We start from the raw sequence: 55,793 nt of genomic DNA, 5'->3' as shown, positions 1-55,793 counted from the left end.
CAAGTAATGTAACGACTGTTCTATTGGAGTGCTGATCTGCTATATATATATATATTGGTATGTGGTGAAAGTGCCTCCTACTCTAATAATTCTGCTCATCCTTCAGATATGTCTTAGCCTACATGTGTGAGTATTCCTTTTTGTAGTTGGTACATTTATTTAGCGGAGGGGGAGTTTCCTCCTAATGGCCCTATACTGTATGTATTTTGTGGATTTTAGTACCTAGTGAAGTAACAAATTGTCTGTCTTACAAAAGTACAGGAAGTATTAATGCTATTTACACATGTGTAAAAATAGCATGTAAATTATATAGTTGTGGTAATTAGTAAGTTAGTCAGTGGTGTAACTATGTTGAAGGTCAAGATGGAGTTGACGTCCATCAGCAAGTGGAGCTCCTAACATTTGATTTGCTCCATTAGAAGTGGTTACTTCAGAGGTAGCCAGCAGTGTTTCATCAGGTTTCTGTAGAGTCTTTAATATCACACTAGAAAGCGGACGCTGTTTAGGATCAGGATGCCTATAGCAAAAGGCACACATAAATATCTAAGGATAGTAAAAAATCATCTAGCTACTGTATATTTTCATAATTTTGATTACAAAAATCATTACGATATTATCTGATCATATAGTTTGTTTTGCAAGTAATACGCTTAGAAAATTGCCTTTTTCAGCACTGCCGCAGCTGGTTGTGATCTTTCTCACAAGAATACCATTTGCCAACTTTCAGTATACAATAGTCTACAGAGATTTACCATTATATTGAGATATCGATAATAATAAAGTTTCATATGATATTATATTATCATCATTATTACATGGTCCTATCTAAAGTATAGATTGCCAGTTTGAAAATATCTTTTTGTGCTAGCAAATATTTTAATACTGTCACAGATATGTCTCAACTATAGGCAGAACAAGAAATTTTACTCAGAATAATGCAATGTTTATTCTGCTAGGATGGGAAAGAAAATATATTTTAAATTTTTTATTAAGGCTTTACAACACAAGTGCTGAGGGTCTATAGGACACCTGGTCCTACAGCCTGTTTAAAGTTGTTGCAGAAAGAATGAAACTCTATGGTATGCAAGCTATTTGTTTCTCATGATTAGGAATGGCATAGCTTGATGCATGAAACACATTAATTTTACATTTTAAGGGTCTAATATATGCATGTGTACTTCAGTGCTAACCTATAGTATACTAGTTTTCTGAGATAGTGGCGTGTTCTGTATGAAGTTTAAGAGTGAAGTGTCATCATAATTCACAAAAGAAACTTATAATTGAAGGTGGTGACTGTTCTATTAGAGTAGCTCTATCTTACACAATAACTCAATTTCTTTTTGATAGATTGCTTTAGATTGTACAGTTTCTATATGTACAGTGCATAAGTATAGCCCTTTTCCTTCTAATTATCCTCTGTATTTCATGATCAATAGAATGTTTTTGGTTTTGAATATTGTCCTAGGAACCTTGCCCCCTGCTCATCAGATCCACTTATGGTCTCAGCTACCATGCAATATATGGTAACCTTATGAGTTACTGATACTATAAAACTGCTTTAGAACTAATATTGTATTCCAATATTAACCTCACCAACACTGTATCATCACTTCATATACAACTCTGGGACAACCTGGCGGTGGTGGCAGTCTGTGTCCAGCTGTAATCTTTTCCACATACTAAACAAGAATGTAAGATTTGTTGGACAAAATAATCAATTTAGTTACCTGTCTACCAGTGAGCTCTTCAAATGGCTTGTGACCCAGGCTCCACACTTCGTACATCACACAACCAAAACTCCAAACATCACTTCGTGTTGAATATTTCTTGTAGAGAATTGCCTAATTATTAAGAGATTTAGTTAATACTATTATGTCATTGTCAGAACCTCAGGAGCAGTCCATTTAGCCGGTATCTTCCCACCAGTAGTGACATAGTAGATGTCATCAGCCACATCTCGTGCCATACCAAAATCAGCTATCTAGTAGAGATGCATGTGTGCATACATCTCATAAATGTATTATCGCTGTATAAAAATGAACAGAAATAACTCTCCAGTACAACACACCTTACAGATGCTATCACTTGATACTAGTACATTCCTAGCAGCAAGATCTCTGTGTACAAAGTGTTTGCTGGAAAGATATGTCAACCCAGCTGATATGTATCTACAAAAGCTTAGTAAGTCATGTTTCAGTTCACTACAACCTTCTGGTGGAGTTCTGGTTTGAAATATCAATGTAATACAGGTAGTAGCTATAGTAATAGTATACTCACTTCTGTTTCATATCTAACAGAAACTCTCGGAGGTCTCCCTTAGGCATATACTCCAATACAATCATCATGTTCTCCTCTTCAGTCACTACTCCATGTAACTGTACTACATTGTTGTGTTGAAACTGACCCATAATGGCTGCCTCCCTCAGAAACTTTACCCTGTCTGGTTCTAAACAGTTTGAGTTGAGTGTCTTCACCGCAACTTGTATAGGATCAGCAGAACTATCCATCCACAATCCCAAATTGACCACACCAAATTCACCAGATCCAAGTTTATGTGATATTCTAAGTATGTATTTAACAATGTAGTTTAGTATATTGTATGATGTATACAAACCTGATTTCATCCTTCTCTAACTTCCGAAATTTTTTTTCTTCTAACCATGCATAGATATGTTCTTCTATGTGTCCTGGATCCTCATAGATCTGTTCTCCTTCTGGCAGAGGTTCAATGTACATATCTCCCTCACAATCATCATAGGTGACAGTTGTAGAAGTTTCATACCCGTATGGCACACCTGGTGCCTCATATATCGGGTTCTCATACATTTCAGGTATTGGAAGATCCTCATAATCATCATCATTGATCACCTTGGAATGGTCTTTGATATAAAATTCCACAGTTGGCTCCATATAAGGTAATGCTTCATTATTCTTATTGCCAGGAGTATAATCGACACTTGAATAGTGATTCTCAGCAGTTTCGTAGTCAGCTGGCTACAAATTTCATTACAGAAACTTACAATATTGTAATTAGACACAGTGCACCCAAATATATAGTTACTATATATCAAAATATATAGTTACTATATATATATGTGCGATCTCAATATCAGACACATGCAATAATTACAGATAAGGATAACTGTAGCTATACCTTTATAGTTCCAGGTGCACTAGAATACCGATGATCACTGAATTCTTTAATATCCACTGGCTTGTCAAGTGAGGGTGAAGAATGATAGTGAACTGTGTATAGCAAATTACAAACTGAATAATATCACTACATCATTCATTACAATATACTGTAGCTATTTCTGGATTTATATATTAATATGAAAATGAAATATATAATTACTTAATGTCTGGAGAATATAGAGTGGACTGATTAATGTGTATAATATATAAATCAGTTTTACTATTATATTTCATACGTGAACTATGGTAATCTGCTATATTTTGAACCATTAAATGAGTGAAGTCTTACAGCAACTGGCAGACCCATGCAACAGTAAACTCACAGTTTCTGTACTGCTATTAGAAATCCCTTGCCCATATTAATGTACTACTTCGTTGATAGCTAGCAAAATGTGAAGAAATAAAAACAATTTTATGAAATTTAAGTGCAACAGTTTAACGTATTTTAATATATAGCAAGCATTTCACTTCGCTATATGTGTCATTTGTAACAGGGACACATCACCCCATTAGATTCAATTAAAGATCATTACAATTTACTGTCATGTCATAAATTCAACTATCTCTTATATTACATACACATGTAGTGGGGACATTGTTACATCACACAGTAGTAATTACCTTGAGTAGCATAGTTCTTTCTTCTCTTCCGATACCACAGTACGAATATGACCACCGATACAATAGCAGCACAGACCAGAGTACTCACAACACAGCCAGCAATCACTCCACCCACACTAGATGAGGATGAACTACCATCACCAGTTCCAGCACCACTGGGAACTCTTGGAGTAGTTGTAATAACTGCAGCAATTCCTTCAGTGACACTAGGGGATAGTGATCTGACAGGTATAGCAGAGATATGTGCTGTAACGACAAGTGATGATGCAGCTGTAATAGTGGGACTTTCTGACTGAGTACTATTAGTGGCAGAGGATTCCATAGTAGTGGATGGAGTATTCATTACACTTGATGGAGACATACTACTAAAAGTAGTTACAGGGACGGCGGATGATGCTGAACTGCTGCTTGCCACATCTGTTAAAATGGTAGTAGGAGGAAGAACAATAAGGCCATACCTATTTGAAAAATTGTTGCTCGGATTTTTTAAGGAAAAGTTAGGGTCGGTAGGTCGGAAAAAAACAAAAAAAAATGATCATGTTTAAAAAAAACCATTCCAAATGTGTCATTCCATTGTTGACAATGTATTGTACGAGGGTACACAACAACAGCTCCTTTCTTCGCTATAACAGATAACCACGCATTAGCTGCCATTTCGGCTATAAGTCCACCAACATCACGTGATTGTTAATCATGTGAATTTTTTTTTTTTTTTTTTTTTTGTCTTTTATAAAAAGAGGGTCGGTCGGGTCCGAGCAACAACTTTTCAAATAGGTATGGCCTAATGGTGGTTGACATCATTAAGTCACTGGTTGTTTCGGCAGTAATAGTAGGCATCACCATAGTAGAGGGTGGAAATTTTGCAATAGCAGTTCCTATATAGCAGCAAGAAACTTTAATCATTCTGTGTATCCAATCATTACTATTAATTTGTTGAATTTAAAAGCTTTGACATCATTAATATGGTGGTTGCATGACCTCGTAGAACAACCAGCCCGTTCTGGATAATATAATTCCTGAGGATCTCATAACCAAAATACATCAATAAGAAAAGAAGTTTCAAATTTAATGTTATGTATGTGACCTCAAGTACTCAAAAAGAACAGTCATTTGGCATTTGGCTAACAGAACCTTAAATAACTGTTGATTGGATACCTATAAGCACTGAAGCTCCCTATAAAACAGAGAGAGTATGGTTAATCATGACTAAAACGTGTCTAGTAAGTATCAAACTCTGTATTGTGGGTACACTTTCCATTTCTGGTATTTCAAGAAAGGGACACATGCACAACAAGAATATTTAATGACTGGTGCACACTATGCCATGCACAAACATTTCCCAGCAGATTCTTGCTGAGAGATTGATGCTGGTCTGACAATATTTAAGGTGCTTGTGTGAATCAGTGCAGACAAATAAATACTCACTGTTCAATTATGTACGATCATAAATTTTCCTCATATACAAATGTATTTTAAAGGAGCAAATTAAGATTAGTGAAGCTATCGTAATATGTGCTATTTGTAATATAAATAGTCTGAAAATAGATGAGTTCGAATTAAACAGACAACAGTCTATACTTACCGATATACACTTTGATAGCAATGTTGTAGTTGACATCATTATTAAAGTTACCAGTAACACTTGTTTGGTTACCACTGACTTGATAAGTGATGTCATTATCATTATTAGTAAATAACAGAAGTGGTCGTGGTGATCCTTTATTGGAATATAACCCCACAACAGAACCTTCTGGTGCTGTGAATTGTTCTGTTTCTGACAAGTTGAACATCTGGCATGAAAGTATATTTCCAGTAGGACTAAATGTGATATTGTTTGACTGAATTAGTGAATACCGCCTTGTGATCAATATAAAACCACTGCTGCTAGTGAGTCTCCAAAGACCAGGATAAAATGTCACTGGTGATTCACCTTCTACTTGATAACAGAACTCCCAAGCATTAACAACTCCTTCACATGGTATAGTGTATCCATCAAGTATGTATGTTCTGTCTTCATCAATAATACTATAATCCAGTGATCCAGCAGCTGTCTTGCTACACACCCTATCAGTACTAACTGCTGTGTAATACACAGTGTAGTAACCATTGTCGGAATCATGCACCCATACACAATAGCAATGAGGTTGTTTCACGTACTTTCGATTATATTTTTAAGTACAATTATATATATTCTGCCCATTACACAACCCTGAGCCTATCCAACCAATTTGCTTACTTAAACTGTTGAAGACAAGGTGCAGAAAATACAGTGATTTCTTATGTAATAAGCAACATAAAGCCATGGGTGTACGTGTGCTACCACTAATAATTGATACTTTGAGCAAAAAGAACTGGAAACAAACATAAATCCATGATGCATGCATTGCATGTACTGTGTGTGTGCCATGCCAAGAGTGACTTGATGGGATGAATCAATGTCTAACAGTGAAAAAATTATGTCTGAAACCTTAGTTGTCATTGAGTTCTTGTTTGAAGGCATCAGGGAGTTAGTTAGTACATCATTCAGTCAGTTAGTCAATTTAATGATTATGATGTGATTATGATTATGATGTGATTTGGGTTGAGGCTTAGAAGCCTGTACACCCATTCAATTACATACATATACATACATAAATTAGATGCAATGAACAAAAATTAACTATGAATATAATTATTACATTTACATAAATCTATAGTCATAAAAGTAATTATCTAAAAGAAATTTCCTCTAAATTAAAAAAAAAAGAACGTAGCTATGTTTTGGAACTATTTTCACCCTGAAGGCACTTTTTGGGCTTGATTGTTCCTAACCAATACCGTAAAAGCACCATGAAACTCAAAGGATTGCCGGTGAGGCTACATGGTGTTTGGTCAATAGGAGCTTGCAAAGTTTTGTGATGCCTACCAACATGCATGTACAGTATACTACCAAAGTTCATAATAATAATAATCAAGACACACGGTAGTGTGTCGTGCGGCCCAAGAAGCCGGTGCGCAACACTCGTGAGTATATTGACAGGAAGAAAGAAAACGCAATTTTTGCACCTTTGTAGTTCTGTGATGCCTTGATGAAACAAGACGATTTTTGCTGTGGACATTCCCTCCACCTTCAGCACTCCACAGTCCAACTTTGAGCGAAATCGCTTCAAGCGTTCCCGAGATATGCGACTTCAAAAATTGGCTTAGTTTCTTGGTTTTTTTTTTCTTCTTATTTTTCTTCCTCTTTTCGCACACTTACAAAAACTACTATAAAACGCGAACGCAATATCCGATTACCTTGAAATTTGGCACACTGAAGGGGGCTATAAAGGCGCATCACTGTACCAACTTTGGCTGAAATACGATAAACAGCAAAAGAGTTATGAGCGATTATTCACGAAAAATAACACCAATATGTTGTCACGCCTACAGGGTAAACCGCGTATGGGAAGAAGCTGAAAATCGGTGGGTGAATAGGTTAACTATTGAACCTCAAACCTTTTGTGGTTTGAAAGAAATCGAGCTAAAAACCAGGAAGATACCACGAAAAAACCAACAGTGTGTAACAATTACGCAATTGAGATTAGCTAATAAAAAACTACTACTTGCCACGCCTACCAGATAAACCGCTAGGGGTAATGCTTTGAAAATCGCTGTATAGATGGAGCAATCATCTTAGAAAGGCTCTTCAATGGCGTAGAAGAATCAGACTTAAAGCCACGGAGTTATAACACGAAATCCAACTTGGTGCAGCAAGTGCGAGATCGAGATACTCTAATAGAGCAGTCACCCTAAGAGAGCAGTCACCCTGAAGAGAATTCAAGAGATCAGCAAGAAACAAGTAACCTGTATAGAGATCAGCTACAAACAAGTTACCCTGTAGAGAGATCAGCTACAAACAATTCACCCTGTAGAGAGATCAGCTAAAAGAAGTTACCTTGTAGGGAGTTCATGCAACTATGGAAAGAGATAGTTCAGCTAGAAGAAATCACCTTGTAGAGTTCAGCTACAAAGAAACTACCATGTAGAGAGTTAAGTTACAAAAAAATCGCCCTGTAGAGAGATCAATAGAAGAAATTACCTTGTAGATAGTTCAGCTACAAAGAAACCATCATGTAGAGAGTTCAGCTACAAACAAATCTCCCTGTAGAGAGATCAGCTAGAAGAAGTTTCCTTGTAGAGAGTTCAGCTACAAAGAAACCACCATGTAGAGAGTTCAGCTGCAAAGAAATCACCTGTAGAGAGTTTGGCTACAAACAAATCTCTTTGTAGAGAGATCAGCTAGAAGAAGTTTCCTTGTAGAGAGTTCAGCTACAAACAAATCACCCAGTAGAAAGATCAGCTAGAAGAAGTTACCTTGTAGAGAGTTCAGCTCCAAAGAAACCATCATGTAGAGAGTTCAGCTGCAAACAAATCACCTGTAGAGAGTTCAGCTACAAACAAATCTCCCTGTAGAGAGATCAGCTAGAAGAAATTACCTTGTAGAGAGTTCAGCTACAAGGAAACCATCATGTAGAGAGTTCAGCTGCAAACAAATTACCTGTAGAGAGTTCAGCTACAAACAAAACTCCCTGTAGAGAGATCAGCTAGAAGAAATTACCTTGTAGAGAGTTCAGCTACAAAGAAACCACCATGTAGAGAGTTCAGCTGCAAAGAAATCACCTATAGAGAGTTTGGCTACAAACAAATCTCCCTGTAGAGAGATCAGCTAGAATATCAGCTAAAAGAAGTTACCTTGTGGAGAGTTCAGCTATAAAGAAACCATCATGTAGAGAGTTCAGCTGCAAACATATCACTTGTAGAGAGTTCAGCTACAAACAAATTTCCCTGTAGAGAGATCAGCTAGAAGAAGTTTCCTTGTAGAGAGTTCAGCTACAAACAAATCACCTAGTAGAAAGATCAGCTAGAAGAAGTTACCTTGTAGAGAGTTCAGCTACAAAGAAACCATCATGTAGAGAGTTCAGCTGCAAACAAATCACCTGTAGAGAGTTCAGCTACAAACAAATCTCCCTGTAGAGAGATCAGCTAGAAGAAATTACCTTGTGGAGAGTTCAGCTACAAAGAAACCATCATGTAGAGAGTTCAGCTGCAAACAAATCACCCTGTAGAGAGTTTTGCTACAAACAAATCTCTCTGTAGAGAGATTAGCTAGAAGAAGTTTCCTTGTAGAGAGTTCAGCTACAAACAAATCACCCTGTAGAAAGATCAGCTAGAAGGAGTCACCTTGTAGAGAGTTCAGCTACAAAGAACCATCATGTAGAGAGTTCAGCTACAAAGAAACCATCATGTAGAGAGTTCAGCTGCAAACAATCACCTGTAGAGAGTTCAGCTACAAACAAATCTCCCTGTAGAGAGATCAGCTAGAAGAAATTACCTTGTAGAGAGTTCAGTTACAAAGAAACCACCATGTAGAGAGTTCAGCTTCAAAGAAATCACCCTGTAGAAAATTCAGCCACAAACAAATTGCCCTGTAGAAAGACCAGTTAGAATAAGTTACCTTGTAGAGAGTTCAGCTACAAAGAGACCATTCTGTAAAGAGCTCAGCTGCAAACAAATCACCTGCACAGAATTCAGCTACAAACAAATCACCCTGTAGAGAGATCATCTAGAAGAAGTTACCTTGTAGATAGTTCAGCTACAAACAAATCACCCTATAGAGAGATCAGCTAGAAAAAGTTACCTTGTAGATTATTCAGCTACAAACAATTCACCCTGTAGAGAGAGCAGCAAGAAGAAGTCACCTTGTAGAGTGTTCAGTTACAAAGAAACCACCATGGAGAGTTCTGTAATAAATATATGTATTATATATATATAATTTGTACATTTACTGATAAAATCAGAAATATTTAAAGTACATCTGCTTCATCTTTTCTTCTTCCTGTGGTAAAGAAAAAAAGACAGGTTAAAAAAGTCCTAAAGCCGCTATGGCCGGCTTTGGGGTATAGAAATACAAAAAGAAATGAAATCTAATCCAAAACAGCCAAGCTGTAAAAAAACAGTGCGGCCCTCAAAAAGGCTATGGTGAAAAAAGATGTGAAATCCAAGGTGGCGGCCAAGAAATGGCTGTGATGGTAGATTAATGGTAAAAGTTTTAATAACGGCAATTTAGGTGAATTTTTTGCCAAGACCAGGCGGCACAAAATGATCTTTATGACATACTCTTCTTCGTAAAATCAATCCAGCATCCATCTAATCATTTCAATATCAGTAACTATGTCAACTTTTGCCGCAATCCTACCAGATCCTCCACCAGTAACAAGCTTCAACACAATTTTACATCAACCAACAAACAAAGTAACTTCTACTTTAACAGATTACCAAGAACCTACAACAGTCTACCAGTACTTGACTTAAATCAACCTTTTCCCACCATTAAATCACAGTTACTCAAGATCTTCTGGCAGCATTTTACAAACAATTTTAACTCTGACAATCCCCACAGTATGCACTTTGTTTGCCCTTGTAGTACCTGCTCCAAGTCTCCTCGCCCACCAAACTTCAGCAGTAATTAATCTTTTTTTTTTTCTTCTTGCTCTCTCTTAAAATAAGTACTTAGCTATATAAGTAAGTTTATTATTATTAAATACACATGTAAGTTCTAAAATTATAGGATAGTTCAACTATATACCAAATGTAAATGTATGTAATAACCTTAGCCAGCTAACTTAATTTGATTGTAATTTTATACATTCAATTGTAAATGTAAGTTGTACGTATACTTTTTCTGGCTGTGGGCACCAGTTGCCCACAGACCATTAATGCAGGCCTTGCCTGCATTAAAAAGCAGTTAAAAAAAATAAAAAAAATAAACTAAATAAAAATTCACCTGAATTGTCGTTATTAAAATTTTTACCATTAATCTACCATCACAGCCATTTCTTGGCCGCCACCTTGGATTTCACATCTTTTTTCACCATAGCCTTTTTGAGGGCCGCACTGTTTTTTTACAGCTTGGCTGTTTTGGATTAGAAATTATAACCTTTATTGTAATATGTACTTTTGGTACTACCATACTGTATTATGATGATGGGAAAAAATCATAAATTATTTATTTAGTAACCACATTGGTGGACTGTTAATTAAATCATGACAATTATATTAGCTATATGTGCAGCAGAATTTTTGTAGTTTCACATCAAGACACACGGTAGTGTGTCGTGCGGCCCAAGTAGCCGGCGCGTAACACCCGTGAGTATATTGACAGGAAGAAAGAAAACGCAATTTTCGCACCTCCGTAGCTCTGTGCTTCCTTGATGAAACAAGACGATTTTTGCTGTGGATATGCCCTCCAACTGCAGTACTCCACATTCCAAATTTGAGCGAAATCGCTTCACGCGTTCCCGAGACATGCGACTTCAAAAATTGGCTCAGTTCCTTCGTTTTTTTTTCTTCTTATTTTTCTTTTTCTTGTCGCACACTTACAAAAACTGCTATAAAACGCGAACGCCACATCCGATTGCCTTGAAATTTGGCACACAGAAGGGGGATATAAAGGCGCATCTCTGTACTAACTTTGGCTGGAATATACGATAAATAGGCAAAGAGTTATGAGCCATTATTCACGAAAAATAACACCAATATGTTGTCACGCCTACAGGGTAAACCGCGTATGGGAAGAAGCTGAAAATCGGTGGGTGAATAGGTTAACTATTGAACCTCAAACCTTTTGTGGTTTGAAAGAAATCGAGCTAAAAAACAGGAAGATACAACGAAAAACCCAACAGTGTGTAACAATTACGCAATCGAGATTAGCTAATAAAAAAACGACTGCTTGCCACGCCTACCAGATAAACCGCTTGGGGTAATGCTTTGAAAATCGTTGTACAGATGGAGTAATCATCTTAGAAAGGCTCATAAATGGTGTAGAAGAATCAGACTTAAAGCCACGGAGTTATAACACGAAATCCAACTTGGTGCAGCAAGTGCGAGATCGAGATACTCTAATAGAGCAGTCATCCTAATAGAGCAGCCACCCTGAAGAGAATTCAAGAGATCAGCTAGAAACAAGAAACCTGTATAGAGATCAGCTACACACAAGTCACCCTGTAGAGAGATCAGCTAGAAGAAGTTACCTTGTAGGGAGTTCAGTTACAAAGAAATCATCATGTAGAGAGTTCAGCTGCAAACAAATCACCTGTAGAGAATTCAGCTACAAACAAGTCTCCCTGTAGAGAGATCAGCTAGAAGAAGTTTCCTAGTAGAGAGTTCAGCTACAAACAAATCACCCTGTAGAAAGATCAGCTAGAAGAAGTTACCTTGTGGAGAGTTCAGTTACAAAGAAACCATCATGTAGAGAGTCCAGCTACAAACAAATCTCCCTGTAGAGAGATCAGCTAGTAGAAGTTACCTTGTAGAGAGTTCAGCTTCAAACAAATCACACTGTAGAAAGATCAGCTAGAAGAGGTCACCTTATAGAGAGTTCAGTTACAAAGAAACCACCATGTAGAGAGCTCAGCTACAAACTAGTGACCTTGTAGAGACATCAGCTAGAAGAAGTTACCTTGTAGAGAGTTCAGCTACAAAGAAACCATTCTTTAAAGAGCTCAGCTGCAAACAAATCACCTATACAGAATTCAGCTACAAACAAATCACCATGTAGAGAGATCAGCTAGAAGAAGTTTTCTTGTAGATAGTTCAGCTACAAACAAATCACCCTGTAGAGAGATCAGCTAGAAGAAGTTAACTTGTAGAGAGTTCAGCTACAAAGAAACCATCATTTATAGAGAGTTCAGCTTCAAACAAATCACCTGTAGAGAGTTCAGCTACAAACAAATCTCTCTGTAGAGAGATCAGCTAGAAGAAGTTACCTTGTAAATCGTTCAGCTACAAACAATTCACCCTGTAGAGAGAGCATCTAGAAGAAGTCACCTTGTAGAATGTTCAGTTACAAAGAAACCACCATGGAGATTTCTGTAATCAATATATGTATTATATATATAATTTCACATTTACTGATAAAATATTTAAAATACATCTACTTCATCTTTTCTTCTTCCTGTGGTAAAAAAAGATAGGTTAAAAAAGTCCCAAAGCCGGCCATAGTTTGGGGTATACAAATACAAAAAGAAATGAAATCTAATCCAAAACAGCCAAGCCGTAAAAAAAGTGTGTGGCCCTCAAAAAGGCCATGGTGAAAAAAGATGTGAAATCCAAGGTGGCGGCCAAGAAATGGCTGTGATGGTAGGTTAATGGTAAAAATTTTAATATCGACAATTCATGTGAATTTTTGTGCCAAGACCGAGGGCCGCACACTTTTTTTACAGCTTGGCTGTTTTGGATTAGATAATTATGTCTTATACAAGACTACATTGTAATAGTTGAAGTGCAAAGTAACATTAAAAGCACAATTAATATAGGCTATACTGCTTACTTTTACTTATTTCATTTCAGGTATATAGGCATTGTATTAGCAAGACAAAATTAATGATGAATTGTGAATTAAATATCTTCCCAGCTATATGTACTCTGCAACATTCGTTCTTCACTTCTCCACTAGTGCTGCTCATATTCCCCATTGCAATGCTCCATAAAACCAGCCTATTGTGCTCATGTTGTTCAAGGATAGGCTAAATACAACTGAAAGGTATGTGAGTCCTTAGGCATTTTGCCTAAAGTACATTGCAAATTACCTGATCAAGTCACTACCTGGTCACATGTACTTAGCAGTAGGGACATATTTAGGGGATTTCCTGGGGTTCTGGAAACCCCCTTTGAAATTTGAACATGTGGGTTTGCAGCAAGAACACCAAATCATTATAGTTTGGCTGCACAAATATACAGAAAGATGGGAACTACAGTACATGTAATAGGAACTTGGTTTTAGGGAGAGAAAAAGAGTATGAATTTAACTGTACAAGGAAACAAAGATTGAGATACTCTAACAGAGCAGTCAATAGTGCTCTAACACAACGTTCATAATGTTTTGCAGGTATCATTTTATTAAGAGACTGGCTTGAAACATTAAATTTTGAGCTTTTTAGCTATTTGGATTACTGCAATACTCCTGTAAGCCATAATAATGATTAATTGATAGAACTTAAACTAAGCATATAAGATAGCATATACTGTATACATTATCCATAGAGCATGCACTAGTAAATTTTCTTACTCCATACCACTGCTATATAAACTATAAGCATCAACAGAATGAGATTGCAGTCAGTCATAGGGGAAATATCTATTGGCTAACTACCTTATAGCAAGTTGTTTTGGAAAGAAAAATTTGCTCATCAACCAAAGTTTTCAGGGGAAACTTTTGCTTCTGTTTATGAAACTCTAAAAATTCCATTTTGATCAAACTGCAAATTTCAAGTAGAGAGATTTTCATTCATAGCTGCCAATCTACAAAAAAAATTCCCCTTGAAAACCCCACACTATATGGTATACGAATACGGTATTGATGCTTTTAATGGCATTTTCTCGTGTCCATTGAAGTTATTTAACAGTTTATAGCAGTACAATTCAATTACTACTTACAATATACTTACCGATATGCACTTTGATAGCAATGTTGTAGTTGACATCATTATTAAAGTTACCAGTAACACTTGTTTGGTTACCACTGACTTGATAAGTGATGTCATTATCATTATTAGTAAATAACAGAAGTGGTCGTGATGATCCTTTATTGGAATATAACCCCACAACAGAACCTTCTGGTGCTGTGAATTGTTCTGTTTCTGACAAGTTGAACATCTGACATGAAAGTATATTTCCAGTAGGACTAAATGTGATATTGTTTGACTGAATTAGTGAATACCGCCTTGTGATCAATATAAAACCACTGCTGCTAGTGAGTCTCCAAAGACCAGGATAAAATGTCACTGGTGATTCACCTTCTACTTGATAACAGAACTCCCAAGCATTAACAACTCCTTCACATGGTATAGTGTATCCATCAAGTATGTATGTTCTGTCTTCATCAAGATAATTATATTTTGACTTGGAAGTGACCGGATGTTCACATTCTTCTCCAAAGCCAACTGCAGTAAGTAAAAATACACTTTTATGCGCATAATTTTGCATTTTGTAGTATTATGGTTCTTTCCCACTCAATAGCTATTCTTTACATAGCTATAAATCACCATTTAGTATTGCTATATATGAATATAGGGAGCTATTTGTGACCAGATTTGTGAAAAGGGTCTTCCACACACATCCAATTTACCAACTTTGACAACTCATAACTTCAGATTGGAAATGGCTACTGATTTGAAATTTGGTTAGTATCCAGAACCACCATAGCTTAGGTGATAGAGAAAGTTTCAGGTTAATATGTTTCTTGAATAATGAATCATGGTATTCTGAATACATAGAATTGGATGTGTGTGGAAGATCCCTTTTCGCAAATCAGGTCACATTTATGAAACCACAATTTTGATATAAGCGCATCTCAGTGTGGAATTTAAAATCATCATTTTTAAGGAAATGAGTATATGAATGGCATATAAAAATCAGCAAATTGGTCAGATGAACTATGAGCATTTCAATGAGAATTATATACCTCATTACTTCAAATTTGATAAACATATAATGATCAATCAATTGCCTTTTGTCAAGCTGTACATGTAATTTTGTGGGCGTGCACATGGCAATTGATGATAAATGCAAACTTCAAGGATCAAAACGGAAGCTATGTCTATGGGTACAATAGATTTAGTACCGTCAGCCTTGCTTGTGTGGTAAGCTTGTTTTTGTACTTGACACTAAACAATGATACAAAGTAAACCATCTCAGAAATTGTGTTCTAAAATGAGTGTCTCAACTGATTACAACTATAAAATCAAATTTTCAAAGGATTTGGTAACTGTATGTACTAACTATGCTGATGAGTGACCATGGAAAACAAACTGATGTAGTTATATATAGCACAGTATACTTTTTTAATCTCAGGGTGATTCAAATGTTGTAGAAGAAATTGTAATTGTATAAACGATTGCAATATGCACCTGCATGAAAGTGTTTTATGCATGAACCATACATACTACATGTGTTGTCCATGAGCATCTAAAGTGGAAAGTGGTATTAGTTACGTGCAAGAGAATACTTTCAAAACACTCCTTTCAGGGGCGGATCCAGGGTTTTACAAGGGGGGTGCACCAAGCTAGTAGGCATATAGAGCTGGGGGTCTAGGGGGCACAGTCCCACAGAAGCTAAAGCTATTCCATATGTTTCAGGGTTAAAAGTTTTGATGTAGAGTGGTTTTATTCACAAATGTATAGCTTTCTAAGTGGACTACATTGATCAAGAGTTATATAGGGATAAGTGACAGACATGAGTAGTTGAGTTAGGTATAGCTAATATATAGTTATGGACCTAAACAAAACCAAGTGCATTTCATTTGCAAATTGTCCTTAGCTGGCTAAGTGCGTTCATAGATGGGATAGTGCTGTAGATATTAGTTTTTTCACCATTATACTCAGCAACTATGAAGGTAGCATTATGTGTGGTGACCGTTCTATTAGAGTATTTGACTGACTGCTTTATTAGAGTATCTCAATCTTGTATAATGGTTTCCTTTTGGAGGGGAAGGAAGGGGTGGGTGGGGGGGACGTACCCCCTAAGCCTCCCCCCCCCCCTTGGATCCACCACTGCCTTTGTAGCTATCATGTTATGTTAGTAATCAATGCTATCATGTTATGTTGGTAATCAATCGCATTAACAACTTATGAGGTTAACATTCCAACATAAACATCAAACACATAGCTACCTGATGCCATGTTTAGTAGCTCAGCCATGACAAATATTATAATGATGAAATACATTTCTACAATCAGCAAATAATAGCAATGAACAACTAGTCAGACACCATGGTAAGGTATGATCTGTCGTAATGGTAACACTTGTCAAGCTGTAACAATGATTAAAGCACCAATCAAATTTTAGGATCTCAAAACTGATTAAAGGTTTCATAATTTGTGATCCATTTATTATGATATTGCTTTACATATGTATAGTTTTAAGTGCTAATCATAATGTCGTTATCTACATTCTAACCGACCAAATCTTCACACTTTGAGCTGCATCCTAACAATGAGAAGGATATTAATTTTATTTACAGTACCGTGTAGCTTTTGCTGCTTAATTCTGCATATCTATTTGGTTTCATAGAACTCATCTTTAACATTTGTTTTGATTTTGTCTGGTTAGCTAGATAAATGATGTTCATATAGGAGTATATTGATATATTTATGATCTATGTTTAGCTACTTGGTTTTTATGCAGGCAAAGAGATTGTCTACATATTTAATGGCCTGTGGTATAATATGTACTGTCTAATCCTTCCCATGGCTATAGGTGTATCTGTATTTCTATGGCAGATATGTGCACACATGTACACAATATGTGATGTCACACCATTTGGGAAAATAGATTGAAATTTCAATCAGGAGAAATATTACACCATCATTGTAGCTATTAATCACCCTAGCATGTACATAATGTGACTAGTTCCAATACCATAGGGCATGGTAACCAGCAATTTTAACTGTTGGATCTTAGTCTCAGCTCAATCTAAGTAACATGTAATTCATGAGCTGCATCTGCATTCATGCTGATGGACTTTGATTGACCACCACACATCAAAGTGCTGTATACTAGCTTCATTTATGCAATTATTTAGCTTATTTGTTATATGTTTCTGTGCATCTTCTGTTTCTAAAAAATACTGGCTAACAGCCTAACTTAATGTTTGGACCAGGCTTAGTGCTTGGAACACTTGTAGCTAGATGACTGTACTCACTAGGATATGGCAACTCAGCCTGAATGGTGTAGCTAATTCAGCATCCATGCATCATATATGTACAGTGGCAGGGATTTATCCCGGGATCAAAATACAATCAAGCAAAAATATTGAAAGTGTATGTACTAAGTTACAATTACAACTGGCTATGAAACCATATAGTAGTGACATAATAATAATTGATATGTGTATTAGGTAATTCAAATGAAACTATGAAATGATCTAAAACTACTAGATACTTCAAAACACTCCTTTATATCTATCATGTTACAATCAAATTAACACCCTACAAGTTCAACATTCCAACAGAAACATCCAACACATACTTCAGCTTACCTGACACCATGTTCAGTAGCCCAGCCATGATGGAGATTACAATGATGATGAAATTCATTTCTATAACAATATATGCACATTGTAAAGCAAACTAGTAATTCACAACTATGCAATAGGAACACTGCACTCTTATAGGCACAACAATGATCACAGCACTAATAAAATTAGCTGCAGTATCTCAAAACTGACATATAGGTTTCTTTGCATGTAGTCCGCACTGTCATATATGGCTTCATACATATGCATATAATATAGTTATGAATGCTGGTGTATGTCTGTGTTGTTCTAAACTATAGTGCACAGCTCTCTCTCTCTATATATATATATATGTACTTGATCATATGGCTATGTATAGATAGCTATGGTTGATAGGTATAGCTATCTGTATTTCTAAGGCAATTATGTCAGTTACGCATGTAACACAATATGTGACATCACACCATTCAGAGAAAAATAGATCATGTTTCAATCAATTTGCCCTCTCAAAGGAAATACAATACCATCATTTTGGCTAGCTACTGACCATAGCATGTACAGTATTATTATGTGTGTGACTATAGTTGTGAAATACTAGGCATCATGGTAACTAACAATTTTAATTTTGTGTCACGGACTAGAACTATAACTCACGACTAGCATGCGTCTGCATGTAGTGCCAGACTTTTACTAACCACCACACACCATAAAAATTTCTGTAGGTGTATCTTGAAGCTGAGTTTAATGCTCAGCAGGGCTTAACAAGTAGAAAGAAAAAGCTCATGGCTTAAAAGGGAAGCATTATGGTACAATTATAGCTATTCAACTATGAGTCGAAACGGAATGTGGTGCTACAGTAGATACATTAATTTATAGAATAGCTATCAATTTTGTCAAAAAGACTTGGGTTCTACAGCTACTGAGCCTTCATTATGCACCTATCAATGTATACTGTCCCACTATCCCCCTCAGGGATACATGGGGCTATAGTGGGGATTTTACACAGCCAAATGTCAAATTCCCCATAATAGGGCAAACCTATAGTGTCAAATCCCCACCACTGTAACATGGGGATTTGACATAGCATAGAAAGTTACAACAACAATTTTATACTTAATTGGGTGTTAATGAATGATTGTTAAATGCCCCATAGTGGGGCAACAGTTTCATATACATTCCCCTGTATAGCCCCACCTATGCCCGAGGGGGGAGGGGGTGGGGCAATACATTGCATTACTACAAACATGGAAAATGTGAACTTCATACCCTGAGCTATATAATATACTGAGTATAGCTAAACTTTAATTTTCTGATCTCTATACTGAGCTGAGCTATTCTGAGCTGTATAGTGAGTATAGCTACAAAGTTTTTCTTTCTGTCTTGCTAGGGCTCCAGCTATTATTACCTTTTTAGCAACTTGGTAACCCTCAGACTAGACTCCAGACCCCTTGTAATTATCTTGTATATGTAAGTTCAGTAGCGTATCTGACGCAACAACAATGAGTGGCTGTACATACCTGATAGCTACGTATACCGGGTCACCTCGACTGAGCAGCTGTATAGAGAATCGGTAGCTTGATAGTTATTTGATATCCAACTGTATGTAACTATCGCGGCTGTAACGAACACGGTGTCGAGAGCAGTTTCGTCCTCACGCGCTCAATCGCGAGTAGTTAGCTCACGTGAACCATCACGTGAAATGTTTCGCGTAATGGATAAGGAAGTGCAGAAAACAATCAACTTGTCACGGATATACTTTTTCAAATGGGGCATGAGGGAATGCCCCACAGGAAATTAATTTAGCTTCATGAGCAAATTTGGCAACAATGTTTGACTGATCATGAACTAGCATAATTATAGCTATGCGAGTCAATTTATATTTTTAGTGATCACAGCAGGGGGGTCTGTGGGCATGCCCCCACAGAAAAATTTGCAAATTTAGCCCATTCAGTATTAAATTTGGTAATATTTTGAATGCCACTTTGTGTAAATGACTCACAATGCTGGCAAACTAATTCGGATTTCCTATACGTGCACGATGCTGGCGGGGTTATTTCATTATTCATTTTTAAAGAAAATGCTCCAAATCAAGCTATCTGCATGTTACTATAAAGGTTAGCTAAAACCTTTTAAGAACTAGTACTTATATACACGTTTTACCACCGTTTGTGAGGTACAAGTGACATTTGCTGTGCTGTAGAATGATATCAAAATACGTGTGCACGTGGTTGATAGCTAGCAGTAATAATGAAATTAGAGGCGGTGGGGTAAGAAAGGAATTCGTAAGAAAGGATGCGAACGGGGATGAGAAACGATTAATCAAGTTTACCTGGCCTACTGAAGTGTAATAATGATGAAATTTATTTATTTATTTATTTATTTATTTATTTATTTATTTATTTAGGCTTTAAGGTGTGGAAACACCAAAGGTCTGTTGGCAGCAACCAACATATACAATTATTACTAACTACTTAAATTACATAATTAATTATATGAAGTTGGTAATTGGAGGTTTTGTTTGATGACATATGGAACATGGACATAAGTAGTGTAGAGTGCAGTTATTCTCATCAAAGTTTCTCAGAAAATGATCCCACAGATACGATTTCAGTTTAGATTTTGTAGTAGATTGATTTTCACGCATGCGCACATTTGTAACACGCGCGCACTCAGGCATTGTTCAGTTGAGTTGACGGTGTGCATTAAATTGTAGTTGTTCAAAATGATATCCATGTGAATCATTAAACTGTTGCGTTATCACATTTGGCGACGAGGACTATCGTATCCTACGCTACGTAATGGCTGTGTCCTTTGGAAAGTTGGAAGAATTTAACACTGCAAATGGCGACGATTGGGTGCAATACATTGAGCGCATGGAGCATTATTTCGTTGCAAATGATATTACAGACTCTACCAAGCAACGTTCAGTACTCATCAGCTCTATGGGAGCCAAGGCATATAAGGTCCTTCGTAATCTTGTCGCACCCAACAAGCCGACTGACGTTTCGTTCAAGAATTTGGTGAAGACAATGACAACTCATTTTTGCCCACCTCCGTCTGAGATTGCTCAACGATTCCGCTTTAATACCAGAGTAAGAGAATCGGATGAAACTGTCGCGGCCTATGTTGCTGAATTGCGATCCTTATCGGAGCACTGCAATTTCGGTGAAACGTTGGATCTTATGTTGCGCGACCGACTGGTGTGTGGCATCAATGAACCACAAGTTCAGAAGCGACTACTGGCTGAGGACAAGTTAACCTTCAAGAAGGCCTTCGAGGTTGCTTTAGCTTTCGAAGCAGCGACTAAAGATGCAAAGCAGCTTCAGGCTGCAACGGCACCCACCAGTGATACTACAGTTCCAGTGTATAAAAACGAGAAACTGCCACGATCATCTGTCAAGTGTTACCGATGTGGAAAGCCTAATCACAAAGCGCCAGATTGCTGGTTCAAGGAATCTGTTTGTAGTAACTGTCACAAGAAAGGGCATATAGCAGCAGTTTGTCGCAGCCGCAGCTTCTCACAACCAGTCGCTCCTACTACAGTAGGAAAACCAACAAATACCATAGTGGCTCAGACTCCTCTGTCAGAAGAATACCATTTGTTTGCTATCAACCAGAATTGTTCCAGTGCTCATCCTGCTCCTTTGACTACACCAATTACAGTAAATGGGAAAACAATATCAATGGAAATTGATACAGGCTCTGCAGTTTCCATCATATCGGAATCTAGTTACAAGGAAATTTTCCAAGCTAACTCGGAAAGCTGGCACACTACAGATGTCAAGTTGTGTACATACTCAGGGGAGCAGTTACCAGTTAAAGGGAAGGTCTCTTGCGAAGTGAGTTACAATAACTGCACACACAAATTGTCATTGATTGTGGTTGCTACTGACGGCCCAACCCTCTTGGGTCGAGACTGGTTGCAGTATATCCGGTTAGACTGGCCTTCAATTATCCCAGTCAACTCGGTACAAGACAGTTCGTTACAACACCTATTACAGCCATTTTCTGAGCTTTTTACTGATGAGCTAGGTACCTTTAAGGGTGACAAGGTATCCATTCATGTGGATCCAACAGTTCCTCCTAAGTTCTGTAAAGCCCGCTCCATACCATATTCCATGCGAGAAAAGGTTGAAAATGAGTTGGCAAGGCTAGAAAACCTTGGTATCATAAAGCCAGTTAAAACTTCCAAGTGGGCTGCGCCAATTGTTCCAGTCTTAAAAACGGACAAAAAGTCTATCAGAATATGTGGCGATTATAAACTGACCGCCAATAAGGCTTCCAGGCTTGAGCAGTATCCAATTCCTAAGGTAGAAGACCTGTTTTCCTCGCTAACGGGTGGTATCGCTTTTACAAAGCTAGATATGAGCCAAGCATATCAGCAGCTTGAATTAGATGAACAGTCCAAAGAAGTTGTGACCATTAACACCCACAAAGGGTTGTTTAGTTACCAGCGTTTGCCTTTCGGAGTGTCCTCTGCCCCAGGCATTTTTCAGAGGACAATGGAAACATTGTTGCAAGGAATTCCCAGAGTTTTGGTGTACTTGGATGATATCCTCATCACCGGTACATCCACAGAGGAGCACATGTCTAACTTAAAGGTGGTGTTGTCAAGACTACAAGAGGCAGGTCTTCGTCTACGCAAAGACAAATGTGAGTTCATGGTACCTGCTGTTCAATATTTAGGCCATGTCATTGATGCTAGTGGGTTGCATCCCTCTGCAGCCAAGCTTGAGGCTGTGAGAGATGCACCCACACCACAGAATGTCACAGAACTGAAGGCTTATCTGGGGTTATTAAGTTACTACAGTAAATTTTTACCCAACATGGCCACGACTTTAGCGCCCTTGTATCACTTGTTACGTAAAAATGTTAAATGGCAATGGTCACCGACACAAGCTAAAGCTTTTCAAAATTCCAAAGAGCTCTTAACCTCAGATAGCCTACTGGTCCACTACGATCCCAATAAAACATTGACTTTAATGTGTGATGCATCTCCTTATGGCGTTGGCGCTGTTTTATCCCAGATTGATGAAAAGGGAGTAGAAAAGCCAGTTGCTTATGCGTCAAGAACGCTATCTCGACCAGAACAAAACTACTCGCAACTCGAAAAAGAAGCTCTCGCTTTGATTTTCGGCACTAAACGTTTCCATAACTATTTGTATGGGCGTAGTTTCACACTTTATACCGACCATAAGCCCCTGAAAAGTCTACTGAATGAATCTAAAGCTGTTCCCACGTTAGCTTCTGCTAGAATCCAGCGGTGGGCGTTGACTTTGGCGGCCTATCAGTACAACATTGTGTACAAGAAAGGTTCAGACATTGGAAATGCAGATGGGTTAAGCCGTTTACCCTTGCCATCACAACCACAGAATGTCCCAATTCCAAATGAACTAGTGTTACTAGTAGAACACTTGAACTGTGGCCCTGTTACGGCTACTCAGATTAAGACTATGACTCGCCGTGACAAAGAATTGTCAAGAGTACTTCATTTTGTTCAAAATGGTTGGCCAGAGTCAGTTGATCCAGCTCTGCGTCCATATGCATCCAAAAAACATGAGTTGTCGTCACTGGACGGTTGTGTTCTATGGGGTACTAGGGTAATTATTCCACCAGCAGGACGTAAGAGAATCTTAGATGATTTACATGAAGCACACCAAGGAGCATCACGAATGAAGGCAAGGGCAAGGATGGTGGTATGGTGGCCACAATTGGATAAAGCTATTGAAGATATAGTAAGAACCTGCTCAGCATGTCAGGCGAGTAAGCCTTTGCCACCATTGGCTCCACTTCATCCATGGTCAATTCCAGAGAAACCATGGTCCCGGCTTCACATGGACTATGCAGGGCCACTGCTTGACCACATGTTCCTGGTGGTTGTGGATGCTTTTTCTAAATGGTTGGAAGTTGTCCCTGTTAGAAATGCCACATCTAGAGTCACGATTGATAAGCTTAGAAGCATTTGTTCGATTCATGGGTTACCGGACACTATTGTCACTGATAATGCTACAGTTTTTACAAGTTCAGAGATGAAGCAGTTTTATTTGTCGAATGGAATCAAGCACATAACATCTGCACCATACCACCCAGCAAGCAATGGCCTGGCAGAGCGTGCTGTGCAGACTTTTAAATCCGCATTAAAGAAGTTTAAAGATGGCTCATTGGAGACAAAGATCCAACGTTTTCTTTTTGAATATCGAATAACACCGCACAGCACAACTGGAGTCCCACCTGCCAACCTACTGATGAATCGTCAATTGAAATCCAGATTAGACTTGGTTGTGCCAAATTTGTCTAAGCGCATCACAGACGTCCAAGACAGACAAAAGCAGCAGCATGACCAGCATGCCAAGTCTCGACCTTTCAATGTGGGAGACAAAGTCTTTGTTCACATCTACAGTGGTCCTATTACATGGATATCTGGGGAAATTGTGCAGGTTACGGGTCCTGTTTCCTACAAGGTCCGTCTTGATTGTGATGGTACTATATGTCGTAAACATCAAGATCAGCTACGGAAATGTCATTTTGATGAAGATTCTGACTCTGTATCTGCCGCCACTAGTACTAGTGTGCACCCTTCTGTTGATGACTTCGACTTTCCAGCACCTTTAGCACTTGAGGACAGTAATGCAAACTCCTCCGTTGTTAGCCAAGAAGCACAACCATTACGTACATCATCTAGAGTCAGAAGACCTCCAGACAGACTGAACTTATAACTATTATCTGTATTCATTACAAGCATTATTGTTGTAAGTTTTTTTTTTTTTCTCCCTAGTTTTATTTTTGAGGGGAGGATTGTAGTAGATTGATTTTCACGCATGTGCACATTTGTAACACGCGCGCACTCAGGCATTGTTCAGTTGAGTTGACGGTGTGCATTAAATTGTAGTTGTTCAAAATGATATCCATGTGAATCATTAAACTGTTGCGTTATCACAGATTTCAACAAACAAAACTGACGTGTTTAAGTCTAGAATTGGCATGGAGGGATGGTAAACGATGAAAATAAGAATGTCATGATATGTTGTTGAGATTTTGAGGTAACAAGAGTTTGTTGCTGGCACCTGATCTAGTAATCTGTATTAGTAGAGTTGAAAGTGATGTAGTTATTGATGTTGAACTGACTAGTTTGTAATTTGATAGATTTGATAGTAAACAGTATGTCCTGTAATTCAAATATGAACATAAAGGAAGGAGCCTCAGATTTATCAAATGCTATGGTCCTTGTAACAACTGATGTGATTGTTCAAGATGTGTATGGCGGCATGACATTGAATTCTTTCAAAGCTTACAATTTCTTTCATTAGATGAGGACACCAAACTTGCGTACAGTAGAGTAACTGTGATCTTACCAATGATACACATACAGTCTAACCAATGCAGAAGGGGGCAAAATTACGGTCAATTAGTCCAAGTGTTTTGTTTGCACAAGCAGTGATGTCTTTGTAATGTTTATCCCAACTTAGGTCTTCAGATAATATTAATCCGAGATCTTTATGAGAATTGACATGAGGTATAATTGAATTGGACATAGAATAATTTAAGTGGTGTCAAGTTTACATTTGAATGATAAATGAACAAATTTCTTTAAACTGAAATCCAGATCAACATCCCTTGACCAAGTTAAAAGAGCAGTGATGTCGTCTTGAAGAGCCTTATGATGAGAGAGTGCTCTAATATAGATAAAGCACTTGGCATCATCAGCTAATTTGAGTAGCTGGCTTTCATGGATATATGAAGACGTGTTAATGATGTAAACTAAAAACAGCAACGGGGCCAAGAATACTGCCCTGTGGGACATCAGAAACTACTGGGAGTAAATCAGAATAGCAGTTGTTGATAGAAACCTTTTGATAACGATTAGCCAAATATAGTTCTTGAACCAAGACCATAGAGTACCAGTTATGCCCACTGACCACAGCTTGACCAGTAAAATACTATGGGACACTGAATCAAAAGCCTTGCTGATGTCAGGGTAAATAACATCTGTTTGTAAGGGACCATTGATGATTTGGTCAGTGAAAATTAGCATCTGTTATACAGTAGAACAATTTTTGGTAGACTTGCTAATATGAGAGATAATCTTGTTAAAGATTACGGTAGTTCTTAACACAATTAGAATCACCTGCCTTAAATATAGGCACAATTTTGTGGATTTTCCAACAGGTTGGTAAAGTGGAGTGGTGTAGTGATTGAGTAAATAGTTGATGAAGTGGTTCACTAAGAGCTACAGCACAACTTTGTAGTACTCTAGGGTAGATGTTGTCAATCCCAGTAGCTTTGTCAACATCTAATGAGATTAGAGCTTGATAAATATCTGCAACAGTTATAGTAATTGATTGTAATGAGTTGTGTATAGCTGGGAGGTCATCAATAGTTGGGATAGAAGATGGATCATAGAAAATAGAGTGAAAATATTTATTAAATAGGTTGACTTTGCTGTAGTTGGATTTAGCACTCAAAGACGCAAGGTTCATGACTGATGGAATATTTTTGGACTTGGTAATAGATCTAAGGTATTTAAATATTTTGTTATTATTTGATGAGGTATAACAATTAACAAGATGTAATTCGAAGTTCTGCTTTGTTATTTTAATATTGTCTTGAAGCACATTTTCAAAATATTCCCAAACAGTTGTTATAAAGGGTACAGCCATCATATGTGACCGGATTTGTGAAAAAGGGGTTTTCCACACACATCCAATTTATGAACTTTATCAATTCATAACTTGAGATTGAAAAATACTGTTGATTTGAAATTTGGTCAGTAGTGAGTTCCAACATAGATTAATGAATGGAGGAAATTTCAGTTTTTATCTTTATTGAACACTACGTTATAGTCTTTCAAGTTTATAGAAGTGGATGTGTGTGGAAGACCCCTTTTTGCAAATCTGGTCACATATAAAGGGTACAGCCAGTAACTAAAAATTTATTCTTTACATCTTAAAGAACAGGAAGGGGAAAGATGAATATCAGCTACACATGACCAGTATACTTGTCTTGCATTACAAATACCTTAATTTAGCGGTACATTAAATTTAGCAATTTTAGAGTTTTGGTTTTTTGCTAATTGATTACACAATTCACGAATTACTAAATTTTGTATATGCTAAAATTCATCAATATGCAGGATTGCTAATTTAAATTTAATTTAGTGTATTGCTCGGCTTAAAGTATAGCTAGTGTGCTGGCTCAAACTTAATGTCCAAATAGTAACAATGAAGAGAGGGCTTGAGAGGACAAGTATAGACTCACCAGTGTGTAGAGTACGCAGACATAGAATTTTACAGCTGGGGGGGGGTCTGGGGTGATGCTCCCTCTGGAAATTTTTGAAATATAGCTATCACAAGATTGAATCTGGTAGTTATTTTTAACTAAATACTCTATTGTACTGAAAGATTGTGGGTGAATTCAGGTGTAAGCAATTTTAGTTGAAAAGTAGGACTACACTTTTAAAATTAATTTTACTGGATTATAAGGCAATACATTGTCAAAGACAGTACACAGGATTGGATCTTGAGGTCATTTAGTCACATGTAGAGATTTAAAATGCACACAAACAAAAATAACTTCAACTTTGTATTATAGCCACAGACTGTTCTGTTACTATTTCAATCTGACTTTTTACAACTATGGCCCCATCACCATATTTTACAACCAGAGTCCAGCTTATACTTCAAGAGGTTTGGAAGTACAAATTCTTAAATCTTATTAGCTTCAATTGATGCTGAGATCCATCAGATAAATGCAGCATGAAACATAAAGCAAAAGCAAAAAAGTTTTCAGACGCTAACCCTCTTTAACTTTATACATGCTAAGAAATTCACTGTTTTACTTAAGTATGTCAACCCAAGCGTCAAGTTTGTATATAGCAACAACTCAAAATACTCACTATTATATTAAACAATCAGTTTGACAGAAGCTGTTCTCAGAAAGTGATTAGTATATGGCAGGATGTTTGGAGCAATGATAAAATAGCAGTGCACAGGTCAAGAAGACAGTGTTTTCAAGAAGTTGCCAGTGTGTGACACACTGGTAACTTTGAAAAACATAATTTCATGATGGATGTTCTATTAGAGTAGTTGACTGTTCTATTAGAGTATTTCTATTTTTAGCAGCTTTTAGGTTAAGTCTTACACCAAAAGTATAATTTGAACCCCTCTTAGTAATTCTAAGAAAATATTAGCCATTTACCTTTCTCTTTCCATCTTTTCATTGTCCATGCAATACGTATAAGGTGAAATTGCACCTATACTGCAACTTCTAGAAGCTTCCTAGCTTGCATGTAGTAAAATTTTGGAGGGGGGGGGGGGGGGTGCTTCAGCATCCCAAGCACCCCCTTGAATCCGCCCTTGTAGTATTCTGTATAGCTATGGCTTACAATTAAAAAATGTTGTCTCTCAAGGGATCTGATGATGCAACTTCCAGAATGTTATTCTAATTATAATTTAATTACAGAATGCTGATCATGAGCTAAAATTAATGCTACCACAATCATCAATATCAAATCTATGTTGTAACTACTCAATTTATTTTCCCAGGAGAAGGAATGCCTCTTTTAGAATCACTTATGGTAACTTAATTATTCTCTGGATGATGTACTTTAGAATTTCATTTGTTAAAACATGAAGGTATGTATGACTGTGTGCACCCTCAGACGCTGTAGTTCTGCTAACTTAAGATGCTTACAATGCTTTACGCAAAAGGAAACATTTAAACTCAAGCATCATGTTTGTAACTAAAGAAAACACTATACATGTTTGTGTAGCTATATCAGAGTTAGTATTGAAATAAGCTATCAATATATGGTTCACTACACAAAAAGTATGAATCGGTAAGGCAGTACATTTGGCACAATGTTGAGATAGTATTGCAGAATGGGTTCAATTTCAACTCACATACTGGTATAATTTTTCCTTATAGTTTAATTCTGGATATTCTATTAGAGTACTAGTACAGTTGACCGTTCATATTATATAGAGTATTTATATTACACACATTTTAGTGATCATAATTCATAAGAGATTAGACCTTCCCATGCTTTTTCTACCTTTTCACTATCACGGGAATTGCACCTATACATAGTTTCTACTAAATAGCTTCCTAACTAGAATATAGTAAAGTTCCAGAGGGGTGCTACAGCATCCAAAACACTCCCTAATCCGATAGCTCTTGGGAATTGGTATACACCATTGATATACACATGCATAGAAAATAAATACCAACTTCTATGACAGCTGAGGCAGTACATATAGTTGCATTTTATGTTAACAATAAGGTATTATCATGTATAAGGATAATATACACAAGTAGAAAATGGTTACCTGGCAATAATTATCAGTAGTGGATGTAATAACTTATATAAGCAACATCTGTATACATACAAATTTCAGTGTCAGCAAAAAATTGGAATATGTAGTTATAAAAAGTACAAACATAATGTGCAATAATAATGAACTTGAAGGGACATTCAGTCAGTGGTGTAACTATGTTGAAGGTCAAGATGGAGTTGATGACCAGCAGCAAGTGGAGCTCCTAATGTCATTGAAGTTTGATTTGCTCCATTAGAAGTGGTCACTTCAGAGGTAGCCAGCAGTGTTCCATCAGGTTTCTGTAGTGTCTTCAATATCATACCAGAAAGTGGACGTTGTTTTGGGTCTGGATGCCTATAGTGATAATGGCATATACAAAAAAGAACTGTATGAATTGCTAGTAAATTTTATTCAATAAAATAAGAATGTTCACTATCTAGAGGCAATATTTTGTTTTGAAGCTGTCACCTATACCCTGTGAGGTTGTAATCAGAAGTTGTACAATAAATATTTTGAGAAGCCATGATGCTTTGCAAGCAGTATGCAGGTTAGAGCTCTCCGCTTGTCTGTGATGTCAAGTACATGGGGAATGCATTGAAGAGGATGAAGATGCTCACAGTGTGCTCTACAAGTAGTTTATGTCCAACTCCTTTATATTAATACTTCTGTAGTGCATTAAGTATAAGTATACATGTATCATAAAGCAATAATACTTTAGGACAAAATCTCTTTTAGAGAAGTTGATTTACTGTAATTCTATACTGACAGTCTCACCAACATTGTATCATCACTTCATATACAGCTCTGGGACAACCTGGTGGTGGTGGCAGTCTGTGTCCAGCTGTAATCTTTTCCACATACTAAATATTAAGAATATAATATATATTTGGTGAATAATATAAATACTTTTAGTTACCTGTCTAAGGGAAAGTTTTTCAAATGGCTTGTGACCGAGGCTCCACACTTCGTACATCACACAACCAAAACTCCAAACATCACTTCGTGTTGAGTATTTCTTGTAGAGAATTGCCTAATTATTAGGAAATTTAGAAAATACTCAGTATAAAGTCAACATCAGAACCTCAAGAGCAGTCCACTTGACTGGTATCTTTCCACCAGTAGTGACATAGTAGATGTCATCAGCCACATCTCGTGCCATACCAAAATCAGCTATCTAAAGGAATATGTATACACAATAAATGGCTTAATAGGAATGTGTATGATTTGAGTGTTTGTTATCATACTGATGATCTGTGTTCTTTAAAACAATAATACATTAATATAATATTATTATCAAGTTTCAAATTTTTAATAATTAGTTAGCCATTAATTTTAATCCAGATGCATGAGTATGAGGTGTTGTATTTCTCTGGAGACTACACGGTCTGTGGTTTGATAGTGAGTAACTTACCTTACACACATCATCACTTGATACTAGTACATTCCTAGCAGCAAGGTCTCTGTGTATGAAGTGTTTGCTGGAAAGATAGTTCAGTCCAGCTGATATCTGTCTGCAGAAACCCAACAAGTCATGTTTCATGTTATCATGTACCTCTGGTGATGTCCTGCTTTGTAACATCCATATAATACGTATGGTATAAACAATGGTAAAACTCACTTCTGTTTCATATCTAACAAAAATTCTCGGAGGTCTCCCTTAGGCATATACTCCAATACAATCATCATGTTCTCCTCTTCAGTCACTACTCCATGTAACTGTACTACATTGTTGTGTTGAAACTGACCCATAATGGCTGCCTCCCTCAGAAACTTCACTCTGTCTGACTCTAAACAGTTTGAGTTGAGTGTCTTCACTGCAACTTGCTTAGGATCAGTAGAACCATCTGTCCACAATCCCAAATTGACCACACCAAATTCACCAGACCCAAGTTTGTGAAGTGTTCTGCAGTATCACAATTAAACGAGCAGTACTAAATTTTATAATTATGACAAACTTGATGTTATCCTTTTTTAGTTTTCTAAACTTTCTCTCTTCAAACCAGGCATAGATATGTTCCTCTATATGTCCTGGGTCCTCATAAATCTTTTCCCCTTCAGGTAAGGCCTCAGCATACACTTCTTCATCCTCTAAGCCACTATTGAAATTCAGTGTAGAAGTCTCATACTCATATGGCACAGCTTGTTTCTCATAGTTTGGATTACTGTATGTGCTTGCTTCAAGGGATGGTAACTTCTGGTAGTCACTACTTTGGTAGTCACTGCTTGTGACCTTAGGCTGACCTTTTATAGTCTGAACTGGATCCAGATAAGGTATATATACTTCACTATTCCCTCCAACACCATTGCTTGTAGTGTAATCCACACTGGAGTAATAATTGTGATTGTCAATAGCTTCATAGGCAGCATCCTACAACAAAGTCAATAGTACTTAAAAGTTAACTAATTTGAATGGCACTGGCAGTTACATTTACAAGTATGTAAAGTTAAAGAAAGAGACCTATCTTAAGACCAGGAATTAACTTTTAAATCCTTGAAGTTCAAATACTAATTCAATGCTTCTTAAGAGGACAGAAAGTTTGGTCCATTAGTGACTGGCCCAGGCAGGCTTAACCACCACAGAACTACACTAGGGAATTATATATGGCACACTTGGGGAAATTTATAAATTGCACATGTGCATTAATGGACCAAAATATACATATGCTATGCATGCATTCCAATACTATGAATCATGGGAGAAACATACATAGTGGTATACTGTATGAAAGTTTAGGCTTTGAACTTTCAACCTTGTGATTGAATAACCTGTCCAGGAGTGTAAAAAGAGGGTATCAGGGAAACTCTTGCTTGAAGTTTAGTGTAGCAGGGACTGAACACACTATTTAGTTTGGCAGTAAAATTAGAAGTAGTGAATAGCAACAACATGCAGTGAGTACATACATAAATGATGCTACAAAAAAGTAAACAAACAAGTGCATGGGAAAATTTTACATTTGAGTAAGGATCATAAGCAATGAAACAAGGGAGGTCATGTGCCCATGCAGTTATACTAATGGGCATTTATCCTTAATTCAGTCATGGCTATATGCAGTACCACTTAAATGTAATGTTGTCTTGCGCAAGTGCAAGATGAGTGTGGCACCCATTTTGCTTGCAAGTATTCATACCAAACAAAATTGGATGAGTACTCATAAGTGAAACAGGTACCATGCCCTTTAATTAGCTCGTAATTTATTGCTCGCACTCTCATGAGACGACATTACATTTGAGCAGTACTGTACACTCTGAAGTAGGAATTAAGTGTCCACTATCGTTACCTTTACCCCCTTCCCCAAATATAGTAATATCAAAGAGGTGAACATGTGTTCAATCCCAATGGTTTTGTACTGGAACAAGCATGTTTTCATGTTGTAAACATGTTTGCACATCTGAATCATCCAAACTACATGTATGGGTTATATTTAAAGCTTCATAACTCACTTGTTCTTGCCCATATCAAAAGAAATGAGGGCTCAGGTGAATGAAAACCAACTATATGAACCAAGCACCTCTGCAATCGATCTAGTCACTATGGAAATAGCAATTAAATGCTTGCTCTGACTATGATTCAATTATACTGGGAAGGGAACAGCTATTCCACTTTATTTTCAGGTATGTTCTACCCATTACACAGTATTAAAAACAGAGAGCAGTGCTAGAGGTACCTCTGATCCCTACTATACAGTACTACCATATTGTATGATTAATATGCTGTATACACAGACAAACTGAATATGTGACCAGATTTTAGAAAATCAGCATTAATGTCACATTTTACAACTGCAATATTTATGATCAAAAAAATATCACAAATTTCTACTCAGTGATTAGATCAGTAGTCAGTACCCTGAATTACAAGAAATTCTGTGAAATATTTTAACAGGTGCATAAGTACTTCAGTGGTTACACATATAAGTGTATATTTCTATGTATTTCACACGTGACATTAAGACTGATTTTCCAAAATCAGGTCACATACCAATGATTCAGTATTACTTGCTAATATAATGGTTTGTGTGAAAGAGTAGGTTTTGCCACGTGATCATTAAATGAAAGGCTGGAGAGGCCAGGATTTTGAAAGAGTGTTTCCATTAGAAGCATGCATTAGTTACTGATATAGGCCCAGCTACTGAGAAACCTTGAACATTTCAAAATTCAACATACATAGCTATAAATAAGTACATTATAATGGAGGTATATATAATAATTGACTATCAACAAATTTTATAGACCCTTCTCACATTAGTTTATAATCATTAGAATATATTTGACTGCTCTATTAGAGTATCTCCTACTTCCCAGAGGAATAAACATGAGTCATCATTTGCCTGCTCATTTTCAGCTTAGTTCCATGCATTATACAGTAGTACATATACAGCATATAATAGCTGCAGGTGTAGATAAACCTTGCTTGTTTCATTTTTTTTATTTCTATCAAATTTCTAAGTTATAGTTTGAACATGACATGGGACAATTACCTTACCTTAATAGTAACAGATTCACCTGCTCCTGGTCTAGAATATTCATGATCAGTAGATGCTTTGCTTTTTACCAGTTTGTCAGGTGATGATGATGGGTGATAGTGAGGTGAGCCTTTGGCATATACATGTGGTCAATATACAGCTTTACATATGATGATTAAATGGTTAAACAAATGCACCATTGAGTAGAAAAATATGGTAAAACAGTTGGACTGCTAAAAGATATTTCAATCATTCTAAGTTTTCGTCTTACCAAATCAGCATGCTTGGAAGATATGCATAGAGACTTTGTAATTTTCAAAAGTCATTTAAGTATATTCACAGGAAGATTTTGGAATTGATCCACTATCTTAATTAAACCTCATGCATGTAAGAATCTGCAAACTGTTGATACATATGTTCAACCAACACAGGACCATCACAACTATCCCTACCTTGTGGAGCGTTGCCCATTCTCTTTCTTCCCCTTTTATAATACCACAATGTACCAAGTATTATCAGCAATATGACAATAATACAGATAAGAATACCAACAACTACACCAGCAATCACTCCGGCTCCACCAGATGAAGATGAGCCACCATTGCCAGTTCCTACACCACTGATTGCACTAGGAATGGTAGTAGCTGTGTCACTGTTGATAAGAGTAGGTGTACTGGTGGTAAGGGTACTTGCTGTAATGACATCTGATGTAATACTAGATGACACTAGTGATGATCCCATCCCACTAGTGGTGGAGGATAACATACTGGTAGAGATAATGGATGTGGAACTAACATCACTACTGTCTGTGACTGGAGTTTCTGAATGAGAAGTAGTTGATGGAACAACAGCAGCAGTAACAGAGGCAGAAGATGGTGCAGTAAAAGATTGATCATCTACTACACTTGACTGTGGTGTACTTTGAGAACCAGATAAAGCAGTTACTATAGCAGTAGACATTGTTGAGCTTGTGATTGACATATCTCCTAATACAGTATTGGTACAAGTAATATTGGCAGTGGATATTGTTGTACCACTGTTTGTCACAACCACTCCAGTAGTAGTAGCAGTAATAGTGATAGTAGAAGAAGTTGTCAACATAGTGATAGGTGGAAAGGTTACAACAGCAGTACCTAAATGAATGAGAAACCTATTAGCTACCGGTATACAAAGGTGTGTGTAACAGCATAATTATGATGAGTTCTCTGATGTAATATAAATTTTATACGTCAAACACCATGTTACAGTTTTATGTGTCCAAATACTACAAACTTCCACACAAATGATTGCAATTTAGTGGATCTACACATACACTTAAATAATTGTGATATGTACATGTTAAAATGTGGGCGAGTCAATTGCTTTGTTTATTTACCATAGTAAACATGGTTAATAGCATTTTCTGTGTGATGTGTATAAATACAAGTTTTAAAGTTGTACCAACTTGTATGATATAAACCCACAATATGGACAGCTTCCATATATGGGCTCAGAGATGCCAACCTCTAACCAGGAGACGTCAACTGTAGGATAGATACAAGTGCTAGGATATATGGTTATGATATTAAAGACAACCTATTCTTTCATTTCTTGCTTTAGTTACTACAGAAATTAGAGGTACTGGAAACTGTTCTGATTGTGATAAGTTGAATACCTGACATGAAAATATATTTTCACGAGGAGGAAACGTGACTGTGTTTGATTGGATAAGTGAATACTCTCTTGAGCCTCTACGATCACATAACAATTCCCAAACACCAGGATAAAATGTCACAGGTGATTCCCCTTGTGCTTGTTAACAGAACTCCCAGGAATTCACGATTCCTTCACATTCTACTTTATACTCATTATCAGTTAGTATGTATGTGCTATTTTCCTCAATAACATTGTCATCATAATCCAGTGATCCAGCACCACACTGTCTACTATTACTAGTACTTGCTATATAGTAATAATTCATAATATTATTTATTTATTTATTTAATTCGAGATTCACATATTTTGGTCATGGATATACCCATGTACACTACTAATGTATTTTACAATCTTTATCAGAACAGCCAAGCTGTGAAAAAAGGATGCAGCCTTCCAAAAGGGTGAAAAAAGTTGTGAAATCAAAGGTGGCAGCCAAGAAATGATTGCAATGATACTAACACCAATCATTTTTAATGATGATGGTGTGATTGGCTTTAACATCATTGCAACCATTTTCTGGCTACCACCTCTGATTTCACAATTTTTTTCACCCTTTTGGAAGGCTGCATCCTTTTTTCATAGCTTGGTTGTTTTGGTAAGGATATCACTTATTTTGTAATTATAAGCCCCAAAGGCCAACCTATCTTTGAGGCTTTCTTTCAACTTGTCTTTCTTTACTACAGCAATTGTTGAAGATTACTATTTATTTGTGTGAATCTATGTATTTATTTTAAATTTGAAACTGATTATCATGTAGCTATTAGGGTGACTTGCTACACAACTGAATCCTGTACAGGATGTTATGTATAGCTGAACCATCTGTAACAAGATCTACAGGGTGACTTTACAAGGCTGAATGCTCTACAGGGTGACTTGTTTGTAGTTGAATTGACTCTCTACATGGTGACTTGATTGAAAATGAAGGCATGTATCTCAGTGATAGCTGGGCGGATTCAACTCAAATTTGGAATAGGACATGCCCTACCCTGAGAACGTTTCCACAATAAAATGGTTAATTGCCATTCAGGAACTATAAAGCTACAGATACGTGAAAATGGAATTGTCTAGGTTCTGTACAACAAGCTTTAAAATACACACTTGTCTGTCGTGTGCCTGCACCGACCATACTTGGCTGCATAACACGCTATACTGCATCTGTGTCTTTATTGTAATTTGTTTTGTAGTAGTATCATAATAGAACACACATATATTCTCTGGACACTTCTAATACAACACACAAAGAATGTTCTAGGATTTCCACTGATAGATCTGAAACTTTTATTCTAGTGTGCTAAATTAGAACTTTCATTTATAAGGTAGAAATTAAATGAAGTGAGTAGCTGACAGCAGAGGTGGAGTGGTGAAGGATTTTGGCAAGTAGATGTGGAGGTCCCAGGTTCGAGCCCTGAAGAAAAGTTTCTGATGTTTTTGTGCACATTTTTTACTTATTGGTGACTGTTCTATTAGAGCATCTCAATCGAACTTTATGTTTGGTTTATGCATTATATCTCCTCAGTTAATAATCTCAGTACTTTCAAACCACAAAAGGCCTACACTATGATAGCTACTTCCTGTACGAGACTATTTTTCAAGTTATCCCATCATGCGGATTACCCTGTAGGCATGACAACAAATCACTTCTGTAATTGCACATAACTTCCTTGTTCTTAATTTAATCTATACTAAAATTGTACTGTAAATGTGCTGTATTATGCTCATACTGTCCTCCAAATTCAAAGAAATCAATGTGCAAGTAAGTTATTGCAAAGTATGCAATAAGTAAACAATTAAGAATACATAAGAAGATTAAGAAGAAAATATGAAGAAAATAAGATGAAATTTGAAGGCACATATCTCAGTGACGGCTGGACAGATTCAAGTCAAATTAATATAGGCTGTGCCCTACTCTGAGGAAGTTCCATAACAAAACTAGTTAATTCACTATTGAACTGAAAACAGCAGTTTCTTGGTTTCTATAAAATACACACTTGTTTGTTACATGTCCATACTAACTGTACTTGGCCACACGACACAGTATCATATGTCCTGTTGAAAATGTAATCACTACTTTAATTGTGACTGTAGCTATAAACTTATAATGTATGTCAATAACTAGTAGCTACAGTAGGCAGTAAGTCAGCAGCATGACAATAAATACTGTAGTGAATGAATGAATGGAAACTAGCTGCAGGCAACAAAAAAAAATGACCAAAATGGATTTATAGTACTGAAGTGAGCAAGCAATTGTTGCCATACATGAGGATCCAATAACTAAACTTGATAATGTTATACAAGTTCATTGTATTGCAGTGACAAATTTTTAGTTTAGAGCAACTAAAATACAGATGGATTTAAAAGGTCCAATAATGCCAGTAGTGAACTTTTAATAGACAGCCTATGGGCACTTATCACAAGGTGTTCAAGCACTTTGTTTTGCTGTTATGCAGCCTAATTGTTCCTTACAGGTGGCACAAAATAGGTACTAGTGATGAAACAGATATCCAGTCCACAATGAGAATCTAGTACATATTAAATGATAGCATGGAACCTCTTCTTCTAGTATCACCAGTCTCTAGTTCATTATTAAAATAATGATTTTAACTGTACATTTATTAATTGTAGAACACTGAATATGTTAATAATGCACTAATGTAGGTAGTTATAACACTCACCCATAATATGTGCTCTTATAGCAATGTTAAACTTTTCTCCTTTAAGTTTGAGTTTTTTAGTATCAATCGTACTTCGATTACCACTCACTTGATAAGTTTTACCATTATCATTGTCAGCAAGTAATAGTGGTCTTGTCAATCCCATATTAGAATACAACCCCACAAATGAATCCTTTGGTGCTTGAAATCGATCTGTTTCAGGCACGGTAAACATTTGACATGGAGACATGCTATCAGTAGGAGTAAATGTGACTATGCTTGACTGAACTAGTAAATACGTCTTCTTATTTTCCTCCCAAATTCCAGGATAAAATGTCAGTTTTGATACATTTTGTACTTGATAGCAGAACTCCCAAGCAATGACAACTCCTGTACAGCCTACTTTATAGTCTTTATCAGTTAGTATGTATGTTGTGTCTTCATCAACAATATTTTCATCATCATTCGTTGAACCAACAGTGACAGCATCTTTACAGTTCTTAGACCCCATGCCACTACTTACTACAGTGTATGAATGAATTATGATAATCTTTTACATGCTACAACTAGTGTGTACAAAAATTATATCCCTGGCACGCTACCATTTCTAAATACCATAGCTTTACTGTATCTATGTACAATCTGAGAAATATAGTTATAAGTCACTATTTATTATATGTGTGGGTATATGGTCGATAGCAGATTATGTATTTTGAAGGTTGCACTATTCACACAATATGCTATACAAGGTTGAACCCATGTTAGCTTGGATGATTGCATGGTCGTCCACTGTGGGGGTACATATCAGTTGTATCACATTGTGAGTTGCCTGATATGTACACCGTCACCCTCAGGCCAGCAGATCTTGCTTAGGTGTACATATCAGGCAAATTATGTAGGCCCTTGATATACTTAATTGACAAAAACACCTAAACCATTGGCTTATGTACATTATAACCACGCAAACATGGTCAAGCTGTATAAAAAGGGTGTGGCCTTCAAAAATCTAGGGTGAAAAGTTGTGAAATCAAAGATGGTGACCATGAAATACAGTAGTACTGTATATTAGGGATTATGAAGGTTTGGGCTTAAAATATCACCCCAAAACTAGCCTCACAACACCTTCATGGTGCTTTGGCAGTATTGTTTAGGTACAACCAAGCCCAAAGTACCTTCAGTACAACCTGAAATGCTTCTAAAATGTTGCTACAAATTTTTAAAAAAAATTAATCGAATTTTCTACTGTTTAACTGACTGAATGATTGACAGACTGACTGACTGACTGACTGACTAATGCCTTTAGACAAATGTAACTCAGTAGTGGCTGAGGATATGGGCTTGATTTTTCACTGCTCGACGTTGCTTCATCTTGAGATGTAGCATACTGCAGTTCATACAATGTACGTATCATAGACTTACCTTTGTCCTCCTTTGTGTCCCATTTCTTTTTGCTGACAGCCAAAGGTGTTGATTCACAGTAGCTTGTGCAATGGTTTCCCTACATTTGTAAACTAGAATCATTCATATTTTCCATGGTGACTGCAGAGGCACTTCTACTACTGTTCTTCATTTGTAACACTGTGAAATGAGTTGAGCATAGCTGAAAGTGAAGCACAATGGCCACTTTACTTTTGAGTCAGTAATTGATAGCTGGGTGATTCAGACAAAACATTAACTCTGGCACTCTCATTTCTTTTGACGCAGTATGCTCAGGTTCACCAGTCATAAAAATGTTACCAAAAAGTAAACAAATAAGTAAAAGAAAACTTAGGAATTTTATGTTTGATTAGGGATCATAGAAAAAAAGTAGGGAAACAAGGGAGGTCACCTACACCTGTAGATATACAAGTGGACATTTAATTCAGTCATGGGTATAGACTGAAATAGGAATTAAATGTCCATTAGTATATTTGCAGGTGTAGGCAACTGCCCTTGTTTCCCTACTTTTTTTTTTCTATGATCCCTAATTGAACTTAAATTTCCTAATACTTGTAAATTTTAATAATGGCTGTGCATTATTAAAGTTTATTATCATTAACATCATTGGAAATGGCTGCCACCTTTGACTTCACAACTTTTTTCACCCAGGCTTTTTGAAGGTTGCACCTATTTATATAGCTTGAATAGATTTCACTTCTTTCGTATTTACCCCAAAAACCAACCATAAACTGGTTTTGAGGTTTGTTTTTACACAAATCATTGTTCTTCTTATCTACAGATGCAATGAAGATGATATAAGACAATTTAGTGTTCTACCAATACAGAAAAATACCTACTGATCTGATACCAAAGCCAAAGGATCTATGTTAATGCTCTATAATTTTGTGTTTGCTTGTTCATGGCTATATAAAAGTGTATTATAGTGCCTGTATTTATCTTCAATAGTGTTTTATACCAAGTTAGGTATGCATGATTGTACTATTTGTCTAATAGGGTTTAGCAGTGACTGTTCTATTAGAGTATCTCAAATTTTCATGCAAAATGTGATAAGCTGCAGTTGCTCAATTTTAACAAAGCAAATCCTGCACTTTTAATGCAAGAATATACGATTTCTAGCCTGTTGTTACAAGTTTTACTAGCATAGCACTTATTTTGATGATATGATGATGACGATTGGCATCAGAGTAGGTCTTAATAGTAGCTATAATTATGCTACCCTGCCGAATGGCTATAATTTCAGCTTTGAATAAACTACAATGGTTTTGTATTGCAGAGTTTATTTGATTACTTTTGTAACACTCTAACAGAATACACATTTTTCGAGGATTTCTAATATAGAACACACATAGAATGTTCTATGTCAATCTAGATTTTCCATTGGTAGATCTATGAGATTACAAACCTTTAGCTACTATTGAATAGATTTAGCTAGAATTTTAATTTATAAAGTAAAAATTAAGTGAGGTGAATAGCCATGATGGTAGCGGCTGAATGGTTAAGGATTTGAGTGTTCAGTATGGAGGTCCCTGGTTCCAACACTATGAAGTTTTTTCAACATTCTTCATGCACCTTTTTACTCTGCGGTGACTGTTCTATTAGAGTATTTTGACCAAGCAATTTTCAGTTGTTTGGTTTTGCCTTGTAACTCTATAGCTGTCATTCTTTTAAACCACAAAAGGTTTAAGCTATGACGCATACTGATTTTTAGGTATTTTCATAAGCGGGTTACCCTGTAAAAGTGACAACAAGTTAGCCTTTTTTATTGCAATTAATTTTCCATAGCTCTATGACTGTACACATTTGAACCAAACTTGGTACATGATTGTGCTGGAATGTGTTCTTACAGTGTACCAAAGCTCAAGGAAATCAAGCTTTGCTTTTGCATTTTACAATGGTTTTAGTAAAGTGTGCAAAAAGAATAATTTAAGCCCCCTGAGCACCCTAAACGAAGGAAACAAAGCCGAATTTTAAGGCATGATTGTGTTCAATCTTGCTCATATTAATTTGGTATGTGGGGTGCTGAAGGTGAAGGGCATTTGCAGTACAAAATGATTCCAATTCAAGAAGGGAGTACGGGGCTATATATGCAGCATTAAAAATGCATTTTGTTTCTTTTGTGAATATACTCACAGTGTGGTGTGCCAGCTTTTTTGGCCGCACGACACACTACTGTGTGTGATTACATGTATTATAAGAAGTACGGGTCTGTAGTGTGCAGCATTTCAACATTTAAAATTGAAATCTAGCACTGTTAACCACCTTTTTGAGAACTTGAAAGCATGCATGGTCAAAACTCATCAACACAATGTTTTTGTCATACTCAACTCAAACAAACACTTAATATGCACAGCAAGTTGGAATCTTAAAATCTTCCACACATGCAGTATAACAATTACATCACTTTTCCTGAAGAAAGGGGGGATAAGTAATGAAAACTAATACCAACACCGTATAAATCTTATCTATTGTGTTACACCACAATAAAACATGTGTGCAATGAATCAAAGCAAGTTAAACAACTACTAATAGGCTTATAAATGACACATCCTTTGAGCACACAGCACTATCCATAACCTATTATATAACTTAATTTCAAACAACTTCATGTACTGTTGCAGCAATTGAAAATAAAAGTAACTATACAGAATACATCACTTTTCCTGTAATTGGGGGATGAATGATGAAAACTAATACCAACTATAAAATATCACCTTATACCTATTATGTTACACCACAATAATGATGAGTAACATAAACTGATCACACTGTACTTACCTGACACCATGTTCAGTAGTCCAGCCATGATGGAGATTGTTATGATCACATTCATATTAATGGTAGTAGTAAACATTTACCACCTGTACAAAACACCCTAACAGTGGATAATCCTTACTGGCTATATATGGATGTGAACAATATTAGTCATATGACACTCAATGAATTACAATGGCTATCTTCATTGCACTGTAATTTATATATGTACTTAGAAAATGGTATGCATGCAGGCAAACCTTTGGGGGGGATATCTGGATTTTCTTACTGACTAAAGACGTTCATTACAAACCTTTGGGGGGGGATATCTGGATTTTCTTACTGACTAAAGACGTTCATTATGGTTGATTAACCAACAATCAATTTGACAACACCCCTGGACACCAAAAACTACTTTAGCACTAGCAGCTACATATATTTTGGAATGATGCAATAGAAACCTCAGTTCTCCTTCAGTTTTTCTTTCACAATATTCTAACACCACATATTGTTTATAGTTTTGCAATGATTGCATATTTGAAACAAAACATCACTCTTCTCAAAATTTCTTTCTCCATGACCTATTATGCATACTGTAGCTGCATGGAAATTATTCAGTTTGACAATAGCCACAAAAGGCTAGATTGCTAATTTCTCATTGGCCACTTCCATATAAGTGGCATGCAGTCATTTTTCATTATTGGAGGAAGATGCAATTGATTACCAAATATTGCTTTGTAGGGGGAAAGAAGGGAGTTCCATCCAAGTCAGAATGCATTAGGGGCCTTGAAATCACCAAAACCTTTCCTTCATATTGTCAGTGTGTTTAGTGAATTGCTGGAATTATAACCATCATGCATCAGGTTTCCAAAAATGGCAACTTCATAATCTCTTCCACCTTGCCACATACTGTAATTGATCACATGCAGAACATTTCAAAACTAGCAGCAAAGACATGTTTCTTCTTCCCTGCTAAAGAACAAATGTTAAAGTGTGAATATAAGCTCTTAGAAGGCCTTCTATGGCAACTCACAACTATAAAATAGGCCTAAACCTACTGATGAATCACACATTGCAGGGACTGTCCTCACTTCTACACCACATAACTCTAGCTCACCTCAAAAACAGGCTTGTGGTAGCAAATGATGGCCTACATAGTCTCAGAATATAACCAAAGTATTATATTCAGTTGGCTCATAAATGTATAAACAATAGACTATATGCATGCATGGTCTAATTATTCACTATCGCATACCCATACAAAAGTACGGGTAGCAAATGCGGCTCTAGTTATAACTCACCACTAACACTACAGACTCGGCTCTTCTTTCCAGCTACTATTCTATACAGGTAGAGGAATCTATTGAAGTACTGGTAAGTGCATGGTTTTTGGCAGTGCATATAGTCTATTACAACAGCTGTTAGTAATGGTGCATGACACTGAGAGGTTTCTGGTTGATATATTATATATGAATTATATTTTTATGTTTGAACTGACATGGTGTTATATTTCAAAGATTTATGTATGTCAGCTGTGTACACACTGCAGAAATCCAATACCACTCAAGTGGGTCAATAATATCCATCACTGAGATAGCTAACTATCACCCTCCTTCCTTCACTTTGTGGCTTTTGATAGATAACTATAAACAGCAGGCTTGCAAGGCATCGCATGCTTTTGTAATAACTATCAACATAGATGTAGTCCTTAGTCATATGTGACTATATACAGAAACTAAAGCCAAACTATTTCAATTCATTGTGGGTAACTATGAGAGAAAACCATCATTATCATGAATAACATAGTGCTAGTAAGTGAGTGAGTACTTGGACACACACAGCCACAGATAAGGCAATACAAATGCCCGGGTGTGGCAAGTAGCAATACTCAAAAAAATTGACTACACTCAGTAAATCAGAATAAAAGCCATCAAAGTTTCAGATCCCCTACCATTCTCAGCAATCTTTTGTGAAAATTTTTCTTGACAAAACACCAGCTGCTAAGTAAAAAAATCCGTCTGCAGGTTGATTTAGTGACCCGCAGTAGTTCATCAAGAACTTTCAGTGCTGCATGACTGAAATAAATTTTAGTGATTACTTTGAGTTCAATACATTGTTAGCAATTCCGGAATTCCGTAAATTTAGCATAAATTTTTCTCCGTGAATCTTCCATTGGAGAGTTGGCACAATCAATTCGCTGCCGTAAGAGTGATTGATCAAGCAATTAGATCGTTTCTAGGGTTTCTGGGGGCAAGGAATACGATGGTGCAGTTAGTTTCCTGCTACAAATATGTTTGTGTGGAGTTTTATGCCAATTATAAGATTATTTTGCAATATAGCCACCACAATGTTATGTTCTCTTTGCAAGAAACGACCCAGCAAATGTTAGTTACACCAAGGTGAGCATTTTTGTCCATGTAGGTTTCAATATTACTATGCTAAAGTCAGCAAATTTGCACCACAAATAGCTCATCTCTTTGATGCACCATTTTGGTAGCTGTCAAGGAGCTGTACAGTAAGAGAAAAATAATCATACAAGCAGCTATAAATCAACAGCACAACTCCTTGCTTTGCATGCACATTGTATTTTTGAGTGGAGATGACTGGTACAGAGTAGTTGGACTTCACCATGTGTGTGCTGTTTTGCCATCTGCAAGATGCTAAATGCAATCACCTATTTAGTGGCTTTCTATGGAGGTGACCTTTATTCAAAGGGTCTTACAAGTAAGATTACACTCTGGTCCATGTATTAAGGTATTTATAACAGAAAACAGAAGTTCAAAATATTGTTGCAAAGCTCACTTATAAGCATTTGTTCAATTGTGCCATTTTTGGGACTATTTTTAATGGAAAGATACGGAGAAAATTTTGCCTATTTTCAAGGACAAAATTGCTTATAACTCCGACATCCTATGACGGATTTTTAAAAACTAAGTGTTTATGAGATTCTCAGGGAGTACTGTACAAGGCTATGCTAAACAAAAACTATTTATATTAATTTTAAAATTCTCCCGGAATCGCTAACACTGTGTACAAGGTCGCACTCCCTAACTTTAAAAGTGTTTTCTTCTACTATCAATGCTTTCCGTTATTGTTTTTTTGTATCCATGGCATTCTTGTGGAACACTATTCCTGAGGACATTTTGTCACGAAGCCAGGTTAAACATTTCAGATCTAGATTGAAACAGTTTATTTTAATGTGATTGTTTAATTCTGTACTTGTATTGTGTATGTTGTTCTGTTTTTGTAATTGTATTTTTGTAACTGTAAAGATTGTATGTAAGGGTATCACCTTGTACAGGCACATGCCTTTTGTGTATCCCTTTAAACAATTTGATAATAATAATAATAAAGTCATGCGATCACTGCATGGTTCTATTTACCGAACGCTACACTCAGCTAAGCACAATGTAACATAACCTGAAACTGAAATCATAAATTCTATTATAGCTAACACGTTGAGTGAATAGCTAGGTGGTGCGGGTTTGATGGCTTTTGTCAGTATACCAAATGCAGCGCCGGCCGGCATGTTTATTAAAACGACTGAGTCGATTACTGTTTGAAAATCTTCTTCTTATTATTATTATCATTTAATAGGCTTTAATATTTATAACAAAATGTACCAATTCAGGCAGCTAGACTAGTAACACACAGTACATAGTTCGAGTAGCTAGCTACACACGGACGATGAAGACTTACCGGCCGATCAGTTCACTCGATCATATGACACGATGGTCAGTAGTTTAAAGTCCGTGACAACTGCTTCAGTTCATGTGTCAGTCAGCTGCTTCAGTCCTGTTCAGCTCTCGTTTCTTGTCTCGCGTGATCGCGTCAACGTTTTCGAAATATAATATTAACTTCGGGCGCTTAGTTTTGTTGCCGTAGCATTGTACTACCCAGTACAATCAGCTTTTGATAGCTGTACGGGAATAACTAAATTTAATAGCTAAATGCATAGCTACATTTTTAATTTGCAGAAGATTATCATGACACATGTACACCAATTATTGCTAACAGTCAATGATTTCGCTGGGAATTTGTATAGGTAATCGCACACATTTGAGTGCAATTTTGGTTGCTACGAATACAATTATTCCATAATTGCACGAAAATGTGTGTGATTGCCTACTAATCACATAGTGACCACCCTTCATGGTTTGTAGTACACATCTATCCAGTTCTATGCAGCCATTAACTTTTACCAGTTGATTGCATCATCCTTCTTTGTATTACATCATTTGTTGTTGTACTTAAAAGGCTTCACACGTCAATGACTCTGATTGGCTACTCAAAATGTCTACACATGTTGCACTTAAAAGGTTTCTATTGTCAGCTTATTTGATTGGCTATTCATTATATCACTTTATAACAAGGCTTCTGTTATTCTGCTATTTTATTGGCTCGGTTACAGTGCAATTACAGAAACAAGGCCATGCGATTTGGGATGAATTGCATTCCTACTATTGAGATTAATGTATGGCAAACTAAATCACTATGTGATTAAAACAAAAATGAGCAGCCGGACTGACATTTTCTCTAGTAAGGCATTTGACAAAGTATCCCACCAGCACTTGTTCCACAAAATGGTATCTGAGCAAAACTGCTAAACTGGATAAAACATTTTTGTTTTGCAAAAATCCCAGCGTGTAGTAGCTAGTTGAGGGTCAACAGAGTGATTCCTCTACAGTATAACTTCCGGTGTACCCTATGCAGGGTACTGCTCCCCTCCCCACCTTAATTACTCTTCCTGTGCTTTATTAATGATTTGATATATTAAACTACATGCTGATAATGTGTTAGCTACTTTATGCTTCTATATAATTCATACAGAGCAGGATTGCCAACAGTTGCAGAGAGATCTGGATTCTCTCGGAAAATGAGTTGAAGCATGGAAAATGGTATGTAACCCACAAAAGTGTTAGTTTCTCAGAATAACCAACAAAAAGCATCCAATTCTAAACCAATATAAATTTCAAAACAAAGAAATTAAGGAAGTTGCCCATGCTATAAGTAGCTACTGATATGTGATAATCACTTGGTCTGAACATATAAAGCAAATTACCAACAAGGCTAACAGGGCCAAAAGTTTTCTGTAATGTAACTTGAAATTCAAAGTAATTGTTACAAAGCGATGGTAAAGCCTATATTAGATTATGTCACCACACACGCACACAAAGGATATCAGTTTGATAGAAAGAAGTCAGAGACAATTGCAAGCAGCAAGATTTGTGATGAATAACTTCTCTTCGGCCAGCATTGCACAAATGGTAACAATCCTTAACTGGTTATCCTTGCTGAATGTAGAGAAGAACAGAAAGCTTTTATGATGTTTAAGATTACTAATCACCTTGTGACATCTCAGCAAACTCTTACCTAACACCTGTACCCATGTTACATGATACAAGAGGCCATAGGCGGTGGAGACGGGGGGCCGGGGGGGCCAGGGGGACCATGGCCCCCCACTTTTTTGGGACACTGTTTGCAAGAAAAGATCGAGATACTCTAATAGAACAGTCAGGATCTAGATACTCTAATAGAGCAGTCACAGTATTCAGAGAAGCAATGTAGCAAATTACTTAACTACGTATGTGTAGTTATAAATAAGGAGATATATTTGGTGGAGAGCAGCTATTGTCAGCAGGCTGTGACCTTTTTTTTTTTTTCTTTTTTTTTAAAATTTATTTATTTATCTATTTAAATTTATTTTATTTTATTTTTGTTTTGTTTTCAACTTACAGCTGGTCTGGCCCCCTCACTCTTTGGCCTGCTCCACCGCCCCTGCAAGAGGCCATGCCACTAGGGACCTGCTGAAGGCTGAAAGCCAGTACAGCAGAGAGCAAGGAAGAGAGTCAAAAGTCTAGCAACTTGATCCAGTGCCTAAGGAACCACACAATCCAACATCTCACTGGAATCATTTTCTCTGCATTAAACTTCTACTTATATAGTTGCAGAAAAACTTTATTATTAGAAAGTTTTCAAGATGGCTGGTGCTCTTTTCATCTCTCCATTCCACACCTTAATGTTTAGCATGATAGTTTTCAGCATACTCTCAGCCCCAGATCTGCTCTTGTGTTGAAACCACCCAGTATGAGCATAGTAGTCAAATTTCATACAGATAAGTAGTTTATGAGCAATGGAGGCTGCTAAATCAAAATACTCTAATAGAATGGTCAACTATTCTGTTGAGGACTTTTTCTTTCCTTTTCTTTTTTGTTTTCAAGTGTACATGTCATGTAGAACATGCATTAGTTAAATACTTCCTATGTAAGGAAAACAGACCGGTGTGTAATCTGAATTTAACCATTACCAATAAATGCACCAAACATGCCCACGTACCAAAGTTGACCATTTCATGAACTGATCTCATATTGATGCTTTCAACAAAGCATTCAATTATACAGCTCCTTGTAACCACATAAATATGTTTTCAGTTTAAAATATGTTTTCAGTTTATCTACCAACATGGCATAATTGGATTAAAATGCTTCTACATAATTTTAGAATATGAGAAAGTTTAAACGTACACAGTAAAACCAACCTAGTGACTGTCACTACTAAACGTAGTGATGATCACTACTAAACGTAACGATGATCACTACTAATTTTGTTGTGACCATCATACATTCCATGTAGTGATGCCCACTATGTACTACACTGTATGTATACATAATGAGGGTCACTACAAGAAAGTAGCGAATGTCACTATTTAAGCACTGTAGCAGAAATTAGAAGTTAGCAAGTCTACAGTGTCATCCTCCTACTTCCAGAGATTCCATTCTCAGCCAAGTTCTGCTAACATTAAAGGATTTCTTTTGATAACAACTAGGGTAATTGAAAGGTATTAAACTAAAACTGTTGTGTATCTACTATTGCATACATATGCTACTGCAATAATTTAGTACCTCTTTAGTGTAGATCCAACCCCAATGTATATCTATACTTGTTACTTAGTATAAAATACAATGCCGTGCAAGTTCTAATAATAATTAACTTTCTACATCGCACATAATGTGATATTTCTAAGCATTTGTAATTGCATATCAAAAGTTTTCCTTCAGCCGTATATTAGTATACAGTAAGTAATGAATAGTGAATGATTGCTTGTTTCATTAGAGTATAATTTATGCTGAATGTATATACTTGGAAACACCTCCAATGTCTGTGTTAAACAAAGCACAATCTGTAAGCCACCAAATAGCCATGCTTAGCTGCATGCACATTTCTTCTTGCTTTCTAATCTTGAACATTCATTCAGAATGCCTTTAAAGGTTAGCACTATACACTGTCCTTAACTCTACATAGTTATCTTCAGTACATACAGAACTGTATTTCATATTCTTTTTCATGAAGGCATAGGAAATATAGACACACAATAAAATAAAATAAAACATAAAATTGAGTTTGATGTCATTCAGTCAGTGGTGTAACTATGCTGAAGGTCAAGATGGAGTTGATGACCAGCAGCAAGTGGAGCTCCCAACATCATTGAAGTTTGGTTAGCTTCATTAGAAGTTTTTACTTCAGAGGTAACCAGCATTGTTTTATCAGGTTTCTGTAGTGTCTTCAACATCATTCCAGAAAGTGGACGTTGTTTTGGGTCTGGATGCCTATTACATATAATGTCTATTACATAATCTGTTTTGTGTTGTAATAAAATAGCTCAACACAATTATTGCAATATTAACTAATGCAATACATTTCACAGTATATACAGTTTGAAATAAGTAGCAAATTAGAACTGCACACTTAATAGTCTCACCAACAATGCACCATCAGCTCATATACAGCTCTGGGACAACCAGGTGGTGGTGGCAGTCTGTGTCCAGTCGTAATTTTTTTTACATACTAAAAAAGAATATTGCACGAGGGAGAAATTTAGCATAATATTATATTGTGGTTACCTCTCTTCCAGTGAGTTCTTCAAATGGCTTGTGACCCAGGCTCCACACTTCATACATGACACATCCAAAACTCCAAACATCACTTCGTGTTGAGTACCTCTTGTAGAGAATTGCTAAATTATTATTGTAATGTAATGAATGCTGACTATAACTGAACATCAGAACCTCAAGAGCAGTCCATTTAGCTGGTATCTTTCCACCAGTAGTGACATAGTAGATGTCATCAGCCACATCTCGTGCCATACCAAAATCAGCTATCTAAAAGAACACAAGTACATAAACACTCAAGTAACATGATTGGGTACATCTACTGATTTACAGTTGTATGTAGGTTCTGTATAATATAATCTCTCCTTCACAACACACCTTACAGATGCTATCACTTGATACTAGTACATTCCTAGCAGCAAGGTCTCTGTGTACAAGGTGTTTACTGGATAGATAGGCCAACCCAGCTGATATGTGTCTACAGAAGCTTAGTAAGTCATGTTTCAGTTCACTACAGGGGCGGTGGAGCAGGCCAAAGAGTGAGGGGGCCAGGCCAGCTGTAAGTTGAAGACCAAAAAAAAAAAAAAAAAAAAAAGGTCACAGCGAGCTGACAATAGCTGCTCTCCACCAATTACATCTCCTTATTTATAACTACACATACGTAGCTAAGGACTTTGCTACACTGCTTCTCTGAATACTGTGACTGCTCTATTAGAGTATCCAGATCCCGACCGTTCTATTAGAGTATCTCGATCTTTTCTTGCAAACAGTGTCCCAAAAAGTGGGGGGGGGGGGGGGGGGGGGGGGCATCCCCCCCCCCCCCCGTCTCCACCGCCTATGGAACTTCACTACGACCTTCTGGTGGAGTTTGGTATTGAATACCCAGTGGATGCAATACTGTTTAAAACTCACTTCTGTTTCATATCTAACAGAAACTCTCAGAGGTCTCCCTTAGGCATACACTCCAATACAATCATCATGCTCTTCTCTTCAGTCACTACTCCATGTAACTGTACTACATTGTTGTGTTGAAACTGACCCATAATGGCTGCCTCCCTCAGAAACTTCACTCTGTCTGGTTCTAAACAGTTTGAGTTAAGTGTCTTCACTGCAACTTGTATAGGATTAGCAGAACCATCAGCCCACAGACCACACCAAATTCACCAGATCCAAGTTTGTAAGAAATTCTATGTAACAATTTAGGATGACAGCTTTACTCTGTGTATTTTATACAAACCTGATTTCATTCTTTTTTAACTTGTGAAACTTTTTTTCTTCAAACCATGCATAAATATGTTCTGCTATGTGTCCTGGGTCTTCACATAAATCTGTTCTCCATCAGGTAAAGTTTCACTGTACATATCTCCCACTGAATCATCATAAGTAATAGTTGATATAGAAACTTCATACTCATTTGGTACACCCAGTGCCTCATATATTGAGTTCTGATACATATCATGTAGGAGAAGCTCCTCATAATCATCTCTGATCACATTGGGATGATCTTTGATGTAATGCTCCTTGTCAAGTTCCACATAAGGTAATGCTTTATTATTCTTAGTAACACCATTATTGATATAATTAGGGACCCGCCGATTATGCTCATAATTTTACCTAATATGCTATGCTGCACTGCTCAAAAATTTACCTATTATGCTTAAATTTATGCTCAATACTTACCTATTATGCTCAAATTATGCCCAATTATTTATGCCTCAGTTCTCATGCTCTGCTAATAATTTCCAGCTTATGGATAAATTATAGTGGCTGAAGCACAAACTTACTTGTTAAAATGCATATCACAGAAAAGATCGATATACTCTAATAGAACAGTCAGCTATGTGATTGTTCTATTAGAGTTACTGACTGTTCTATTAGAGTATATCGATCTTTCTGTGATAGCTATTTTTATAAGCAAGAACTCATACTGTTACAAAATATTCTACCTATTATGCTAGCATTATGCTCAATGCTTTCAGGGACCTATTATGCTCATAATTATGCCAGCATAAATCGGCGGGTCCCTAGATGTAATCCACACTGGAGTAACAGCTGTGACTTTCAGGAGCTTCATAGTCGGCCGGCTAAATCATCACACGTACATTCCATATTATTTTTAAACGTATCAAATGTACTAGTATTATAAAATTAGAAACTGCATACTCAATAATTACATATTGTACCTTTACAGTTTCAGGTGCACTAGAATATCGATGATTACTGAATGTTTTAGAATTTTCAACTTTATCAGATGAGGGTGGAGAACGATAGTGAACTGCAAAACACATTGAGCAAGTGTGTACATATCATGCAGTATAGTAGCGCTGTATAGTAGGGATCACAAAGGTTCCACACTTTCCTGCTATAAAACATCACCTAAAAACCAGTCTCATTTTTTCTCTCATGATGATTTGGCAGTATTGATTAGAAGCTCAAATGTGTATTCAAAGTGACCTAATTTGCTTCTAATGAGTTTGAAATAAAATAGATTTTTATTTAACTGATTTTCTACTGACTACCTAACTAACCACTGATGCTTTCAGCTCTCATCTATGTATACAAATCTGAACTCATTTACGTATGTGTATGTAGCTGTTGGAATATATTCACCTTGTGTAACATACTTCTTTCTCCTCTTCCAATACCACAATACGAATATTATCACTGATGTGATTGCAACACAGACCAGAATACTCATAACACAACCAGCAATGACTCCAGCTACACTAGATGAGGAGTCACCATCACCAGCTCCAGCACCACTAGGCACACTTGGACTGCTCATAGTTGTGGTGACTGCTTCGGTAACAAAAGGACTGAGTGTAGTACTTGAGCTGCTGTTTTCCCCAATTATTATTCCAGTAACTGTAGTTGCTGTTGTCATAGTTATAGGTGAAGGGGTTACAACACTGGTACCTGTGTTGATATATAGAACGTGTCACATACAGTGTACGTCATATGGATATTTTGAAACCACCAACATTGTTGAAGTGATAATGACAAGTCCTCAGTCACATGCGACTATACATAAGGCAAGGAAAATGTAATTATAGACAGTAAAAAGTAATTAGTCTAATTATGAGCATAAAATATTTTCTGAGAAGAGCTGATGGCAATGGCTGCTGCTTTATTCTATTCCAGTAATATGCACAGGCTCACCACGCCTAGTTCCAACAGGGGCGGATCCAGGGGAGGTTCAAAGGGTTCCATGGAACCCCCCTTTTGAAAGAGCCTTTCTTACTTGAGATATTCTAATAGAGCAGTCATAGTGTTCTTAAGAGTAGCAGTGCAGCAGGCTACATGTGGAGTTGTAAATATAGTTGGTGAGGGTATCTATGTTGAGGGGCAGCTATTGTCAGGTGGTGATGAGCAGTGTAGCAGGTTACATGTGGAGTTATAAATAAAGAAATATAGTTGGTGAGGGTAGCTATGGTGAGGGGCAGCTATTGTCAGTAGGTGATGACTTCTTTTTTAGTCTTTGATTTACAGCTAGGCTGAAGTTGCAATTCCAGAGTGGAACCCCCCTTTTAAAATGTCTGGATCCACCAGGAAATCTAGTGGAGCCTTGAGGCCCATAGATATAGTAAGCCCATGTACTAATAAAGCATATGCTTCTATCATGCCACACTACTTCTGATGTAGTATGACATGTATAGCTAATAAAAAAGCCACCTATATGAGGGATAAATCATGATATTATTATCGTCACTCAAAAACATCAAACCCTCAACAGTTTTGACTAATTTTAGCTACAAATTTTATAGCGGTTGATCCAGGACCTGGCAAGGAGCTGAGGTTACAATAAGAAACCTTTGTACATGAAGCAAGGTTTGGGTCAAGGGTGGATTTATGGGGGTGGGGGGTGCATTTGGTGCTGAAGCACCCTCTCCAAAATTTTAGTGTACTAGCTAGAGAGCTACATTACTGGTGAAACTGCATCTAAAGCAAGCATGGGAATGAAAAGAACAAGAGGTGAAGAGCTAATCTCCTGTAAGAATTAACAAGAGGGGGTCAAAATTATAGTTCAGCATTAAAACTGCTTTGCTAAATTGCTATTGAAATACTCTAATAAAGCAGTCAACTACTCCAATAAAGCATCCATCACTATAAAGCTCTTTTAAATCACACATAATATCCTGACTACCAATTGCTTAAAGATATACTTTTATGCACAATTCTTATTTGCAAGTCAAAAAAAACTTCTTTTGGTGTAATGTGTAGTGGCCTAGTGAGTATCTAGCTACAAACTTGACACTTGGGTTGAAATGCTTCCTATTGCAACTAAATTATACTAAAATTTAAAATTTAACAGACTTAGTAGAGCTTCTGAGGGCTGCACCCTCAAAGTTACTTTATTACTAAGCCCCACACATTTTCTAAATTTTTAAAATAGCTCCAGAACAAAAAAAGTGTTACCAATTATCCCTTCTGCTATATCATTGTGTTTGTTCTTTATCATTATACTGTAAATGTTGAAAGTACTCCAATACAGCATCACCTTAAATCCAAACTTTCCAAGGAGATACACAGTATGAATCAGGAATTCCAGTAATTGCCCTTATATGGTGAAAATAAATTGAAAACTCTTTGCAAAGTTTGTATCCCCAAACTCCCTAGATATAAAGTATGCTCTTCACACTCTGTCACTATAGTTGTATCAACCAGTTTCCACTTTTCTTAGCCCCCAATTCAAATAAATGCCCCCATAGCTTAAGTTAGCACCCTCCTTGGGAATCCTAGATCCGCCCCTAGAGTATTTTGATCTAGAGAGGCAATACTATCACTAGTGTTTTATAGACTAGCTCCTACACTTACACCACTGAAGTGATGTGTAGCTAGAACAAGAGTACTATAGATGTATGTAACCACATAATGTAAGCAACACAGAAGCAAATTAGTATACTCACCTATGTGCACCCTGATAGCAATGTTGTAGTTGGCATCGTTAAACACATTACCTATAACATCATCTAAATTACCGCTGCCTTGATATGTATTTATGTGAAAAGGAAAAGTGTCAGTTGCAAGCAAAGCTACATGAGCTCTTCCTGTGTTAGAGTACAATCCCAAAACAGAATCTTTTGGTGCATCAATCTGTTCCATTACTGACAGGTTAAATATCTGACATGACGACAGTTCCATTAGGTGTGAATGTGACATTGTTTGATTGGATGAGAGAATAATGATGATTACCAAATAATTGCCCAGTGAAGCTCCAAAGACCAGGATAAAATGTCACTGATGATTCACTTTGTGCTTGATAACAAAATTCCCAAGCATTTATACCCCATCACATGGTATTGTGTAACCAGCCAGTATGTATGTTCTGTCTTCATCAATAACATTATCATCATGATCTTTTGACCCAGCAGTGACTGGACCTGAACATTATTCACCAATGGTAACTATGGTAATTATACAAATGTAAGTGAAAAATCAGGAAATTATAGAGATCATGGAAATAAAGGTTGTAAAACAAGGAGGGTCACCTACACCTGAAGATATATATATATATATACTAGTGGACATTAAATCCCTACTTCAGTATATATACCCATGACCGAGTTAGGGAGTAAATGTCCACTAGGATACCTTTAGGTGTAGGCAATCACTATACTTTTTACTTTGATGATTCTTAAAATTATGTTTGGTGCTACTCAGGTTGGGAAATATTTCATTAAATCATCATGCAATATTGCCTAATCAAGTGCCCACAATACAGTTATCGCATGTATTTTTAGCCT

At 36.8% G+C, this 55,793-nt stretch overlaps 3 protein-coding genes and 1 long non-coding RNA gene across 8 annotated transcripts; all 4 read right to left on the bottom strand.

The window, feature by feature from the left end:
- Positions 1 to 218: 218 nt before the first annotated feature.
- On the bottom strand, positions 219 to 19,540 carry LOC136244322 (uncharacterized). Of its 2 annotated transcripts, none has more exons than XM_066035893.1 (13): positions 19,366 to 19,540; positions 17,873 to 17,932; positions 14,283 to 14,777; positions 5,399 to 5,896; positions 3,817 to 4,233; positions 3,155 to 3,246; positions 2,615 to 2,994; positions 2,278 to 2,562; positions 2,069 to 2,222; positions 1,889 to 1,981; positions 1,728 to 1,841; positions 1,594 to 1,679; positions 219 to 517 (listed from the first exon to the last, which is right to left on the bottom strand). In XM_066035893.1, the coding sequence occupies exons 2-13, from the start codon at positions 17,928 to 17,930 to the stop codon at positions 331 to 333; spliced, it is 2,859 nt and encodes a 952-aa protein (XP_065891965.1). In that variant the 5' UTR covers positions 17,931 to 17,932; positions 19,366 to 19,540; the 3' UTR covers positions 219 to 330. The 2 variants fall into 2 exon arrangements, with proteins under 2 accessions (XP_065891965.1, XP_065891966.1); XM_066035894.1 differs by having other exon boundaries at positions 5,399 to 5,893.
- A 9,558-nt stretch (positions 19,541 to 29,098) lies between these two features.
- LOC136244183 (ephrin type-B receptor 1-A-like) lies at positions 29,099 to 45,991 on the bottom strand. Of its 4 annotated transcripts, none has more exons than XM_066035719.1 (12): positions 45,860 to 45,991; positions 42,185 to 42,281; positions 37,991 to 38,491; positions 34,076 to 34,756; positions 33,644 to 33,753; positions 31,116 to 31,528; positions 30,779 to 31,063; positions 30,572 to 30,728; positions 30,242 to 30,334; positions 30,077 to 30,190; positions 29,935 to 30,020; positions 29,099 to 29,514 (listed from the first exon to the last, which is right to left on the bottom strand). In XM_066035719.1, exons 2-12 carry the CDS (start codon positions 42,258 to 42,260, stop codon positions 29,319 to 29,321), a joined length of 2,712 nt encoding a protein of 903 aa, XP_065891791.1. In that variant the 5' UTR covers positions 42,261 to 42,281; positions 45,860 to 45,991; the 3' UTR covers positions 29,099 to 29,318. The 4 variants fall into 4 exon arrangements, with proteins under 4 accessions (XP_065891791.1, XP_065891789.1, XP_065891792.1 ...); XM_066035717.1 differs by having other exon boundaries at positions 42,185 to 42,267; XM_066035720.1 differs by having other exon boundaries at positions 29,101 to 29,514; positions 30,572 to 30,725; positions 42,185 to 42,267.
- Positions 45,992 to 49,660: 3,669 nt separating this feature from the next.
- LOC136244185 (uncharacterized) lies at positions 49,661 to 51,625 on the bottom strand. Its single transcript, XR_010695072.1, has 5 exons — positions 51,287 to 51,625; positions 50,962 to 51,236; positions 50,062 to 50,319; positions 49,920 to 50,005; positions 49,661 to 49,767 (listed from the first exon to the last, which is right to left on the bottom strand). It is a non-coding gene; the product is annotated as an uncharacterized lncRNA (long non-coding RNA).
- A 963-nt stretch (positions 51,626 to 52,588) lies between these two features.
- Positions 52,589 to 55,472, bottom strand: LOC136243959 (uncharacterized). The gene is made up of 3 exons (XM_066035498.1): positions 54,957 to 55,472; positions 52,660 to 52,965; positions 52,589 to 52,599 (listed from the first exon to the last, which is right to left on the bottom strand). The coding sequence occupies exons 1-3, from the start codon at positions 55,207 to 55,209 to the stop codon at positions 52,589 to 52,591; spliced, it is 570 nt and encodes a 189-aa protein (XP_065891570.1). The 5' UTR covers positions 55,210 to 55,472.
- Between the last annotated feature and the right edge of the window lie 321 nt (positions 55,473 to 55,793).

The sequence above is a fragment of the Dysidea avara genome, chromosome 14 (genome assembly GCF_963678975.1).
Source record: "Dysidea avara chromosome 14, odDysAvar1.4, whole genome shotgun sequence".
In the NCBI taxonomy this organism is placed as follows: domain Eukaryota; kingdom Metazoa; phylum Porifera; class Demospongiae; order Dictyoceratida; family Dysideidae; genus Dysidea; species Dysidea avara.
Note: the sequence above shows the minus strand (reverse complement) of the source record. Positions and strands in the feature narration are given on the sequence as shown.

Coding starts and splice junctions, on each gene's coding strand:
- LOC136244322 (XM_066035893.1), bottom strand. CDS start 17,930: ATGAATTTCATCATCATTGTAATCTCCATCATGGCTGGGCTACTGAAC. Junction 2,563..2,614: donor TTAGAGAAGGATGAAATCAG/GTTTGTATACAT, acceptor ATACATACTTAG/AATATCACATAAACTTGGAT. Junction 2,223..2,277: donor CTGTTAGATATGAAACAGAA/GTGAGTATACTA, acceptor ATTTCAAACCAG/AACTCCACCAGAAGGTTGTA.
- LOC136244183 (XM_066035719.1), bottom strand. CDS start 42,260: ATGTTTACTACTACCATTAATATGAATGTGATCATAACAATCTCCATC. Junction 31,529..33,643: donor GTGAATCTGTTACTATTAAG/GTAAGGTAATTG, acceptor ACTTTGTTGTAG/GATGCTGCCTATGAAGCTAT. Junction 30,191..30,241: donor TCAAGTGGACTGCTCTTGAG/GTTCTGATGTTG, acceptor CCTAATAATTAG/GCAATTCTCTACAAGAAATA.
- LOC136243959 (XM_066035498.1), bottom strand. CDS start 55,209: ATGTCACATTCACACCTAATGGAACTGTCGTCATGTCAGATATTTAAC. Junction 52,966..54,956: donor TGCTATCAGGGTGCACATAG/GTGAGTATACTA, acceptor ATATCAACACAG/GTACCAGTGTTGTAACCCCT.